This window comes from Salvelinus sp. IW2-2015, linkage group LG4q.1:29 (genome assembly GCF_002910315.2).
Source record: "Salvelinus sp. IW2-2015 linkage group LG4q.1:29, ASM291031v2, whole genome shotgun sequence".
NCBI lineage: Eukaryota > Metazoa > Chordata > Actinopteri > Salmoniformes > Salmonidae > Salvelinus > Salvelinus sp. IW2-2015.
In genome coordinates, this window is record NC_036842.1 from 34324491 (window position 1) to 34384136 (window position 59646).

At 42.7% G+C, this 59646-nt stretch overlaps 3 protein-coding genes across 12 annotated transcripts; all 3 read right to left on the reverse strand.

Moving 5' to 3' along the window:
* Positions 1 to 1429: 1429 nt before the first annotated feature.
* On the reverse strand, positions 1430 to 9501 carry LOC111961887 (phosphatidylinositol 4-phosphate 5-kinase-like protein 1). Of its 2 annotated transcripts, XM_023984524.2 has the most exons (9): positions 7448 to 9501; positions 4928 to 4978; positions 4491 to 4645; positions 3613 to 3737; positions 3469 to 3503; positions 3324 to 3379; positions 3102 to 3214; positions 2702 to 2864; positions 1430 to 2185 (listed from the first exon to the last, which is right to left on the reverse strand). In XM_023984524.2, the coding sequence occupies exons 1-9, from the start codon at positions 7916 to 7918 to the stop codon at positions 1723 to 1725; spliced, it is 1632 nt and encodes a 543-aa protein (XP_023840292.2). In that variant the 5' UTR covers positions 7919 to 9501; the 3' UTR covers positions 1430 to 1722. The 2 variants fall into 2 exon arrangements, with proteins under 2 accessions (XP_023840292.2, XP_070298954.1); XM_070442853.1 differs by lacking the exons at positions 4928 to 4978; positions 7448 to 9501 and having other exon boundaries at positions 4487 to 4569.
* Positions 9502 to 9916: 415 nt separating this feature from the next.
* Positions 9917 to 16286, reverse strand: LOC111961888 (dolichol phosphate-mannose biosynthesis regulatory protein). Of its 6 annotated transcripts, none has more exons than XM_023984526.2 (4): positions 15914 to 16286; positions 14506 to 14595; positions 13212 to 13310; positions 9917 to 11520 (listed from the first exon to the last, which is right to left on the reverse strand). In XM_023984526.2, exons 1-4 carry the CDS (start codon positions 15914 to 15916, stop codon positions 11335 to 11337), a joined length of 378 nt encoding a protein of 125 aa, XP_023840294.1. In that variant the 5' UTR covers positions 15917 to 16286; the 3' UTR covers positions 9917 to 11334. The 6 variants fall into 6 exon arrangements, with proteins under 6 accessions (XP_023840294.1, XP_070298961.1, XP_070298960.1 ...); XM_070442860.1 differs by having other exon boundaries at positions 13208 to 13310; positions 15914 to 16275; XM_070442859.1 differs by lacking the exon at positions 15914 to 16286 and adding an exon at positions 15800 to 15902.
* Positions 16287 to 20763: 4477 nt separating this feature from the next.
* LOC111961890 (uncharacterized) lies at positions 20764 to 50803 on the reverse strand. Of its 4 annotated transcripts, XM_023984530.2 has the most exons (20): positions 50503 to 50803; positions 39521 to 39942; positions 37470 to 39135; positions 36965 to 37243; positions 36419 to 36853; positions 35827 to 36276; positions 35130 to 35735; positions 34766 to 35020; positions 34418 to 34663; positions 34033 to 34290; positions 32569 to 32871; positions 32109 to 32378; positions 31928 to 32011; positions 29082 to 29223; positions 28813 to 28874; positions 28047 to 28258; positions 27705 to 27955; positions 22380 to 22499; positions 22083 to 22239; positions 20764 to 21868 (listed from the first exon to the last, which is right to left on the reverse strand). In XM_023984530.2, the coding sequence occupies exons 2-20, from the start codon at positions 39888 to 39890 to the stop codon at positions 21570 to 21572; spliced, it is 6465 nt and encodes a 2154-aa protein (XP_023840298.1). In that variant the 5' UTR covers positions 39891 to 39942; positions 50503 to 50803; the 3' UTR covers positions 20764 to 21569. The 4 variants fall into 4 exon arrangements, with proteins under 4 accessions (XP_023840298.1, XP_023840297.1, XP_023840296.1 ...); XM_023984529.2 differs by having other exon boundaries at positions 20764 to 21865; positions 34418 to 35020; XM_023984528.2 differs by having other exon boundaries at positions 34418 to 35020.
* Between the last annotated feature and the right edge of the window lie 8843 nt (positions 50804 to 59646).

Genomic DNA, 59646 nt, shown 5'->3' on the forward strand with positions numbered 1-59646 from the left:
GATAGAATAGATTTCTGTTTCTAGACAACTTTAACCCTGTAAATACAGTGCCTTACTTTCAAACAACATTCAGACCCAGACAGAGTTGTGAAAACCCCCTAAAAACAATCCTCATATTTCCCTGACTGACACAGGGAGTCGAGGGTGAGGTACAGAATGGAGCACCTCAAGAGGTTTAAAGCACATTTGTGTTATATTTCCTAACAGCAAGACTAAGTCTTTAGCCTACAATTCACCATAAAATCTGGACAGTGTGAGTAATATCTCTTCTGAGGCAACATGGCATTAAAGGGATAGTTCACAATTTTTTGTGTATTTTCAACTTCCCTACAGTGTTACCTAGGGTGTCCAGGTTCTTCCCTAGGTAAGTAAAAAATAAGATACAATTTCCAGAAGTGAACTTTCCCTTTAAAAAATGTGTTGGTCATCATAAGAACAAGGCAGTCTTATAAAGGTTGTGTTCCCCTGTTCAGACATTGCATGCATCAACCAATGGTTGCGTGCCACGTCATAGACTGTGCAGTCAGGCACCAGATTGCTATGACATATGATGTGGTTAGCTGATATGTAAAATACTTATCCAGGCATTGTAAGATCTGACATGCGTCAGCAATGTCTGAGTAGGGAACAGAACCTTTATGACTACCGTTTGTCATCACTTTTAAACGTTAACCCTTTATACTGACCTTGCCATGACCGCACAAAGAATAGAAAAAAATTATAATAATATATATATACATACACACTGCACAGTCATATCGGGAGAGTATATTCACTTGGTCAGTTGAAAAGTGAAAACACAACTTTTAAAAATACAACAAAATTGCACAGGTATAAACACTTCAAAGTTCAATTGTAATAATAAAAAAATCCATATGAGGTGGCAAATTTGTACAATTATTTTGGTGTTCAGCATTCACTTGCTAATTGAACTTCAACAATTAAAAAACGATTATAATTTGGAAAATCAGCTAATTAATTCATAGCACTTGATTATAAATGTCACACCTTTTTCTTTGTTTACTTAACAAAGAATATGAAAAGGAAACCCATGAATTCGCGATGGTGAATATTATATTTGTATATAATGGTTTATATTTGTTTTAGCTTTGGTCGGGAGATGTGGAAACATGAAAGTAACTGCTCCTTGATAAATCTGAAATGACAGCGCTTTAAAAGCATAGCTTCATGTCTCTGGTCAGTGTCCAAGTTGCGTGCATGCAAACGGGTGTTCCTGGGCAGACAGCCTGCTACTGTGTGTGTACAAACGGGTGTTCCTGGGCAGACAGCCTGCTACTGTGTGTGTACAAACGGTGTTCCTGGGCAGACAGCCTGCTACTGTGTGTGTACAAACGGGTGTTCCTGGCAGACAAAGCCTGCTACTGTTCGTGGTGACAAACGGTGTTTCCTGGGCAGACAGCCTCTACTGTGTGTGTACAAACGGGTGTTCCTGGGCAGACAGCCTGCTACTGTGTGTTGTACAAACGGGTGTCCTGGGCAGACAGCCTGCTACTGTGTGTGTACAAACGGGTGTTCCTGGGCAGACAGCCTGCTACTGTGTGTGTACAAACGGGTGTTCCTGGGCAGACAGGCTCTTACTGTGTGTGTACAAACGGGTGTTCCTGGGCAGACAGCCTGCTACTGTGTGTGTACAAATGTTTGTTCTTGGGCAGACAGCCTGCAACTGGAACAAACCATCCTCGTCCTCCCCTTTTTCTGAGTCTACTTGGTGTGGTCCTGTACCCACTGGCAGAGCCTAAGGCAGTAAGAGGTGGGGCTGACGGTGGAGAAGGCCTGCCCTGGGTGCCGCAGTCTCTTCCACCAATGCTCCAGCCTCTTCTTGAAGCTGTAGACAGTGAAGATGTCAATGATGCCCACAAAGTAGCGATGCTCCGGTCCGTCAATGACGTGTAGCGGGTTCTTGAAGTTGGGCAGCAGCCGGCGGTTCTGGGCCTGGAAGTCCCTGAGCACCATCGAATCTGTGACCGACCCGGCCGGCTGCTCAGTACAGGTTCTCCCGGAAAGGGCACTGCCCGGGTCACTTGCTCCCCGTGACTCGGCAATGCTGCAACTTCCTGTCCCGCCATCCATCTCTGACACCAACAGCGTGGAGTCTTCCTCTGGGACCACCCCTGGAACAGTGGGCATGCCCGCATGGGTGGGGCTTGAGCCAGTGATCACTGACCTGAGAGGTAAAGCGGAGAGGGGGTAACCAGAGTTAATAGAAACCAACAACCATCTGAAAAGGTTAAAGAGGAGAGGGGTAACCAGAGTTAATAGAAACCAACAGCCATCGAAAAGGTTAAAGAGGAGAGGGGGTAACCAGAGTTAATAGAAACCAACAGCCATCTGAAAAGGTTAAAGAGGAGAGGGGGTAACCAGAGTTAATAGAAACCAACAGCCATCTGAAAAGGTTAAAGAGGAGAGGGGGTAATCAGAGTTAATATAAACCAACAGCCATCTGAAAAGGTTAAAGAGGAGAGGGGGTAATCAGAGTTAATAGAAACCACAAACCATCTGAAAAGGTTAAAGAGGAGAGAGGGTAACCAGAGTTAATAGGAAACCAAACAACCATCTGAAAAGGTTAAAGAGGAGAGGGGGTAACCAGAGTTAATAGAAACCAACAGCCATCTGAAAAGGTTAAAGAGGAGAGGGGGTAAACATCAAGAAAGAATGAAAGAAAAATACAATTTCCACCCACTTTTTTGTGCGCATGATAAGGGTGGCAAAGGAGAGGCCCTGGTGGCGTTCGTCTTGGTGCAGGGGCTGATGGCCCACCAGGAGGCTGTAGTCCAGCACGTTGAGTCTCTGCAAGAACGACGTGTCAATCTCCACCTGCCGGAGCAGCCACGGCCGCTGCTGGTCTATCAGCACAAGCATATATATGAAATAACTGCATGTACCACTTACTACCTGTTACAGTGTAATAATATGGGTTATTAAAATGGATGTTACTCTGCTATAAGCATGACCAGACTGGCCTATCTCAATTACTACAATATACCTGTAACGTCTTTTTTGTCATTGTAGTCAGTCATCTGGTACACATATGTGACATAACGCTTGCTGTAACATACTATGACAGGATTCGTTCCTCTTACCCAGAGTGATATACTGGCCCTTGAAGTTCAAGTCCTTGAGGACAACAATAACCTGGCTACCCTCAGGGGCTGGGTCTGTCCACCGGCTCACCTCACAACCCTTGATGTCATACCTGTAACAAAAGACAACAGAGAACAAAGTCAGTATAACAGTATTGCTACCAGAGCCTGTAATATAGTCCCTACTCCAGACTTTTTGGTTTAACTCTGAAACAGGCTTACCTGGCATTGATTCGATCGTCAGGATAAAAAACACTCTGCATTACAATAAAGTACTTCTGTGAAAAGGGTAAGACAAGGCATGAACAAAGTTGTAGATAATTACACACACTATGCCTATGAATAACAATCTATAATCAGTCTGTACCTTCCTCCTATGGGAAATGTTTATCCTGTGGACACCTTGAAAACAAACCGAAAGTCAGTCAAATACAAAGCTATGGTAGCTAAGAGAACTACAAACAGATACAAAGATTTTCCATGAGATGAGAGTCCATCCTGTTAGTCTTACCTAAGAACTTGACCAGCAGTGAATGGGGATACTTCTCTAAGTGCTCCATGTAGATTCTCAGATTGGACAAGAGGAATTTCACCTCTCTCTTATTCTGGGTCTTCAGGAAAAAACACTTATCGTTCCTGGAAGAGAAAGACAGATGCAGAGATCAGGCCCAGAACAGAGCGGCACATTTTGCTCTTAATTGTAATCAGAGGGCTGATATAAATACTATGCATGCCAGTCTCTCTTGGCTAAGAGGTGAGGAGAGACTGACTGCATCACTTCTTCTTTTTATAAGAAACATTAATGTGTTGAAAATCCCAAATTGTTTGCATAGTCAACTTACACACAGCTCTGACGCACACACTTATTCCACCAGACATGCCACCAGGGGTCTTTTCACAGTCCCCAAATCCAGAACAAATTAAAGAAAGCTTACACTATTATACAGAGCCCTTCTTGCATGGAACGTCCTTCCATCTCATATTGCTCAAATAAACAGCAAACCTGATTTTAAAAAACAGATAAAGCAACACCTCGCGGCACAACACATCTCCCCTATTTGACCTAGATAGTTTATGTGTATGTACTGATATGTAGGCTACGTGTGCCTTTAATTTTTTTTTATACAGTTCGGTCCTTGAGCTGTTCTTGTCTATTTATGTTCTGTATTATGTCATTCTGTATTATGTTTCATGTTTTGTGTGGACCCCAGGAAGAGTAGCTGCTGCTTTTGCAACAGCTAATGGGGTTCCATAATAAAATCCCAAAATAGGAGTAACAAAGGAACTTTTCTATATTTCCACTATTGCTGTATGTCTATGTGTGGTGAGAGAGATATACACTAGCAGGAAAGGGAGAGATGACGAGAGGAGTAGAATATGCTTACGCACGTCAGAAAGAAGTCAGCCTTGCTTTTGGAGTTGCTGATGAACTGCAGGTATGAGCCATCGGAGGAGAGAGAGTGCTGATACTCCTTTTCTGTCATCCCCAGGGAGCGACGCAAGCTGGCAAACACTGGCCCTGCAAACGTCTCCATTTTAAAGTCCTACACAGAGAGAGGGAGAGAGAGAGAGAGAGAGAGAGAGAGAGAGAGAGATATTTTGAGTTCAGATCTGATTGGTATCATCAGCAAACAGTAATGAAAATAAGGTGATAGATACAGCAGCAAGGTCATGGATGTAGGTCAGAAACAACCAGCCCAAGAATAGATCCTTGAGGAACTCCACAAGATATCTTGGCTCTATTAGATACCTGCTGTTTGCATAGACAAACTCCTCGTATCAGTAAGAGATAGAGAGAGGAGAGAGAGTTTTGGAAATCAGCATACCTTATGTATTTGAGTGAGCTCCAATCTGTAATCATCTTCTGACAATTCATCCTATGATTAAAAAAAAGAAAGAAAACGGAATAATGGTTACCTGTAACATATACCAATTATGCAAAGCAATAAACATTTCCAAGTGGTCTATAATCACTGTGGGTCAGATATATCTAACATTTTGCATTCTAAAAAGAAGGCATTTGTTTTGTTTTCACTATTTTAAATGTGTATGTTCTACACAGATACATTTTTAAATATGAAAAAAAGACAACAGCAATGACAGTACACCAACAACAAAAATGTACAGATACCTTTCCTGTTGAACTCCTCTCAACTTTTCATGAAATCTAAACATTGCGACACAAAATTAGCTAACACGCTACAAGAGGTGGATCAACAGGGTGTGTGTGTGTGTAAGATAATACGTGAGTAAGAGACAACAGACTGGACATTCATGTATCACACTGCTGAGTCAGCAGGCTCCATTTGAATGTGTGTGTGTGTGTGTGTGTGTGTGTGTGTGCGTGCGTGCGTGCGTGCGAGTGAGTGAGTGAGAAAAAGAAAAAAAACGTATTCAGCAGCATAGGATCCGGCACAGCAACCAAACGCCAATGTAAAATGGTTTCTGCAAATAAGTTCTCATGATTACACCCAAATCCAAGTCCCACTTGGCTCTAATATATATCAGCCTGGTCGCAGAGCATTTCGTATTATTCTGTACATACATTTTTTAACTAGACAAGTCAGTTAAGAACAAATTCTTATTTACAATGATGGCCTACTTGTTAAGCCCCTCCGGCCAAACCGTCCCCTAGCCCGGACGACGCTGGGCCAATTGTGCACCGCTATATGGGACTCCCAATCACGGCCGGTTGTGATACAGCCCGGGATCGAACCCGGGTCTGTAGTGACGCCTCTAGCACTGCGATGCAGTGCCTTAGACACCTGCGCCACTCGGATGGCCATAATATTATATGTTATGATATATTACGTTATGTTTGCTATGGTTACATTAAACAGATGATTACTTAAGCCAAAGGTTGAGAATTCTAATCTCATCACAGACAACTTTAGCATTTGAACTAATTAGCAATTTTTCAACTACTTACTACTTTTTAGCTACTTTGCATGTTAGCTAACCCTTCCCCTGACCTTAACCCTTTTAGCTAACCCTTCCCCTAACCTTAACCCTTTAACCTAACTCCTACATTTTTATTTAACCCTAAGTCCTAGCCTAGTTAACGTTAGCCACCTCTCTAGAATTCATGGCATATTGTATGTTTTGCATATTCGTAACATAATTCGTAACATATCATACCAAATGGATGATGGACATCCACAAATGAATACATGCCATACGAAAAGTAACATATCATACTAAATGGGGTGTCTCGGTTTTTACTTACAGAATAATACAAAATGCTCTGAGATCAGGTTGCTAATATAATCCTGTTTTGTCCCCCCCTACATTGTAGGGACAACAACAGTGTTTGTCAGTTAAACAAAGCAAATGCACAAGCTACTAATAGCCACCTCCCCTAGCTCAGCCAAATACTCTGTTTCAAACCGGATACTGACCAACTTTCCATCTGACCTTGGTGCTGATGACTTTTGGTCGATCTGAGGGCACCGGATGGGTGAAAGCAATATGGTAACACCTTCTCAGATCCGCAAGGGCAAGTCATCAGAGCAAATAGTAGGGAGCAGGTTTCAAAATTGGGCATACGTCTTAAACAAAACGATTGTTGCAGAGAAGGTGCCATTGTAGCTAGTAGTAAGCTAACAAGCGGCTAACAAACTATGAGAACCATAACAGTTTGAGCCTTTCTTATTGGAAAAGTCCAGGTAATCACTCCCTGTTCCAGTCCATTTTCTTCCGTTTGCTGCCTAATGAACATGACCCAGGGTGCTTCTGTATGGGGCCTTAAGCCATGAGTAATAGAGGTGGATGGAGCATGGCTCTATCTGATGAGCTCCTTTTGTTCATGTTACATCCCCACCCCTGTTGACCTTCTCATGGTCCTCTGGGCGAACTTGATGGGTGATGGAGGTGGAGTGAGTCAATAGTTACCCTCCACCAGGAAATCAAAATGTATCCAGTTTATAACCAAACATGAAAATGTTCACAATGGCATATGACAGGTGTATGTATGTATATTGTTGTTTGTTTGGACCATTTAAAAGGTATTTTTGACTAGTTTCAGACCACTGTACATGGTTATGCACACTGACAACACCATGCCCAGATCAAACTGTCTATCCCTTGTGAGCCTTGTAAAACATCTTAATCTACCATGTGTTTGCACTGGGTGTGACGTTTGTAAAATACCTGTACACAGGGCATTAAACACAAAGGGTTAAAAACAAGGTGTAAGTGAAGACAGTCTCGTGTTCTAAGTTTGTTTTAAGTGTTCTATCCTCCACTGAAATAAACAGGTCAGATTTTTAACGTGGTGCAAACATGCTTAGTAAAATTTACTTAGAATACTTGCACCACACCTAATGTGACCCGTGGTTGGTGCTCACCGGTGGTGGGTTGTCGATGGTGGTCTGCACGGCTGCAGAGAGGCCTTCCTTCATCATAGAGGTGAGGCTGTAGAACTCGTGCTGCTGGTCAATCTCAAACAGGCCCAGTAGCTTCCACTGCTGCCTCAGGCCCCCCCACATCGTCCTCTTCACTGTCCCAGTCCTCCGCGTCACCCCCACCGGACCCCCAGACATCTCCATCTGGGGTGGGGATGACACACACACACCAGAATGAGTGTTCAAGCACCAGCACTTGCAACCATCTCTACAAAATGCCACATCACTAAAAGGGCTGTTTGTCTCCATTAAAATGTAATGCCATTTACAAAAAAAGACAACTACGCAGGTAAGACCAGTTGGACCACGCAAGTTGGTCTTCTTATCGATTGACGTGTGGTAACTCATTGCTGGGCAAACCAGAGGTTGAAAATAACAGTTGTGTCGTAGAGAGACCTGGGCTGCCTGTGGCATGCAGAAAGTGACCACGGCAACAAAAGTGCAATGGCTCTATAGGCCTCAGAGAATGGAGAGCTTTTATTGGCCCGATATTGACTGACAGTGAAATCAAACAGGCCACATACATTTGACCACAGAAGCCTTTCCTGTTAGGAACAAGCGAGTAGAGGGTAACTGTGAATATAGGCTAGTGTAGAGGGGCGGACTGGAACCAGAAATCAGCCCTGACATTTCTAACACACCTGCCCCTTCTTTTCCTTGAGGTTCCCACACCGGCCCATTTTTTTCCTCGAGGCCCCTACACCAGGCCATTTTTTCCTTGAGGCCCCCATTATTAGCCACATAATTAAAGACTGTGAATATAGGGTAGTGTACAGGGGCGGACTGGGATCAGAAATCACTAAGGACTGTGAATATAGGCTAGTGTACAGGGGCGGACTGGAACCAGAAATCACTAAGGACTGTGAATATACTGTAGGCTAGTGTACAGGGGCAGACTGAGACCAGAAATCACTAAGGACTGTCAATATAGGCTAGTGTACAGGGGCAGCCTGGGACCAGAAATCAACCCTGACATTTTTAACACACCCACATTAATAGCCAAAAATGTATTATTTTGCACAAAAAACCTGAGTTAGACAGGCCCGCTGGGCTAAAAATGAACCAGCCCATCTGGCATTTTCCCAAAATGACAGATGGCCAGTCCAGCCCTGCTAGTGTATCCCTCCTTCCCCCCACATGGGGTATGTAAATATGAACCATCAGTGATCATGGATCAACCAGCTGTCTCCTTGACAACACGCAGGAGGAACAAGTCTGTTCAAGTCCCTAGGGTCTAGATGTAGCTGTTGCTCTCAATGCGCCCCTGCAAGCCCTAGGGGCACTTTATCTGTTCAAGCACAGTGGCTGTAACTAATGAGGTCCTTGTTTTGGAGAGTACCCAGCTTCAAGCATCTATTAGCAAAATAACCGTTTAATTAGTCGTTTTATTATGTTAAATCATGATGAATCAAGGATAAACCATTGATAAAACAGGGTAGAAAATAGGTTTTTTTTATCAACATGCAGAATCTTTGAGAGGACTCCGTCCAATTTGAGTATCTGCACTGCTCTATATTGACCCAACGACCAGTGGAACCGAGTTGACACCACACCACACCCACAGCAGTATACCAGCATAATAAAGTAGCCTACACCTTTTGCCATATAGTAATACCCTATACATGTGTAGGGTACACAATAATATATGGGCTACTATAGGACTAGCCATACAATAAAACAATAGGCTAAAAAGGGTTATTGCATGCGCATAACGGTGATACAGCCAACAATTTCTGATAATGTTGGCTGGATGGTTTGAATATGGTGTTATTCTTTGCTGCCTAAATTAAACTTTTCACACACAATTCGGATACATCATTCTGTCGTCTATCCGCTGCCTGTCATTGCGCGCATGGGATACCGACGGGTAAATTTAGCACGAATAAAAAAAACTACAGTAGGCTACGTTCATATAGTCAAAAACATATCATAACAAAACAAGCAATATTAAAATAATATTTGCGTTAACATTAGTAATAGATATTCCAAAATATGAAGATTCTTGCCTCAGTTTGGCTCATCGATGCCACTAATTCAGGTCCTCCCGTGTCTGCTCTATAGTTCCCGAGATCAGCGCATTCCTCCTATCCACGATTGACATCGCAATCCGTTCTTTCAATGAATGCGCGCAAGCGGGGATGTGGCGATAATGACACTGCGCGGAACCCCCAACAAGCTGCACCAGAAATCTCCTTTCACAAAGCATTAGCTCGTCTGTGACCTGAAAAAAACTCGGACACACAGGTTATAAAAAACGTCATATATGACACATTTTACGAGGAATCTTTTGATGTGATCAATGATATGACCTAAATCGTAGATGTATAGCCTACACAATACAACATGATTTGAATCAATTCTCATTATAGACCACATTCTAAACATTGAAATCCTGAATGAATTGTGCGAGAATTATCAATATAACATTTTTATTTTGTGAATACAGAGGACCTTTAACCCTATACACCATCCACATTTTTAGACCTTGTTTTGCTCAACAGACTTTAGAAAATCGTCCATCATATCAGATGCTAAGTTATCTTGTACTTGAACTAGCCAAGCACTAAATGGTATTTAAAAGCATGACAGATTTCCTAATTTGCCACAATGAGTATTTAAAATACCAAGTGTTTGTGTGGACATAATAAATATGCTTGGATATCAATTGGGCCCTTTCAGTCCGTGTAGACTACAGTTACTAACTAAACAATTGACATGGGTCATTCTTAGCAACTAAGAACTCAAAATAAATATTTAAGTCTTAAAACAGTGTCTGAAAAGACATCCAAAATGTGGTGAAATGGGACACCAGTGAAACTTTGATCAAATCTGATATAGTACTCTACAAAATCAGCTAATCTAATTCCTCTCCACATTATGAAGACAGGTTTTATCTAGGGCTGACCACATACAGTGAAACTGAATACCTACACATTGATTTCATCCCCTTTTTCCTTTGTCTCCAACCCCCTTCGATGTGTGGAACAGATGTGGGTGGAGCTCGGTCTACATAGGGTGCAAATTTCAAAACAATTCACAAAAGCTTTGACGAAGGCCTCACAAGTAAGCTTATTAAAGATCGGTGATACTATCAAGAGCAGTGTGCGGTTTCATTTTTCCTTCATCTTGTTCAATTGTTGCCATGCACCTGCAAATAAGATTGCTCAGATGTACGAGTGCCCTTTGAATTTTGTATCCCTGGCAAAGTGACAATGCTCCTTAAGGATAAATATAGCATCTGCAGCCATGCAGGGATTGACATTAAGGGTTGCCCTATTGCCTGGGTCAAGTAAAGTGAGCAGTTGCACAAGTTTGGCCTGCTCTGAGTTTGCCCCAATGGGCATGTAATGAAAAATAAATACATATAGAAATCAAACTGAAAAGAATTCCAGTAGCCCAAAGCTGATCTTTCTGGTTCATTCCCAAAAGACAAACAATTTATGGCAGTCGGGCAAGTTGAGCCTGCTATTAATGTTTTTACTGATAACAACCAAAATACAAAGAATTCCAGTACTGATCTAATTCCTTCCCTATGTGTAGGTGACAGGCAGGCCATTTATGGCAGTTTGTGTATAAATAACTAATTTACATTTTCAGGGAAGTGATCATAATCTTTTGGCAACCAAAAAAAGCCTTCTGACTTGCCCGATGGGCAAGTGCCTTTCAGACTTTAACGTCAATCTCTGACATGCATTGCCAACCGCAAGGTTGTGGGTCTGAATATAAGGAGATGGGATAGGTGGTGGTGTACAGCAGCTCTTCAAGTCTTGTCTTATGTCTTTCAGTCATTAGATGTTTTCATCAGCTGTCAGAGAGAAGCAGTCCAGACTTTATTTTTGATTTCTCCCAACGGAATGTAAGGCAAGACGCTGGACCAGGGAGGTTCTAGTGAAGCTACTGTTAGCATAACTCCTAGCTCTACATCCTGACCCGTCTGACAGAGTCTCTGTGACACCATCCCTCTTAGTCCACCTTAGGCTTGCGGTTCTTCCTGGTGACCACTCCAATGAAGGTACCTGAGGAGAGGAGAATGTCTGTGGTTACTCTTAAAACGAGAAGAATAAGGTCACTGTTCTCATCAAGACCAGACGGAACTACAGTGGTGGCCAAATATATTGGCACTCTTGCACTTTTCTTAATTAATTCCCAATTTCTTCTAAAATAAGTTGAAATTAAAAAATAAAGTTTGGTCTCCACACCTTTGTTCTATTGTCAACATTGCAGAACCAACGTTTCTTTGGGAGGGGAATGTTAATTAAGAAAATGTAAACAAATGGCATATACCCCGCGCTGACAAGGTAAAAATCTGTCGTTCTGCCCCTGAACAAGGCAGTTAACCCACTGTTCACTGGGTGCCGAAGACGTGGATGTTGATTAAGGCAGCCCCCCCGCATCTCTCTGATTCAGAGGGGTTGGGTTAAATGTAGAAGACACATTTCAGTTGAAGGCATTCAGTTGTACAACTGACTAGGTATCTCCCTTTCCCTTATATATATATATATAAAAAAAAAAAGGTTTTGGATGGGATTCAGATCTGGAGCAGTTGCTGCCCACTCCAGAACAGTCCAGTGTTTATTCTTGAACCATTCCTGGGGGCTTTAAAAAATATATATATGTATGAGTGTTTGGGTTGTTGTCCTGCTGGAAGACCCACAACCTTCAACAGAGACCCAGATTTTAGACACTGGGTTGAACAATGCACTCCAAAACACCTTGATAATCTGCTGTTTTCATTATGTCTTGCACACGTTCAAGGCCCCTAGTACGAGAGGCATCAAAGCAAAGCATTCAAAGCATTAGCGAACCTCCCCCATGTTTGATTGTAGGGAGGGTGTTCTTTTCTTTGAATGCTTAATTTGGTCATTGGTAAACATAGGAAGACTCCAATGCTGAAAGAGACAAGAAAGACCCATTGAACTTTGTAAAATCCCATCTAAACATGCCTAAATCCTGGGGAAATGTTCTGTAGACCAATGAAACAAAATTTGGCAATACATCAGCACTATGTTTACCAATGACCAAATAAAGCATTCAAAAATGTTCTGGAGTGCCCAGCGAGGAATCCAGATCTGGATCCCATCAAAAACCTTTGGGGAAATCTGAAAACAGCAGTTGGCAGAAGGCAACATTCAAAACATTGAAGAATTGGAGTCATTTGCAGCTAAAAAGGTGGCCAAATTCCCAGTAGAAAGGTATAGCAAGCTCATAGATGGCTAAAATACTTTGTTTTGTTGTTATCTTCGCAAAAGGATGTTTAACCAAATATTAGCTCCTGGGTACCAAACACTGTAAACTTAAGTTTCTCCCACAAAAAATGGTTCTGCCATGGACAATCCAATAACAACGTGTGGAGACAAAAAAAAATATTCCCAAGTTCAAGTTTATTTTAGAAGAAATGGGGAATTATAAGAAAAGTGCAAGGCTACCAATATATTTGGCTACCATTGTAGGTGCCACATATTCACCAATTTGGGTGTATTGCATATGGATCTGTTCATGCCCAGTTAGGCTGTTCTGTGATTTGTACACCATCAGATGGTCATCTCAGCTGCACCTAGCTCAGGGAGGTCCTTGTGAACAAGCAGAATGCCGTATATCCTATGTATATCCAGTCATTTTAGATGGACAGGCTGAGGGTAGGGAACAGGGAAGGGAGCAAAACACTAGATTAGAACCCATCTTATGTAGCATTCAAGACCTCACCTACACAGAGCAGCAGTATCAATGCTGCAATCCCAGGTAGAATGACAGAGTACTCCCGTGGAAGGAAATACTGGTGGACCACATGATCGCTGTCCACGAAGGGCTGGAAAAGGTACAATATCCCACGAGTTAGTTGACACAAACAATACATCATCTTCTATTGGATTCCTGGCAGCGAGTTTAACTTGCAAATTACAATGCAAAGTCAACAATCTCGAATGTGTGGACCTCCAACGATCTTTATGGTACCATTTGAAAGTTGAAATTTCATTCCCATTTCAGTACATTTATCAACCAAAACATGACACCCACCCTGTTTTCAAGAGCATGTTGTGTCTCAACCTATGGCCGGCGCAACACAAAAATGTTAGATGTAAAATAGGCAAATTAGTTTATGCGTTTTTAGATAATTTACGTTAAAACATGTTCTTTTAAATTAAAATTTAAAAAATCTTTATATTTTCCAGTGATGAAGACATGTATGTCTCATGTTATGGTGGTGTATGCAAAATGGGTAAACTTTCAGCATCTTTATTTCTTGAATGTTTCGGCATTCAGGCCCAAAACGTCGCTTTCTGAGCACTTCTACAATGGGCAAATATTTTTCTAATCAAAAGGCGTGCTGTCAAAAGATGATTGAATTCAAATGGATGTTGGCAAGACAGCCCGTTGGCAAGACGGCACAAACCAATTTTGGACCAGAATAGCAGTTCTAGGCTATACCTAGCTACAGATTGTTATACCAGATAATGTGATTTAACCAAATATTTTTGGTATCCATTACTTGGAGTTACAGGATAGGTACTGTTTGGTGTAGGACAAAGAATTTTCGACCAACCTTAGTAATACTGTCTTAATCGTTGATTCGTGGAAACAGGAGAACGATGCCAGTATCACCAAGCTTGGTCGAAAATTCTCTGTTCTACACCAAACAGTACCTATCCTGTAACTCCCAGTAATGGATATAAAAAATCTTTAGTTAAATCACATTATCTGGTGTAACAATCTGTAACTAGGCTATACCTACCACACAGGGGGCTGCTGAGGGGAGCACAGCTCATGTCTGGAACGTCACAAATGGAATGGCATCAATACCCCATGTCTCCAAAAAAATTCACCTTTATTTAACCAGCTGGCCAGTTGAGAACAAGTTCTCATTTACAACTGAGTCCTGGCCAAGATAAAGCAAAGCAGTGCGACAAAAACAACAGTTACACGTGTTCAATACCATTCCACTCCAGCCATTACCACGAGCCCGTGCTCCCCAATTAAGGTACTACCAACCTCCTGTGACCTACCAGTATGATGACCCAGATTGTGTAGTATGTAAACAATAGGAGGCTGAAGCCAACCAGGCCCATGCCAACTGCTCGATCTGTCCCTGTTGCCTGCAAGAAATTAAGACAAAATGTATGAGTGCGAGGTTAAACTGAGAAAATACTGTATCAAGCTATTATTGAGATAATAATAAAGTACCATCATATGAGGCATATTACCCATAAAAGTGTGCAGTCAAACAGGGAAATGGTTCCAATCATTTTTCAGCCATTCACTTGTCCCATAGGGGATTTTGGAAACACTTAATATAAGGGCTGCGTTTTGTGTAGGTTTACACTGGCGTGATGTTTTGATAACAGTGTAAATCTCTCTCGGACAAAGTGACTTAAATATATTCGCCAACAAAAGAAACGCTAATTAGCTGCTAATGTGGCTATCATAATGAACCACAAATGCCATGATGATCTGGAGACTGCCGAATCGAGGCAAAACATTTTTTTTTTTACCATTATTTAACTAGGCAAGTCAGTTAAGAACAAATTCTTATTTTCAATGACGGCCTAGGAACAGTGGGTTAACTGCCTTGTTCAGGGGCAGAACAACAGATTTGTACCTTGTCAGCTCAGGGATTCAAACTTGCAACCTTGCGGTTACTAGTCCAACGCTCTAACCACCAGGCTACCCTGCCGCCCCAGAATCTCTGGATTAACTATCTAATGTTAGCTAAATGTAGTAATGACATTTCTTTAAATGTACCTGTTAGCGAAGGTGCCAGCTAAAGATGACATGCAGGAGCTTTTTGTAATATTGCATGATGCCTATTTTGATGCTAATTAGCATTTTTGAATCAAAGTAAAATGTCCAAGAGAGATTTACATGGTTATCAAAACGTCACGCCTGTGAAAGCCTAGATTAAACACAGCCCTTATTTTAAGTGTTTCTAAAATACCCTATGGGAAACAATGAATGGTGGAAAAATTGGAATCATTTACATGTTTGGCCGCTAGGTTTTATGGGTATTATGACACCTCCACTGTGGGGTTCTATGGGCTAGCTATTATTAGAACAGCATTATAGGTCAGCCTGGTTGGATAGTCAGGCAAGGTAGTTACAACGTTTCCTTTCATAATCTGTCTGGGTGATAAAATGAACCATGCACGACACATGAAAACGACGATAGTGTGATAGCTAGCTAACTGTCTGTAACTACCATACAGACATGAGGGATTATAGCTAGTTAAGTAATGTTAGTATCTAGCAAGCGAGTTCGTGCAACTCTTCTGGCTTTTACTTAGTCTCTGGAGCTTCCCTTACAATTGTATCAGCTATTCCATAGAGATTTAAATAGGCTTGTGGCTATAAAATAAATATTAACATTATACAGGTTATATCACAAAATGGCTAGTAGCCCTGGCAATGATCTTTTACCATTTCTAACGTGTTGTTTCCGCGTTTGAATCACATCCGCAAACTGCGAGCGTGACCCGGATGATGAAGAAAATAGGTAAATGTTCGGTCCATACCCTCGCCTAAACCCTACTCTAACCGTTTAAATTGAATGCGGTCACGTCAAAGTGGGCGTAGCATGGATTCTGTTTAGACTACCACAAACAGTGATGCCAATTTAGCAACTTTTCAGACTACCCTGGCAACTTTCTTTTAAAACAGCACCTAGCAACAAATTTAGCTACTTTTAAAAATGTATTTGGAACTTTTAGCAACTTTTGAAAAGTGACTCAAACGCTAAAATGCACGCATTTTCCCTCTAAATGACACAAAAACTATTTTCTCGGTCACAACACGTGCCTGGCTGCAAAAGTGCATTGTGAGTGACGTCAACAGCAGGAGCTCAGCTCTTGCACAGCCAGCAGCAATTTCAGCAATTTGCAAATCATTGTTGGCTGACTGCAGCTGCCTGTGCACGAGCTGAGCGTCTGCTGCTGACGTCACTCACAATGCACTTTTGCAGCCATGCATTTTTACATTTACATTTAAGTCATTTAGCAGACGCTCTTATCCAGAGCGACTTACAAATTGGTGCATTCACCTTATGAAATCCAGTGGAACAACCACTTTACAATAGTGCATCTAACTCTTTTAAGGGGGAGGGGTGGGGTTAGGAGGATTACTTTATCCTAGGTATTCCTTAAAGAGGTGGGGTTTCAGGTGTCTCCGGAAGGTGGTGATTGACTCCGCTGACCTGGCGTCGTGAGGGAGTTTGTTCCACCATTGGGGTGCCAGAGCAGCGAACAGTTTTGACTGGGCTGAGCGGGAACTGTACTTCCTCAGAGGTAGGGAGGCGGGCCAAAGTAGGAATTGGCTTTGGGGGTGACCAGTGAAATATACCTGATGGAGAGCGTGCTACGGGTGGGTGCTGCAATGGTGACCAGTGAGCTGAGATAAGGCGGGGCTTTACCTAGCAAAGACTTATAGATGACCTGGCGACGAATATAAAGCGAGGGCCATCCAACGAGAGCATACAGGTCGCAGTGATGGGTAGTATATGGGGCTTTGGTGACAAAATGGATGGCACTGTGATAGACTGCATCCAATTTGCTGAGTAGAGTGTTGGAGGCTATTTTGTAAATTACATCGCCGAAGTCAAGGATCGGTAGGATAGTCAGTTTAACGAGGATATGTTTGGCAGCATGAGTGAAGGATGCTTTTAATTTTTCTAGATTTAATTTTGGATTGGAGATGCTTAATGTGAGTCTGGAAGGATAGTTTACAGTCTAACCAGACACCTAAGTATTTGTAGTTGTCCACATATTTTAAGTCAAAACTGTCCAGAGTAGTGATAATGGACGGGCGGGTGGGTGCGGGCAGCGATCGGTTGAAGAGCATGTATTTAGTTTTACTTGCATTTAAGAGCAGTTGGAGGCCACGGAAGGAGAGTTGTATGACATTGAAGCTCGTCTGGAGGTTAGTTAACATAGTGTCCAAAAAAGGGCCAGAAGTCTACAGAATGGTGTCGTCTGCGTAGCGGTAGATCAGAGAATCACCAGCAGCAAGAGCGACATCATTGATGTATACAGAGAAAAGAGTCTGACTGAGAATTGAACCCTGTGGCACCCCCATAGAGACTGCCAGAGGTTCGGACAACAGGCCCTTCGATTTGACACACTGAACTCTGAGAAGTAGTTGCTGAACCAGGCGAGGCAGTCATTTGAGAAACCAAGGCTGTTGAGTCTGCCAATAAGAATGTGGTGATTGACAGAGTCGAAAGCCTTGGCCATGTTGATGAATACAGCTACACAGCATTGTCTCTTATCGATGGCGGTTATGATATCGTTTAGGACCTTGAGCGTGGCTGAGGTGCACCCATGACCAGCTCGGAAACCAGATTGCATAGCGGAGAAGGTACGGTGGGATTCGAAATGGTCTGTGATCTGTTTGTTAGCTTGGCTTTCGAAGACCTTAGAAATGCAGGGTAGGATAGATATAGGTCTGTAGCAGTTTGGGTTTAGAGTGTCTCCCCCTTTGAAGAGGGGGATGACCGTGGAAGCTTTCCAATCTTTGGGGATCTCAGACGATACGAAAGAGAGGTTGAACAGGCTAGTTGCAACAACTTCAGCTGATAATTTTAGAAAGAGAGGGTCCAGATTGTCTAGCCCTGCTGATTTGTAGGGGTCCAGATTTTGCAGCTCTTTCAGAACATCAGCTATCTGGATTTGGGTGAAGGAGAAATGGGGGAGGCTTGGGCAAGTTGCTGTGGGGGGGGGGTGCAGGGCTGTTGACCAGGGTAGGGGTGGCCAGGTGGAGAGCAGGGCCAGCCGTAGTAAAATGCTTATTGAAATTCTCAATTATTGTGGATTTATCGGTGGTGACAGTGTTTCCTAGCCTCAGTGCAGTGGGCAGCTGGGAGGAGGTGCTCTTATTCTCCATGGACTTTACAGTGTCCCAGAACTTTTTGGAGTTTGTGCTGCAGGATGCAAATATCTGTTTGAAGGAGCTAGCCTTTGCTTTCCTAACTCCCTGTGTATATTGGTTCCTAACTTCCCTGAAAGGTTGCATATCGCGGGGGCTATTCGATGCTAATGCCGTACGCCACAGGATGTTTTTGTGCTGGTGTAACGGATGTGAAATGGCTAGCTAGTTAGCGGTGGTGCGCGCTAGCAGCCTTTCAGTCGGTTACGTCATTTGCTCTGAAACCTAGAAGTAGTGGTTCCCATTGCTCTGCAAGGGCCGCGGCTTTTGTGGAGCGATGGGTAACGACGCTTCGTGGGTGACTGTTGTTGATGTGTGCAGAGGGTCCCTGGTTCGCGCCCGTGTCGGGGCGAGGGGACGGTCTAAAGTTATACTGTTACACTGGTCAAGGGCCATATCTGTTCCTGGTTCTACATTTTTTTGAATGGGGCATGCTTATTTAAGATTGTGAGGAAAGCACTTTTAAAGAATAACCAGGCATCTTCTACTGACGGAATGAGGTCAATATCCGTCCAGGAAACCCGGGCCAGGTCGATTAGAAAGGCCTGCTCGCTGAAGTGTTTTAGGGAGCGTTTGACAGTGATGAGGGGTGGTCGTTTGACCGCAGACCCATTACGGACGCAAGCAATGAGGCAGTGATCGCTGAGATCCTAGTTGAAGACAGCAGAGGTGTATTTGGAGGGCAGGTTGGTTAGGATGATATCTATGAGGGTGCCTGTGTTTACGGTTTTGGGGTTGTACCTGGTGGGTTCATTGATAATTCGTGTGAGATTGAGTGCATCAAGCTTATATTGTAGGATGGCCGGGGTGTTAAGCATGTCCCAGTTTAGGTCACCTAACAGTGCGAGCTCTGAAGGTAGATGGAGGGCAATCAATTCACATATGGTGTTCAGGGCACAGCTGGGGGCAAAAGGTGGTCTATAGCAAGCGGCAATGGTGAGAGACTTGTTTCTGGAAAGGTGGATTTTTAAAAGTCGAAGCTCAAATTGTTTGGGCACAGACCTGGATAGTAAGACAGAACTCTGCAGGGTATCTCTGCAGTAGATTGCAACTCCGCCCCCTTTGGCAGTTCTATCTTGTCGGAAAATGTTATAGTTAGGGATGGAAATTTCAGGGTTTCTGGTGGCCTTCCTAAGCCAGGATTCACACGGCTAAGAAATCCGGGTTGGCAGAGTGTGCTAAAGCAGTGAATAAAACAAACTTAGGGAGGAGGCTTCTAATGTTAACATGCATGAATCCAAGGCTTTTTTGGTTACAGAAGTCAACAAATGAGAGCGCCTGGGGAATGGGAGTGGAGCTAGGCACTGCAGGGCCTGGATTAACCTCTACATCACCAGAGGTGCAGAAGAGTAGGATAAGGGCACGGCTAAGGGCTATAAGAACTGGTTGTCTAGTACGTTCGGAACAGAGAGTAAAAGCAGCAGGTTTCTGGGCGCGGTAGAATAGATTCAATGCATAATGTACAGACAAAGAATGGTGGGATGTGAATACAGTGGAGGTAAACCTAGGCATTGAGTGATGATGAGAGAGGTATAGTCTCTAGAGACATCAATTAAACCAGGTGAGGTCACCGCATGTGTGGGATGTGGGACAAGAGGGTTAGCTTAGGCATATTAAGCAGGGCTGGAGGCTCTACAGTGAAATAAGACAATATTCACTAACCAAAACAGCAATGGACAAGGCATATTGACATTAGGGAGAGGCATGCGTAGCCGAGTGATCATAGGGTCCAATGAGTAGCTGGACGGGCTGGAGACACGGCGATTCAGACAGCTAGCGGGCCGGGGCTAGCAGGCTAGCAGAAGGGCCTTAGAGGGATGTCACGACGGACGAAGTCTGTTGTAGCCCCCTCGTGCGGATTACGTCAGCAGACCAGTCGTGATGGATCAGCAGGGGTCTGTGTAGTAAAAGGGTCCAGGCCAATTGGCAAAATAGGTATAGTAGCCCAAGAAATTGACTGATGGACCACCTCAGCTAACAGTCCGGTATGCTCTAGACGGCTAGCAGATGGGCATTCAGGGGACGCCGCGACGGTGGGGCCTGTTGAAAAACCCCTCGGGAGGATTACGTCGGTAGTCTAGTCGTGATGGATCGGCGGGGTTCCGTATCGGCAAGAAAAGGGGTCCAGGCCAATTGGCAAAATATGTATTGTAGCCCAAGGAGTGGCTGATGGACCTCTTCAGCTTGCCGGGAGATGGGCCTAGCATAGGCTAGCTCCAGGCTAGTTGGTGCTTGCTTCGGGACAGGGACGTTAGCCAGGGGAAGCCGATCAGGATTGCAGCTAGCTAGCTGCTATTGGGCTAGTGCAGTCTGTTGACTGCAGTTTATTGTATATGAAGAGTTCAATAATGCAATATAAATAATGTATTTAATCAACAAAATATTAGGTTAAAGCCTACCAATATTGTAGGTTATTGCTCAGTGTGTACCCTAATCTTTATTGCATAGAAAGGCACATTTAATAAAATAAAAAATAAAAAACATCAAGCACAGCAGTGTAGGCAATTGGTTAATATCAAGAATTGGTTACTATCTGATGCAAACTGTGACTATTAAGAGGGAATAACAGCAAGTACACTAATGATGAGGGCTTTGGCATTTTTGTCTTTCCTGATGTCAAATGAGGATAACAATAATCATACATACTAGTTTTAGGATTTGCGGCAAAGATTTGTACCATTATGACAGTGAAAGGGTAGAAAAATAACTGGCCACGGATTAGATTCATGGTTATATCAGAATGTGTGGATGAGACAACGCTATGATTCAAACAGGTAGAAAAAGTAATTGGTCATACTTTACATATTATTCTGGTGGTTGAAAAAAAAGTTAAAAAATATAAATATACATTGAACTACAAAGATGTCGTTGGTCATACTGTACATATTTCAGTGATTTAAAAAAGTTTTAAAATATAGAAATATACATCAAATCTCAAAATATTGTTAAACTAAACTTGATTTTTTTCAAAAAGTTTACAAAATTAAAGACAACTGCAATACAGTATAGTTGTTCTCTAAATGTTCTGTTCATTATATCAATTTTAATGGATTTTATTTTCCCTGAGTTTTTTTGGACCTTGTAAAAACACTCCCATAGTTTTTTGCAGGTAGCCACCACATTTCCATCATCTCCCACCCCACCCTTTGCCAAATTGCTACAAGAATGGCTGCAGCAAGGATGTCACTCGATCGTCGTTGCGTGGCAGTCTCTCCAATAACTCTTTGGTGGCCTTGATGGAGTCATGCACCCCCCAGGTCTCCACCATCAGCTCTGCAAGCTCCTCAGGGCTTTTTCGTCCCTCCAGAGCACTCTTGGCGATTGGCTTTTGTTCCTTATTCCTCATCATTGACTTAAGCTTCTTAATTTCGTACTTTGACAGTTCTCCCAGTATTTCACACAGGTTCTTTATCCACTGCTGCTCAGTGAATCTTTTCACCTGAGCAGCATTATCTGCTGAAAGTAGGGGAGGAGACATGGTGAGACCTGTGTGGCCAGGAATTTATTTAATGCAGCAGGCAGATGAGAGAACCATCTTCTCAGAATGTAAGCTACTGTATGTTATCAGATTGAATGTAATGTAGGATAACGGTACAGGTTTAAAATTAAATCTGTGTGTATGATAAAGCAAATATCCTGTCTGACTGGTTGGTAAGAAGGAAACGGTTACCCCGTGGTGTGTTGAGAATCACTCGGCGACACCAGCGTTTCCGCGTCTTTAGCTTTGTCTCCAGAATGTTCATATTGAGTTCTGTGATACTACGGTTCAAGAAGACCTCAAAGGTGGCGTGTTGGTATGTGCAATGTGCAATGTGCAATGTGCATTTCTGAAAGAGTAAGTGAGGGAACATGTGAAAGAAAAAAGGAGAGATTGAGTGATGGACAAATGGTATGGTTAGTCCTAATGGAAGGCAGAATAACATGTGACATTATTAGCAAGATGTCTCTGGTTTTCTGTTCCACTTACTTTGGGTTGAACAAGAAAGCCTTGTTTGAGGTCAGAAGTCACACTATATTTGGCTGTGGGTGTCAGCATACAGGATGAGCTGGTCTTAATGAATGTGAACTCTTTGTGCTGATTCTCCACCTGTGAGAAAAATATTTTGACTCAGACAGATGAAATAAGGTTTAGGAATGCTGAATTCCAAACCAGGCCTTTCATCTTCCCCCTCGCCCCTCGATTTGCACGTTCACATGCGCCTCCATCATATGCACAAGTGTCCAAATGCTGAAGGAGTGAACATTAGAGAGGGTGGGAGGGGCTAATTAGACCCTTAAGTGGATCCTCTTTCCACTCTGGAAGTCACCCTCTTAGTTTTGTCAGCTACACTTGAAAATGAAGGGAACTCCGAGTGAGTTGGTAGGGGCAAGGGGCTGGTTTGGAATTCAAAATGCTTAGTTATTTTATTTTTTCTCCCTCATGTTACAATTTAAACAGACTCAGCTATATGACGTTGCAACGAGCATAAGGATGAACTGCAGATTCTGCAGATGAGGTTGATCCAAGACAGTGAAGTAGCAAAGAATATCTGCCCATGTGCACTTCACACTGCTGCAACATGATGGTCGCGTTTCCCTGCTCAGATGTTACATGCATCAACCAATGGTTGTGTTCCACGTCGCCGAACGTGCCATTGGGCACCAGATTGCTATAACATGATGTGGTTAGCTGATACGTAAAATACCTATCCAGGCATAAGATCTGGCATGCATCAGCAACGCATGGGCAGAGGAACGCGCCCGATATCTGCAGGACCAGAACAGCAGAGAAGTGTAGCCTCGCGATTCACATTCTTAGTTGTTGTGGAAATCGGCCCGATATTGCAGTTTACTTTGTGCATCACTGACTCGTAGTGAAGGACCTTAAGCTTACAAGTATTTTAACGTTCCTATAATGGCTGGAGATGTCACATGTGTTTCCCAAAACACCACGTAGAGAGAACGGTCACTAAGTGCGTCGTTTGAGCATTTGTCGATACTGATAGGATCGAAAGAAAGGGAGCGCTACTCTCGGATCAGCTTTCTCCATTCAAATCTTACCTTGAATTTATAATTATTCCACAATACTGACGACGGCCCAGCTCCTAGATAGAATCTAATGATGATTTGACAAAGTCGCAGGCTGCACACACTTCATCAGTCTCTCGTTCACAATTTGACAAGCACTTGACAAGCATCAGTCCCTCAAATTTCCCGCCGGCATCCGCCTTGTGTGGCCATAACGCCCAATAAAAATCCATGCCTTTTGCGGCCAAAGTGGCCATTGTGCACTTGGGTTGAATCTAATAAGTTAAAAGCTAATTATAATTCCCGGCTGCTGTGCTCAGAAGCACCTCTCACTCACATGTCTCTCTCAGATGTAGCCAATGCCAGTCACATGATCAAGTCCTTCTCACAGGCATTTCAGCTAAGAAGTAAGCTACAAGTGAATATAGACAGACATCGGGGATGCAACTGCGCGTGTCCCTCTTATGGAATTCCGAGGGGCATATTGAAGATGTTAGAACTGTCCACATTTAGCCTACTTTTTATCAGCCAACAAGATGAGTAGGCCTAACGAACAGCCAAAACACTAGCCTATGTGAATCTACTATCCCCAATAGGGAAAAAGTTGACCTATTCGATTGGTCAACTTGTCCTTCTGCACAATAAATAAATATTCCAAACATACTCTGTCTGGGACAGTTGTAGGAGGCAGTAGATCCCAAATTAATAGAACCACTTGCATCAACAACAAAAAATTAAAAAGCAATGAGGCTGATAGTTTAACATTTGAATCTAAACTATTAGTCTATTTTTTCACATTATAAGCACAGCAATGCGCACACGGCAGTAGGCTATAAGCGCGAATGTTCCAAAATACAATCAATTAGCGGTTCTCAAAAGGTGAAAATGATCTTCCCCAAACTTGAAACTCATGCACAGCCCATGTATGTATGACAGTTAAGCTCTACACCGCTTATAAAGCGGATTAATGTGCTTCATTTTAAGAAGTTATTAGAGCACTTATTTAGCTGTGATTACAAACCTTATCAAAGCATATAGGCCTATGGGCTAGGATACATGAGGTGTGCGACCATGGTTTTAAAAAGGTCGCAAAAAAAAGGTATGCGCAGTTTCTTACCTTAATGCACAAGTGATAATAAATTATTCACAAGTGATAGGCTAATATTGTCACCCCTCAGACTATTCTTAATTTAATATTGTCTTTACATATGCTTAATAATTTATACAGTGGGGAGAAGAAGTATTTGATACACTGCCGATTTTGCAGGTTTTCCTACTTACAAAGCATGTAGAGGTCTGTAATTTTTTATCATAGGTACACTTCAACTGTGAGAGACGGAATCCAGAAAAATCCAGAAAATCACATTGTATGATTTTTAAGTAATTCATTTGCATTTTATTGCATGACATAAGTATTTGATCACCTACCAACCAGTAAGACTTCCGGCTCTCACAGACCTGTTAGTTTTTCTTTAAGAAGCCCTCCTGTTCTCCACTCATTACCTGTATTAACTGCACCTGTTTGAACTCGTTACCTGTATAAAAGACACCTGTCTACACACTCAATCAAACAGACTCCAATCTCTCCACAATGGCCAAGACCAGAGAGCTGTGTAAGGACATCAGGAATTAAATTGTAGACCTGCACAAGGCTGGGATGGGCTACAGGACAATAGGCAAGCAGCTTGGTGAGAAGGCAACAACTGTTGGCGCAATTATTAGAAAATGGAAGAAGTTCAAGATGACGGTCAATCACCCTCGGTCTGGGGCTCCATGCAAGATCTCACCTCGTGGGGCATCAATGATCATGAGGAAGGTGAGGGATCAGCCCAGAACTACACGGCAGGACCTGGTCAGTGACCTGAAGAGAGCTGGGACCACAGTCTCAAAGAAAACCATTAGTAACACACTACGCCGTCATGGATTAAAATCCTGCAGCGCACGCAAGGTCCCCCTGCTCAAGCCAGTGCATGTCCAGGCCCGTCTGAAGTTTGCCAATGACCATCTGGATGATCCAGAGGAGGAATGGGAGCTTTTTGGTCTAAACTCCACTCGCCGTGTTTTGAGGAAGAAGAAGGATGAGTACAACCCCAAGAAAACCATCCCAACCGTGAAGCATGGAGGTGGAAACATCATTCTTTGGGGATGCTTTTCTGCAAAGGGGACAGGAKGACTGCACRGTATTGAGGGGAYGATGGATGGGGCCATGTATCGCGAGATCTTGGCCAACAACCTCCTTCCCTCAGTAAGAGCATTGAAGATGGGTCGTGGCTGGGTCTTCCAGCATGACAACGACCTGAAACACACAGCCAGGGCAACAAAGGAGTGGCTCCGTAAGAAGCATCTCAAGGTCCTGGAGTGGCCTAGCCAGTCTCCAGACCTGAACACAATAGAAAATCTTTGGAGGAAGCTGAAAGTCAGTATTGCCCAGCGACAGCCCCGAAACCTGAAGGATCTGGAGAAGGTCTGTATGGAGGAGTGGGCCAAAATCCCTGCTGCAGTGTGTGCAAACCTGGTCAAGAACTACAGGAAACGTATGATCTCTGTAATTGCAAACAAAGGTTTCTGTATCAAATATTAAGTTCTGCTTTTCTGATGTATCAAATACTTATGTCATGCAATAAAATACTAATTAAGTACTTAAAAATCATACAATGTGATTTTCTGGATTTTTGTTTTAGATTCCGTCTCTCACAGTTGAAGTGTACCTATGATAAAAATTACAGACCTCTACATGCTTTGTAAGTAGGAAAACCTGCAAAATCAGCAGTGTATCAAATACTTCTTCTCCCCACTGTATGTGTGAAATTAGTTTTGATTTAGAATGGACCATTATCATACACCTGTCTTGGAACAGGGGCATGGAGGAAAAACAAATACACGTCATCTATGCACCTAAATAGCGAATGGAGGATGCTTTTCCCGTGGTTCATTTTCATGCCAGCCAGGTAGGCTATACTCCTGTTGTAAAGCGAAGCATTGTGCTTAATATTAGGAAAGTTGATGAATAAATAAATAAATATTGTAGGCCTAGCCTATAGAAAGCTGATGGGATACTCCTCTTTTTAAGAAGAATCCTAGTGTCAGCTAAAGACTTACAGAAATCTCTGGAAGATGCTAACATCTCTGTTGACGAGTCTACGATACGTAAAAGACTAACAAGGATAGTGTTCATGGGAGGACACCACGGAAGAAGCCACTGCTGTCCAAAAAAAACATTGCTGCACGTCTGAAGTTTGCAAAAGTGCACCTGGATGTTCCACAGCGCTACTGGCAAAATATTCTGTGGACAGATGAAACTACAGTCGAATTGTTTGGAAGGAACACACAACAATATGTGTGGACAAAAAAAAAGGCACAGCACACCAATATCAAAACCTCATCCCAACTGTAAACTATGGTGGCGGGAGCGTCATGGTTTGGGGCTGCTTTGCTGCCTCAGGGCCTGGACAGCTTGCTATCATCAACGGAAAAATGTGGCTTGACCTCAAGAGAACAGTTCACACCAGACATTCCAAGAATATTGCTGAATTGAAACAGTTTTTGTAAAGAGGAATGGTCCAAAATTCCTCCTGACCGTTGTGCAGGTCTGATCCGCAACTACAGAAAACGTTTGGTTGAGGTTATTGCTGCCAAAGGAGGGTCAACCAGTTATTAAAGTGTCACATACTTTCCCCACCCTGCACTGTGAATGTTTACACGGTTTGTTCAATAAAGAAATGTCATTTTATGACCAATTTATGCAGAAATCCAGGTATTTCCAAAGGGTTCACATACTTTTTCTTGCCACTGTATGTGAAAAAAGCACATTTTTGTTTTGTAGTAAAAAAGCTTGTGGAAGATAAGTGTTTCCAATGACCAAAAAATGTCACGTGCCAAATACAACAGGTGTACAACCTTAACGTGAAAAGCTTATTACAAGCCCTTAAAAAAAACATCTGCATTATTGATTAAGTAACTATTTGCAAAAATATGTATAATAATCGTCAGTGTGCATCGTGTGATGTTGACCAATTGTGAGTAGGCATTTCCTACTAATTGATTGATGATGTCATTGGAAACACAATATTTATCTTTTTTTAACACAAAACACGCCATTTTCACATACAGTATGTCGATGTTGGGATGGTGCTGGAGATGATGAATATGAAGTATATATTTTTTAAATGTATTTCCCTTTATTTAGATAATTTTGGGAAACCGGGCCCAGGTAACGAACCAGTTATTCATAAGTTGACAAAATATTTTAAAAAGGAGAAGTTCATTTTCAGGGACTTGGACGTACCTCGTCTGGCGGCATGTCTCGGGGCAGCAGGAACACCCAGAGCCTTTGCTCTTTTGGAGTTGCTTCAGGCTCAAGGAACAGTAGCACCTGTCCTTGGATACGGTTGCTGTTGGATTGTTTTTTACGAGCTTTTCCATAATTTGAAAGCCCACTAATGCTTACAATCACGTGTGAGTGTGTCACCTTGGGTATTAAGAACTCCCTGTTCTTTCTGCATATGTGGGCCACAAGAAGGTTCTCAGCTGCAGACACTGGGAGAGAGATGAAATGCATGAAACCAATTTGTCATAGTAATGTGTGGTGTTTCAGTGCAGATTGGTGAAGCCACAACAATTCACTCACCCGTAACCTCGCAGTGAGGTAGATGTAGTTGGTACATATGTCCCTCTGGACTCCTGAGTTGAAACAAGGGGCCTGCAGGCTCATAGCTGGTGTTAGCAAGGATATCCCTGTCCCAGTGGACCACACTGTACTCCACAATCCCTGCCCCCCTCATCCCAAAAACCAGCCCTGTAGCTCTGCACTGAAACCTGCCACGAGACCCACACTGGAACCTGGGGAGCACCATGTTTTATTTCATTTTTATCTAACTAGACAAGTCAGTTAAGAACAAATTCTTATTTACAATGACAGCCTACGAACAGTGGGTTAACTACCGGGGGCAGAATGACAGATTTTTTTACATTGTCAGCTCGGGGATTAGATCTAGCAACCTTTACTGGCCCAACGCTCTAACCACTAGGCTACCTGCCACCCCCATGAAATGGAGGGAGAGTAAAATAGATGTGGGGAAAGGCTAAGAGTAACCAATGAGGGACGTGCCTTAAGATGGCGGCCTCCATGCACTTAATTACCACAAATGCGTCGTTTGCTACGTTTTCTGTATTGAAGCTTGCTCTCATTACTCTTTCTGCAAACCTGACTAAGAAGTCCTCCAGCATACAACCAGACAGACAATTTAAAATGCACTAACTCACTACCTGCAATAAATTTGATCCCGACCATAGGCTTGCTTCAGCAATGTTTGGGCTGTGATTGGAAATAAAACATGGGTACGCAAAGCCTTAAAAACATAGCTGTAATTGATCATTAAACCCAAAGTAGTTACCTGTAGATAATCTTGTCTGTTATTGTTTTGTCAGGGTCAAATTCTTCAATGAGGGTTTTTTTCTATACAAGTGGAAGACAACAGTAAGGTTAGCATATGCAAAACACATGTCTAAGTGAAAAATCCATTGTAAAAAGTTATTTATATGGCAATCACATCACAGGCAATAAATGAGAAACATGCCATATGGACTATTTTACACCAAAATCATTTTGTGAAAACAGTTTGTGCTGTTCAATTTAAATCAATAACTCTACTGTTGAAAATACTTTAGAGGTCTCATTTGTCACAGAGGTAGATCCCAGGGAAGTAACGCGCTGATCGTGCCCAGGCTCCACATGAGCTGGCCACAGTTTGTAGCGATTGTCCGCCAATAAGATGTCAAACTCAGTGATCATCTTGTTGGAGAGCCTGTGGAGAGGAATGATTCTACATTGTGACAGTTGTGGAGGCAGGCAGAGCCATAGATTTAGAGAATTCAACCAACTTTTAGAATGGATGCAATGTTAGCGCCTTTATTGTCAAACTTTTGATGATGTTACAATATGAGAGCGTCTCTGACCATTCCCTATGAAATGACCCGCTGCAAACAGAGAAAAACAGAGTTGCAAATCATTTTTTATTCACTTGCATTTGTGAATGTGTATCCATTCTGAATTTGGCTCGAAATCAATTTATTACTGTTTTTAACAACATTTCAGATAAGCATGCCCGTTTATAAAAACGGAGAGTTCAAAATAGATCGAACCTTTGGTTCACACCTGAATTATCTGAATTCATACGCAATAGAGATGCTATTATTATATGAACCCTCTGGCTGACTGTACATGTACTGGAAATCCATATAAATTCTAGAAAACTGAAATCATTAAAGGGTGGTACTTCTACTCTTCCCTTACAAATGAATGTAGAGTCTGGCCCTATTACTGATAACTGATAGCATTAATGAATTTAAATCAACATTTTATTTCTGCAGGCTCTGACAGAATTCAAAAACCTACTCAGTATGACAATGTACTGGATGTTGATGGGGGAATTTTACCGATCGGTCAGGGTTTTTCCTTTCAGCAATTCAAACAATAAAGTCCTTGATGTGTTGTTGGCATTCGACATTAAATAAATCTACAGGGGCCAACCATCTGGCTGAAGGGTCTGCTCAAGTGTGCAGCTTCCCTCATTGTGGGCTCAATAACCCACATCTTTAATTTAAGATTTATCAGGAAATATTCCTAAAGTGTGGAAATCAACTTATGTGCTGCCACTCCATAAGGGCTTGTTGTGATCTTGACAACTATCGTCCCATATCAAGGTGTTCATATCAAGCTTGGAACTTATTTTTATCTGTGAACTGTATTTTGAATGTACATCAGTCAGGGTTTAGACCAGTTACTATTACTGTAACCACATCAGTTGTAAATGATATTGTCAATGCTTTGGATGCTAAAATTAATTGTGCTGTCTGTCCTACTTATAGATTTGTCAAAAGTGTTTTATACAGTTGATCATTCTATCTTATTGAGTAAGTTGCCTGTGTTACACCTTGGCACTGATGCCTGTTTGTGATTTCACAATTATCTTAGTGACAGTCCCCTCGCTATTATGATAGACTGGGTTAAATCCGAATTTCTTGAAGTGCTTAAAGGGGTACCGCAGGGTTTGATTTTGGGGCCATTGTTGTTCACGTTGTGTATAAATGACATTGGAAATACTGTTAACACCTGTAACATTCACCTCTACGCAGATGAGTTATTTATCCCTGAGCCTCTTTAGTGCAGCAGGCCATTCGTGACATTCAGCATGATTGACTCATTCCAAAAATCACTTACTGATCTTACATTTGTGTTAAATGCAAATTAAACCAGGTTTATGCTGTTCTCTAGGTCTCCTAATGTTGACCTTAAGGACTTGCATATTTGCACTCCAAATGGAGCAAGGTTCTCACTATAAGTACTTGGGTATCTGTATTGATGACAAGTTGTTCTATTGAAACACACATTGAAAACTTGACAAAGGAGTGGAGATCGATGATTGTTTTTTTATATAGAAATAAATCCTGCTTCAATTCTGAAAATAGAAGGAAGATTGTTCAAACAATGCTTCTCCCTGTAATAGACTATGGTGACATTTATATGCACGCGCCAGCCTGTTTTGAAACCATTGGACTCAGTATTCCATTCAGCAATACGTTTTATCACTGGAGATGGTTTTAGGACTAGTCATTGTATTCTTTACAAACATGTGGGATAGACCTCTGTCTGTAAGAAGAGAACGCACTCTTATTTACTTACATAGCAGTCTTGCAGAAACCTCCTCTGTACATTACTTCATTGAGACATACAAATTAGCAAACCCGTTCTCAGGGATGGATAACTCTGGAAATCCTTTGGTCTCCACAGAAGTGGGAAAATCTGCTTTTAGTTTTTTTGCCCCTTATGTGTGGAACAATACACAGAATTCCTTGCAATTAGATATTACGGTGCTTTTCAGGCCTTTTAAATTATTGATTGGAGACTTATGTTACAGAATATGATTGCTTTTCTTAAATATGTTTAATCTTGTGTATTATGCGTTTTATTATAGTGTGTTTTATTTGTAATGTATATGTAGGGCTGTTGTGTTTTATTATAGTGTGTTTTATTTATAAACGTATACAGGACTCTTGTAAAAATAGTTCTCAATGTGACTCCCTATTTACATAAAGGTTAATAAATAAGTCTACTATGTTGTAGTGTCAACAAATTGCATATTTCCTTTCTCTGGACATTTTCAGAGGTTTCAAAAGCTATCCAAAGCAAACAGCCCAACCTGAAAGTGTAAATTATCACTTAGCATCAGCTATGGAGGAGTGTCGGGCCACTGGGAATGTTCTGACAGAAACATCAACAACCCCAAAAAAATCCACCTGGGTACTGAACCGTTGTCTATGACTATGCCTTCCTCCCGAGCCATTCGGAGAGTTTGGTTGTTGTGGTTTCTATGCTACCTAGCTATAATGCTAAGTTAGCTAGCTAGCTAACAGTTACGTTAGCAGGCTAGCTATCCAACTTTTTTATAGTTGTTAACTATCTAGCTAACGCTGCTATGTTAGAACAACAAGCAAGAATGTTTTACTCACCATACAGTTTCTGTAAAGCTATTGCCGATCATGTATAGGTTAAGTTTCACAGCACCTTTGTCGGTGATTTCATTATTGCAAAGACTGAAAGAGAGAACATGGTGTAGTTTTACTGTCTTAAAAGTGCAATCTGCAATAGTTTTTGCTGTTCAATGGACATTCTACTTGATATTGTCCTTACTTCAGGACTTGAACTTTGTGCAGATGTGGGAGCAGCACATCCAGGTGTGTGTCAGTGAGGTGGCAGTCACTGAGGTCCAGCTCGGAAAGCCCTTCCGAGTGTTCTAGAACCAAGGCAAGTGTTGAACAGGCCCTCGAGTCTAAAGGGCTCTGACTGAGGTCCACCTTCTTTTCCAGGGCTCTGGAGAGTAATGAAGCAAGCCTCACTGACCTGTCGCCATCTTCCACAAATATCAAGTGCAGGATTTGCAGCAGAAGAGGTTTTCCAAAGCTATTGTGTAACAAAGTCAAACAATGTCATTAGCTTACTGGACGTTCAAATGTAAAGCACTCACAAGATCACAGAATGGTTGTGTGCGGTTGCCATTTACTGCAGGAGTAAATGTTGGATTCAGGAGAGGACATATAAGTAGTCAGACAAATGTTAAAACAAGGAATCTTTCTTAAGACAGGCATCTCACCTCATATGAATCCTGTGCAAAACATGAAACAGCTCCTCTAGTCCTGCATCCTCAACATGGCAGTCATGTAGGATCAGCTCTGTGTCACCATCAGCTTCCTGGATGGCCGCGGAGATGACCCTACAGTCTCCAAAACTGAGGCTCAAAACAGTCTCTTTCTCCTGCCCAAATAGGTCTATGGCAGAGGAGCAGGAGAGGTCCAGTTTGTGATGCAGCAGTGTCAGGAGTGCAGGTGCCTCTCCTCTCCTCCTTCTCAATCCTGCACAGGTATGGAGCAGCTCCAGCAATAGTTTCCTGTCTACCCTGCAAGGTAAGCAGAAATTGGTGGACAAGTACTTTGGAACAGTATTCTATTACAGCTTGGTCTCTCCGACTACACAAAGGATAATACCATTTTTTGGTGGGGGTTACAGCCGATATGTTGCAAATGGTCTGGTTACTTCAGACAGAAACAAAAGTTGCATGATCGAATTGCATTGGGTACAACTTTAGCATCTTAGCTAATTAGGAACTTTAGCTAACCACAACCATGGCATTTTACAAATACTTAGCATGTTAGCTAACCCTAACCATGTTTAGCTAACCTACTAGCAGGGCCTCCTGGGTGGCGCAGTACTCTAAGGCACTGCATCGCAGCCGCCTGGGCTCGAACCCAGAGTCTCTGGTGGCACAGCTAGCACTGCGATGCAGTGCCTTAGAGCACTGCGCCACCAGAGACTCTGGGTTCGAGCCCAGGCTCTGTCGCAGCCGGCCGCGACCGGGAGGTCTATGGGGCGACGCACAATTGGCCAAGCGTCGTCCGGGTTAGGGAGGGATTGGCCAGCAGGGATATCCTTGTCTCATCGCGCACTAGTGACTCCTGTGGCGGGCCGGGCGCAGTGCACGCTGACCAGGTCGCCAGGTGTACGGTGTTTCCTCCGACACATTGGTGCGGCTGGCTTCCGGGTTGGATGTGCGTTGTGTCAGCAGCAGTGCGGCTAGGTTGGGTTGTGTTTCGGAGGACGCATGGCTCTTGACCTTCGCCTCTCCCGAGTCCGTACAGGAGTTTCAGCAATGAGACAAGACTGTAATTACTACCAATTGGATACCATGAAATTGGGGAGAAAAAAGGGGTTAAAAAAATGTAATAAAAAAAGCTAACCTGCTAGCTATGTTAACCTAGCCTGATAGTGATGTTAAGCTAACCTGCTAGCTAAAATTAGCATCAAATGCTAATGCAACAAGATACTGTATGACCGCCAAGACGTATGAAACTGTACGACCTCTATTCCAACGCCACAGGACCATTTGTAACATATTTGTAACATATCATACGAATTAAAGGAACACAAAAAAACATAATATCATGCAAATGAGGTGCGACCAGGTTGTCTGTTCACGTCGCTCATACCCAAAAACACAAACTTCAATCAAGTAAAAGTCACATTCAAGGTAAGGGATGCTGATAGACAATTGAACAGTGACCTGAGCTCAGAGACTCTGTGTAGAAGAGTCAGAATGCTCTCCATTTCCTCCTTTGGAATGATGGTCAACAACAAGTTGAGTTTGACACCGTCACTGTAGTGCAGGGCAAAACGAAGTGCTTCACAGTCATCATGGTTCAAAACCAGGTTGTTCAGGTCGATCCAGTCATCTGATGACTTCACTAAACTGTTCACCAAGTGACCAGCACGTTTCTCATGTATTTCTCTCAGAGCTGTCCTTTCAAACTGGGAGCTTGTCCTGCAGACACAAAGGAATACAGTACCAAGTGATATAATTACTATAACAGGAAAACAACATTTTCATTGTTGGAATCGTGTAACATATTCAATATAAACTAGAAATCAATATCTTGTGTCACCCAGACCTTTGAAAGTGAACATTCTTCAGCAAAGGGAGGAGATAAGGTATGTATTGGTCTCTGATTCTGCTCCTCCTGAGGTTGATGGTGATGGGTTGTGTGGTGGTCTTCAGCAAGTAGTGAAGCACATCCCAGTCCAGTGTACAGTTACACAGATCACTACCCAACTTTTCCAGAAAGCATTGGGTCAGTTCCTCATCCTGAGCCTCATACACCACAACAGCCAGCTGCTGCAGAGTCTCCTTACTCAGTCTGTCATGGAAACATACACAAACCCATCTTTCAAAACAATAGCACACCTCACAAAACAAAAGTCCATATTTTTTCAAGTGTGAAGAAGATCTAGAAACTTGCCTGATAGTGAGTGGACCCTGATGACACAACAAGGTAGTGAGAAGGAAACCCTGGATTGGACAGTCTATCAGATTTAAGACCCTTACAGTCCAAACTCTAAGGAGTAAAGCTAAACCACTGAGCACTCTACACTGCACCCCTTCTTTTGGAATTGACCTAGAGAAGACAAGAGTCAGCTCCTCAACGACCATTGGTCTTCGGCATGTCATTGACCTTGCCAATCTGGCCAGCTTCGCTGTTGACATTTCGTTTACCCTGGAAGTCAATACAAATAAAAGAGGACTTATTCTGCAAATCATGATCAAAATGCTTTTTTTTACCCCCACCATTCTACATTGTTAAAATACCACTATCAAAATCATACTTAAGTTTGTGAAACTCTTTCACTTGCTTGAAGAGTAATGCAGCTCCTTGGAATGAGATACTATCTGGGGTGAGACTGACGTTGAGTTTTTCTCCAGGGGCAGATTGGCCTAGGACTGCACCTACTGCCTTGCAGGTTACAGTGGGCAACCACCCTGACAATGTGATGGTATAGTCTAGGGCCTGGAGGAGTGAGGAGGCTAGCTGTGCATCCCATTCTGAGCCGACAGGGAATGCACCCCACAGAGACAGCTGGAACTGGTCATCACAGCTTAGAGAGCCCTTTCTCTCCGAGAGGTCTATGGACCAGACTGCAGGGGCTGACCGATAAACAGGAAGTAATGCTTGACAAACTTTTCTGCCTGTTTGAGTCTCGTAGTCTTTCCCATGTGAGAACAGATCTAACAGAAACAAGCACCTTTCTGGAGAGTCGTCTGAATGAGCAAACCCAAGAACTGACAACAGTTCCTCAACAGAGCTCTGTCCTGTCTCAGTGTTGTCTAGATCTCCATGATCAAGCAGGTGCAAAAGGAAGAATCTCTTTAGTTGCTCAGAAGTCAGTGTAGGCATCTTCACCTCTGTATCACTCTCATCTTGAGGAACAATCCTGCCAGAAAACAATGTGTTAGGCCATGAAAGTGTGGAACAACTATTCTCACCTACTGTATGTGTTTGAAAGGGACTGACCATTGACCTACCTCAGTTGTGAAATATATGGTAGGCACCGAAGAAAACTCCATATTTTGCTTTTATCAGTTTCTAGCCAGCCCTTCAGTCTAACTGGTTTCTTCTCTGTTTGGAGTTTCAGCACCTCAAGTAGGATGGAGGCCTTGTCTGTACCGAGGTCGAGGACCCAGGCTGCAGGCTGAGCTGACTGAAAGACTGTCAACAATGATGGGAGAATTTGGCCCTCCAATTCAAGTTCAAACGACTTTGCAGAGGAGTACAAATCTAGCAGAAAATCACTCTGTTCGTCTTTGTTACCACTCTCAAAAGGGAAGTTTGAGTAGCTGCATACCGTCGACAGCATCCTCAGTGTCTCCTCTCCTGTCTCAAGCTGACGCTGCTTTGCAAAACAGAAGAGTTTCAAAAGGCCTTCAATGGTTCCTTTAGTGTCATCATACTGGATCAGAATGCAGTCATTGAACCTGTTCATAGAGAGAACTTTTTTTTAATGACCACACTCCATTAGGACCTTTATGCTAAAGCTATAGACAATGAAAAGTGTTAGCCTGTAAATCGCATAAACAAAATGGGTTTCAATCAGACAAATAACATAACAGAACTTGCCTTAGCTGTGAAATATAAGGCAAACAATGAATGAGGCTCATGTCACACTCATCATTTGACCACCACAGCTCCACTGGTTTCTTCACGTTTTGGAGTTTCATCACCTCAAGGAGGACAGAGGCCTTCGTATCAGCAAAGTGTATGTACCAGACTGCAGGAAATGACTTGAAAACTGGCTGCAATATTGGTAGAACTGCTACACCTTCATCATGCTCATATTTTCCTATATGTTGGTACAAACTCAAAATGAATTTGCTCTGTTCCTCTAAAGAATATGTGCTAGCCAGACAAAGCACTGCTTGCAGGTCCTCTACAGATTTCAGTCCCGTCTCCATCTGGTACAGAGCCCCGTGCATCAAGATATCCTGCTGGAATGACCTCACCTCCATTTTCCATGCCACTAACGATCGTCTCAGATCAACAGGTTCAACAAACCTAAAATAATGGGTTTATACAATGGTTATACAGTTATAATAATGATGTTTGATCTCAGCTACATAATAAACAACCTTCATAATGACCCTCCAGTACATTTAATGTACCCACCTGATAGCCTCAACGCTTGGCAAACAGTCAAATATGCTCTTTCCCAAGGAATCAGCTGCATGCAGTGAGTTGTCAACCAAATGTAGACAGAGTTTGACCTTCTCTGGTCTCTTGCGCTTCAGGACCTCTCCCACTCTCTCCCACACCTTTTGGTCCTGTTGCTCCTTGACTCTTAAGTGAATTTCATATTCACACAGTCTTAGCAAGGCTTCAGAGTCACTCTGGTTCCCTGAGTGAAGAGCAGCTTTCCACACCTGACATTGTGTAGTGGGATCCAATCTATTAACACAAGTTATGTTACTGTAATTATCTAAAGGCAAGATGATAGTGTTCAAACCATGTTATGTACCATGTCAATGTGATACTTTCAGAATCTGTTAGTTTAAGTATTGATACAATATTTTACCAATTAGTATGAATATACTGTCTAAACTCTTCCAGCCAGAGCTGAGAGCACTTCCAAAGCTACAAGCATAGTGGAAATGATCACTGATAGCAGACTCACCTGAGACATTGAAGATTTTTCAAAGAGCCCAGAATCAGCCTCAATCCTGGATCAGAGAAAGTGCAGTCATTCAGGTACAGACGGACATTCCTGTTTGTGGACTGGTTGATTACATATGACACGGCACAGCACTGTTGAGGATCGAGATATTGTCCACAGAGATCAAGCTCATACTCCACTTTTTGTAGAAGGAGTGAGCAGGCTTCGGGTGACTGGTGCTCATACAAGCACTGGCAAACGAAGAGGAGATCAGCATCCAACTCGGTATGGGACTCATCATGTCCCTGTAGTATTGCAGGCCCGAGGAAGGTGTCTATGACTTTCTCAAGGTATATGTCAGATATTTCCCTTATCTGGTCCTCTGGCACTACACAGTTAATCAATTCAGCAATGTCACTGGACAAGAGTCCACAGAGGAAGGACACAATGTACTTCAAGTACTTTCCTTCTTCTGTCTGGCACTGTTGAAGGACGGAGGTGATGTTTCCAGGTGTCATCAACAGGAAAAGAGCAGCCCAAAACTCCTGCATCGTGTTGTGGAGAAAAGCAAACGAATGGCCAGTTGACGATTCCTTTGCTGCACTGGATGTCAAGAACGCATGTTGAACACTGTTGTCCTTGCAATCCATTTCTGTCAAGTTTACAGTTTTCGCAAGTAATGCTTGGAAAGAGTTTATAGCTAGAAACTTGATGTTCCCCATATTGTCATGAATGTACTTATCCAGATACTCAACATTTTGGTCACCATGTCTTTTCATGCAATGACGAAAGATCCGCACATACATTTCTGTTATGGTGCATGGGTGGTTTTTAGCCTCACAGGGACTAAATGAAATACAAGCAGTCACTATGAAAGCGTACATTGGGACATGGCATAGACTGAATAGTGCGTCGTTGCTCGCAACACTACAAACATAGTCATCCTCAGTGCCTAACATCCACTTTAAGTAAGCATGGATGGACTCGTTGTTGAATCCTTGGACCTCCACTCTGTAAGACGGCCAGTCAGATAAAAACTCGCAGTCTTCTGCCTCTGGTCTGCACGTGGTCAGAATCTTGGCATCACACAGAAGTTCTTTTGCCATAATGTTATTTAGCACGGGGTTGCCAATCACATCCATGATCCCATCAAACACGAAGATAACATTTTCAGAATTATTTTGAATATCACACAGCACCACATCCTCTGTGCCTTCCTCTGGCTTAAGGTATCTTTCAAACAGCAGAGACCTCAAGGATGAGGGCTGTGAAGAGTGAGACATTGATCTCATCGAAGGCTCATCAAAGTAGAACATATAACTCTCTTGAGGATTCTCATTCTCTGCCCAGATATTCAAAACTTGCTGGACAACAGTTGTCTTTCCAATGCCAGGTTTACCAACAAGTAGAATCTTTTTCTCACTGCTTTCCAGTAAGTGACCAGGGGACAGTTTTCCCTTGTCTCTTGGAATGTAAGTCTTAAGTTTCTTAGAGCGTGCTTTTTTGTACTTGCTTTTAGTTTTGGACAGCTCACTCGAGTCGGTGTCCAAAACGACAGGAATGTAAGTAAAGGGTTTGCATTTTGCCTTGTCTTTGAGGAAATGCATGTGCTGGTCCCATTTTGCATGAAGAAACTCAACGGCTTTCGTTCGCAGCTGCCTTTTGTACCTCTCACAAGGCCCTGATTCTGGAGAGAAAACAGACAAGAGTAATGAGAAAACACTAACATTTCCTTACATTTTCCAAATGACTACTTCAAGCTTGTGACGCTACAAACTTGTTGGATGCATTTGCAGTTTGTTTTGGTTGTGTTTCAGATTATTTGAATGAAATGAATGGTAAACTATGTACTGTGTCATTTTGGAATCACTTATTGTATATAAGAATATAATGTTTCTAAACACTTCTACATTAATGTGGATGCTACCATGACTACGGATAATCCTGAATGAATCGTGAATAATGATGTGAGAAAGTTACAGAGGGTCAAAGATCATACCCCAACACATGCTAACCTACCCTGTAATCTCAACTCTATTGTCATATACTAGCAGCTGGATCACATTACGTACCAGAGACGAGGCCACTCTGTAAATCTGGGTCATCCGTAAACGAAAAGCAGCTGATCCATTGATGTAAATCTGGGTGGCGAGGTTGATTCTGGGTAGGGTTTGTTCTTGGTAAGGTTTGGTTCCTTGTGTTGTACAATATTTTTAACAGTTCATAACTGGCATATTCCCCTTTCTTGATAATCATGTCCAGCATCTTTCTGGTTTTGACAGACCTCTTTTTATGGGATTTAATTTCTCTAACTTGTTTTTCACTGAGGATGTTATTCTTTCGCAACTCATCAACGACCAAGGAGGGTTTCTGGAGGTGACCCTCAAGAAGGGCTCTGCCATTTTGGACATACTCAAAAGCAGACTGCTGTGTGCTTGCCATGTTGTGGGTTCCCTTACAGCTTTATAGCTGTAAACTTTGTCTGCCTTCGTACCTGCAAAATACAGTGTAAGACATAATATTATGAAGCTATATCAAATAATTTCCCCCTGTCTATCTACAATGCCTATGTTTTTGCAGTACATGTGAAGCTGATAAGGGGGTGCAACTCAATATTAGGAAGTTGTTCCTAATGTTTTGTACACTCAGTGTATTTCATAATGTGTAGCCTAACGTGTGTACAATGATGTGCCACATCTTGATTTAGTGCATTATTATTAGGTTAAGCATTATAATAAGCCACCACAATATTTGCAGCCATAGGTGATATTATATTTCTAGGAGCTGATCCGTCATCAGTAGTGTGGAATAACTATAATGTTAAGGTAAGATTTGAATGGAGAAAGCTCATCCGAGAGCAGCGTTTCCTTTCATTTAATCCTATCAGTATGGACACATGCCTCAGCGATGCACTTAGCGAACCTTCTCTCTGTGTGGTGTTTTGGGAAACATATGTTACATCTTCGACCTTTATAGGAAATAATTATTTATTAATTATTTAACCCTCTTATGCCTCACTCCCCCCTATCTGAGATATCTACTGCAGCTCTCATTCTCCACATACAAACACCCGTTCTGCCAGTCACATTCTGTTAAAAGGTTCCCAAACCACACACATCCCTGGGTCGCTCGTCTTTTCAGTTCGCTGCAGCTAGCGACTGGAACGAGCTGCAACAAACACTCAAACTGGACAGTTTTATCTCAATCTCTCCATTCAAAGACTCAATCATGGACACTCTTACTAACAGTTGTGGCTGCTTTGTGTGATGTATTGTTGTCTCTACCTTCTTGCCCTTTGTGCTGTTGTCTGTGCCCAACAATGTTTGTACCCTGTTTTGTGCTGCTGCCATGTTGTGTTGCTACCATGCTGTGTTGTCATGTGTTGCTGCCATGCTATGTTGTCGTCTTAGGTCTCTCTTTATGTAGTGTTGTGTTGCCTCTCTTGTCGTGATGTGTGTTTTGTCCTATTTTTTTTTTTATATAGCAGCCCCCATCCCTGCAGGAGGCCTTTTGCCTTTTGGTAAACCGTCATTGTAAATAAGAACTTGTTCTTAAATCACTTGCCAAGTTAAAATAAAAGGTTGGAGAAAAAATCCGGGCCCTGATAAATATAATGGATAAATCTGTGATCAAACACGATAACTGAAAATTGTTTGTCAAACGCATTATCTCAATTTGCCCAAGGGGGGACGCTGCATCACTTGTGGGGGACGACATGTCTACGGTTGCCTTGTTTTCGAATTAATCCGGAAAATAATCTTTAAAAAAATGTATATATAAAAATTCTATTCAGTGTGTTAAATGTTCAACTGTACCTCCAAATCGTTTTGAAATCAGAGCATATGCACTGAATACAAACAGTGTAGCTACTCCCTCCGCAAGGTAATCAAACAAGCTAAGCGTCAGTATAGAGACAAAGTAGAGTCGCAATTCAACGGCTCAGACACGAGAGGTATGTAGCAGGGTCTACAGTCAATCACGGACTACAAAAAGAAAACCAGCCCTGTCGCGGACCCCGATGTCTTGCTCCCAGACAAACTAAACAACTTCTTTGCTCGCTTTGAGGACGATACAGTGCCACCGACACGGCCCGCTACCAAAACCTGCGGGCTCTCCTTCACAGCAGCCAACGTGAGTAAAACATTTAAACGTGTTAACCCTCGCAAGGCTGCCGGCCCAGATGGCATCCCTAGCCGCGTCCTCAGAGCAGGCAAAGACCAGCTGGCTGGTGTGTTAACAGACATATTCAATCTATCCCTATCCCTGTCTGCTGTTCCCACATGCTTCAAGAGGGCCACCATTGTTCCTGTTCCCAAGAAAGCTAAAGTAACTGAGCTAAACGACTATCGCCCCGTAGCACTCACTTCCGTCATCATGAAGTCCTTTGAGAGACTAGACAAGGATCATATCACCTCCACCCTACCTGACACCCTAGACCCACTCCAATTTGCTTACCGCCCCAATAGGTACACAGACGACGCAATCGCAAATCACACTACCCTAAACCATCTGGACAAGAGGAACATCTATGTAAGAATGCTTTTCATCGACTACAGCTCAGCATTTAACACCATAGTACCCTCCAAACTCGTCATTAAGCTCGAGACCCTGGGTCTCGACCCCGCCTTGTGCAACTGGGTCCTGGACTTTGACGGGACGCCCCCAGGTGGTGAGGGTAGGAAACGACATCTCCACCCCGCTGATTCTCAACACTGGGGCCCCACAAGGGTGCGTTCTCAGCCCTCTCCTGTACTCCCTGTTCACCCATGACTGCATGGCCATGCACGCCTCCAACTCAATCATCAAGTTTGCAGACGACACTACAGTGGTAGGCTTGATTACCAACAACGACGAGATGGCCTACAGGGAGGAGGTGAGGGCCCTCGGAGTGTGGTGTCAGGAAAATAACCTCACACTCAACGTCATCAAAACAAAGGATATGATCGCGGACTTCAGGAAACAGCAGAGGGAGCACCTCCCTATCCACATCGATGGGACAATAGTGGAGAAGATGGAAAGTTTTAAGTTCCTCAGCGTACACATCACAGACAAACTGAAATGGTCCACCCACACAGACAGCGTGGTGAAGAAAGCGCAACAGCGTCTCTTCAACCTCAGGAGTCTGAAGAAATTCGGCTTTTCACCAAAAACACTCAGACTTTTACAGATGTACAATCGAGAACATCTTGTCAGGCTGTATCACAGCCTGGTACGGCAACTGCTCCGCCCACAACCGTAAGGCTCTCCAGAGGGTGGTGAGGTCTGCACAACGCATCACTGGGGGCAAACTACCTGCCCTCCAGGACACCTACACCACCCGATGTCACAGGAAGGCCATGAAGATCATCCAAGGACAACAACCACCCGAGCCACTGCCTGTTCACCCCGCTATCATCCAGAAGGCGAGGTCAGTACAGGTGCATCAAAGCTGGGACCGAGAGACTGAAAAACAGCTTCTATCGCAAGGCCATCAGACTGTTAAACAGCCATCACAAACATTGAGTGGCTGCTGCCAACATACACTCTCAAATCTCTAGCCACTTTAATAATAAAAAATTGGATGTAATAAATGTATCACTAGTCACTTTAAACAATGTCACTTTATATAATGTTTACATACCCTACATGACTCATTTCATATGTATATACTGTACTCTATACCATCTACTACATCTTGCCTATGCCGTTTGGCCATTGCTTATCCATATATTTATATGTACATATTCTTATTCATTCCTTTACACTTGTGTGCAAAAGGTAGTTGTGAAATTGTTAGATTACTTGTTAGATATTACTGCATGGTCGGAACTAGAAGCACAAGCATTTCGCTACACTCGCATTAACATCTATTAACCATGTGTACGTGACCAATCAGATTTGATTTGATTTGCAGTTGTACATCACAAGCATTGTAACTGTGGCATCACCCGGGAGAGATCCTCATTTTGTTCCCGCTGCAGATTGGAGTTTGGTTTAGTAAAGGTCTGGGACTAAGGCGATTGGATGCGCGTTTGTTAAGAATCCCCCCTCATGATTAGAGTGGAGACACTTCAGACTGGTCAGGCAAATTTGTTCTCCGCACTGATCAAAGTTTATTGACACTGCCACCAACCATTAACATGAGCATGTTCTAACCAAAACACAATTTAATTCGATGTCCCCCAGTTTGCATACTCTGAATTTCATGTCCAAATAATCTCTAAGTAACTTCAAACCAAGTCATCAAGTTTTGAGTATTGAACTTTAAAAGAATGCCTAGAAGGCCAGCATCCCAGAGTCGCCTCTTCCCTGTTGACGTTGAGACCGGAGTTTTGCCGGTACTATTTAATGAAGCTGCCAGTTGAGGACTTGTGAGGAGTCTGTTTCTCAAACTAGACACTAATGTACTTGTCCTCTTGCTCAGTTGTGCACCGGGGCCTCCCACTCCTCTTTCTATTCTTGTTAGAGCCAGTTTGCGCTGTTATGTGAAGGGAATAGTACACAGCGTTGTATGAGATCTTCTGTTTCTTGTCAATTTCTCCCATGGAATAGCCTTCATTTCTCAGAACAAGAATAGTCTAACGAGTTTCAGAAGAAAGTTATTTGTTTCTGTCCATTTTGAGCCTGTAATCGAACCCACAAATGCTGATGCTCCAGATACTCAACTAGTCTAAAGGCCAGTTTTATTGCTTTTTTAAAATCAGCACAACAATTTTCAGCTGTGCTAACATAATTGCAAAAGGGCTTTCTAATGATCAATTAGCCTTTTAAAATTATAAACTTGGATAAGCTAACACAACGTGCCATTGGAACACAGGAGTGATGGTTGCTGATAATGGGCCTCTGTACGCCTATGTAGATATCCATTTATTTTTTATCTGCCATTTCCAGCTACAATAGTAATGTAATATAATATATATACAGTGGGGCAAAAAAGTATTTAGTCAGCCACCAATTGTGCAAGTTCTCCCACTTAAAAAGATGAGAGAGGCCTGTAATGTTCATCATAGGTACACTTCAACTATGACAGACAAAATGAGGAAAAGAAATCCAGAAAATCACATTGTAGGATTTTTAATGAATTTATTTGCAAATTATGGTGGAAAATAAGTATTTGGTCAATAACAAAAGTTTATCTCAATACTTGGTTATATACCCTTTGTTGGCAATGACAGAGGTCAAACGTTTTCTGTAAGTCTTCACAAGGTTTTCACACACTGTTGCTGGTATTTTGGCCCATTCCTCCATGCAGATGTCCTCTAGAGCAGTGATGTTTTGGGGCTGTTGCTGGGCAACACGGACTTTCAACTCCCTCCAAATATTTTCTATGGGTTGAGATCTGGAGACTGGCTAGGCCACTCCAGGACCTTGAAATGCTTCTTACGAAGCCACTCCTTCGTTGCCCGGGCGGTGTGTTTGGGATTATTGTCATGCTGAAAGACCCAGCCACGTTTCATCTTCAATGCCCTTGCTGATGAAGGAGGTTTTCACTCAAAATCTCACGATACATGGCCCCATCATTCTGTCCTTTACACGGATCAGTCGTCCTGGTCCCTTTGCAGAAAAACAGCCCAAAGCATGATGTTTCCACCCCCATGCTTCACAGTAGTATGGTGTTCTTTGGATGCAACTCAGCATTCTTTGTCCTCCAAACACGACGAGTTGAGTTTTTACCAAAAAGTTCTATTTTGGTTTCATCTGACCATATGATATCTCCCAATCTTCTTCTGGATCATCCAAATGCTCTCTACAAACTTCAGACGGGCCTGGACATTACTAGCTTAAGCAGGGGACACGTCTAGCACGTAGGATTTGAGTCCCTGGCGGCGTAGTGTGTTACTGATGGTAGGCTTTGTACTTTGGTCCCAGCTCCTGCAGGTCATTCCCTAGGTCCCCCCGTGTGGTTCTGGGATTTTTGCTCACCGTTCTTGTGATCATTTTGACCCCACGGGGGGAGATCTTGCGTGGAGCCCCAGATCGAGGGGATATCAGTGGTCTTGTATGTCTTCCATTTCCTAATAATTGCTCCCACAGGTTGATTTCTTCAAACCAAGCTGCTTACCTATTGCAGATTCAGTCTTCCCAGCCTGGTGCAGGTCTACAATTTTGTTTCTGGTGTCCTTTGACAGCTCTTTGGTCTTGGCCATAGTGGAGTTTGGAGTGTGACTGTTTGAGGTTGTGGACAGGTGTCTTTTATACTGATAACAAGTTCAAACAGTGCCATTAATACAGGTAACGAGTGGAGGACAGAGGAGCCTCTTAAAGAGAAGTTACAGGTCTGTGAGAGCCAGACATCTTGCTTGTTTGTAGGTGACCAAATACTTATTTTCCACCATAATTTGCAAATAAATTCATAAAAAATCCTACAATGTGATTTTCTGGAATTTTTTTCTAGTTTTGTCTGTCATAGTTGAAGTGTACCTATGATGAAAATTACAGGCCTCTCTCATCTTTTTAAGTGGGAGAACTTGCACAATTGGTGGCTGACTAAATACTTTTTTGCCCCACTGTATCACCATGACCTGCTGCTGCTTATCAGGAATTGAACAGGCTGTGAGTGAACAAGTAGGTGAGTGAATGCCATAATATGACATATGAAATATGTCTATTCCTTTGAAACTCGTGAGTGTAATGTTTACTGTTAATAATTTTATATTGTTTATTTCAATTTTGTTTATTATCTATTTCAGTTGCTTTAAATAAAGCCCTTTGAATTGAATGGTGGAGAGGATGAGGGCCGGAGGGGTGTGTGTGCGTTGAGAGCACTGGTTGAGCGAGTGCTACAGCAGAGGTAGCTGTGTCACAGAGCAGCACGCACATCTTGACAACTTTTTACCAGTTGTAGGTAGTCTATTTAGATTGGTCATAAAACATTAACGCGCTAGAACTGATAACAGCAACAAAGCATTGGAAAACGACTTTAGGCGCACTACAGCTCTTTAGATAAATTCTCTCTGAGGTGGTTTAAAGTGAACTGGATTCTAATTAGAGGTCGACCAATTAATCGGAATGGCCGTTTAATTAGGGCCGATTTCAAGTTTCCATAACAATCGGAAATCGGTAAAAAAAATGTATATTTTTTTACGCCTTTATTTAACTAGGCAAGTCAGTTAAGAACACATCCTTATTTTCAATGATGGCCTAGGAACGGTGGGTTAACTGCCTTGTTCAGGGGCAGAAAGAGAGATGTTTTACCTTGTCAGCTCAGGGATTCAATCTTGCAACTGTGAAGGATGGTTTTGTTCTCTTTTTAACAAAAATATATGCCTTATAGAAATAACACATGTTAATCACAAAACATAGCGTGACTGCAGAAAAGCTGTTGTTAATCTAGGGTGTCGACTGTGCTAACCAGAAGGTTGAGACAAGATGGAAAAATGCTGAATAACAAGAAAACAGGAACTGAGCAGTGTAGCCACCGACAACTCAACTCAAACTTCACAACAAACACTTCCGGATATCTGGATCTGTCACGTTCTGACCATAGTTCTTTTGTGTTTTCTTTGTTTTAGTGTTGGTCAGGACGTGAGCTGAGTGGGCATTCTATGTTGTGTGTCTAGTTTTCCGTTTCTATGTTTGGCCTGATATGGTTCTCAATCAGAGGCAGGTGTTAGTCATTGTCTCTGATTGGGAACCATATTTAGGTAGCCTGTTTTGTGTTGGTTTTTTTTGGGTGGTTGTTTTCTGTCTTTGTGTCTATGCACCAGATAGGACTGTTTCGGTTTTTCACATTTGTTGTTTTTGTAGTAGTGTTCACGTTTATGTTCTTTATTAAACATGATGAACACTAACCACGCTGCGCTTTGGTCCTCTCCTTCGTCCACAGAAGAAAGCCGTTACAGGATCCTGTGTGCTGTGAGGCTGGGACCAGCCTGGGCACCACCGATAGGCTAGCAAGTTTAAACCACGCTAAGCCTCTACTGTGACAAGCCAACTGTAACGACCTGGGTGTCGGTGGGGTGTGAAATCAGACGCAGGAACAGCAGAGCTTCAATGCGGTGATATTTAATGCCTAACCGGCAAACCAAAATGTCCAACACGGACTTACTGGGTGTCATAAACACCTGTCTGCTAACACGGGAGACAAACCCAGTACACAATACAAAAACCCACTCCCGAAATCCACAGCAACAGACGAACAATCCCGCACAAAGAAGCCTACAATCTGGCTGGCTAATAAAGCCACACTAATTGCCAATTACCCCAAACCAGGTGATACAAATAAACACATAAGGAGGGGGAGGAAAAAGAGTCAGTGGCAGCTAGTAGGCCGGTGACGACGACCGCCGAGTGCCACCCGAACGGGAGGGAGAGCCTGCCTCGGTTGAAGTCGTGACACCAACTCTAAAGTTGGAACTACATCTGTCACAGTATAAAAGAAGATGTCTGTACTATTTCAGTCAGTTCTCTGCTTTACCCTGCGTGGTGATACAGTGAACCCGTATATATGAAAATTGCATTTACCATTTATCGCTTATGTTAAATAAAAATACTTAAAGTATATTCGGTGACTCTGAATCACATTTTATCCTGATACCAGATTCGATTGACGCAACCTTTAACACAACCTTACGGTTAACTAGTCCAACGCTCGAACCACCTGCCTCACGAGGAGCCCGCCTGTTACGCGAATGCAGTAAGAAGCCAAGGTAAGTTGCTAGCTAGCATTAAACTTATCTTATAAAAAAACAATCAATCAATCATAATCACTAGTTAAAACTACACATAGTTGATGATATTACTAGTTTATCTAGCGTGTCCTGCGTTGCATACAATCGATGCAGTGCGCATTCGCGAAAAAGGACTGTCGTTGCTCCAACGTGTACCTAACCATAAACATCAATGCCTTTCCTAAAATCAATACACAGAAGTACATATTTTTAAACCTGCATATTTAGCTAAAATAAATCCAGGTTAGCAGGCAATATTAACCAGGTGAAATTGTGTCACTTCTCTTGCGTTCATTGCACGCAGAGTCAGGGTATATGCAACAGTTTGGGCCACCTGGCTCATTGCGAACTAATTTGGCAGAATTTTACGTAATTATTAGGTTGTGCAATGTAACAGGAATATTTAGATTTATGGATGCCACCCGTTAGATAAAATACGGAACGGTTCCGTATTTCACTGAAAGAATAAACATTTTGTTTTCAAAATGATAGTTTCCGGATTCGACCATATTAATGACCTAAGGCTCGTTTTTCTGTGTGTTATTATGTTATAATTAAGTCTATGATTTGATAGAGCAGTCTGACTGAGCGATGGTAGGCACCAGCAGGCTCGTAAGCATTCATTCAAACAGCACTTTCATGCGCTTTGCCAGCAGCTCTTCGCAATGCTTCAAGCATTGCGCTGTTTATGACTTCAGGCCTATCAACTCCCGAGATTAGGCTGGTGTAACCGATGTGAAATGGCTAGCTAGTTAGCGGGGTGCGTGCTAATAGCGTTTCAAACGTCACTCGCTCTGAGACTTGGAGTAGTTGTTCCCCTTGCTCTGCATGGATAACGCTGCTTCGAGGGTGGCTGTTGTCGATGTGTTCCTGTTTCGAGCCCAGGTAGCGGCGGGGAGAGTGATGGAAGCTATACTGTTACACTGGCAATACTAAAGTGCCTATAAGAACATCCAATAGTCAAAGGTATATGAAATACAAATCGTATAGAGAGAAATAGTCCTATAATTCCTATAATAACTACAACCTAAAACTTCTTACCTGGGAATATTGAAGACACATGTCAAAAGGAACCACCAGCGTTCATATGTTCTCATGTTCTGAGCAAGGAACTTAAACGTTAAACGTTAGCTTTCTTACATGGCACATATTGCACTTTTACTTTCTTCTCCAACACTTTGTTTTTGCATTATTTAAACCAAATTGAACATGTTTCATTATTTATTTGAGGCTAAATTGATTTTATTGATGTATTATATCAAGTTAAAATAAGTGTTCATTCACTATTTTTGTAATTGTCATTATTACAAATAAATAAATAAAAATCGGCCGATTAAACGGCATCGTATTTTTTGGTCCTCCAATAATCGGTATCGGCGTTGAAAAATCATAATCGGTAGACCTCTAATTCTAATGTTGACTTTTCTCATGGATAACAGTATCAAGGAAAGGGTTTTACTCATACTCAATTCTAGGGTCTAGAGCGCATCACGAGTAGAAATTTGCATATATTGGCCATCAAGTAGGCTATTCATTTCTATGCCATTGCAGGCTACCTGTAGCCTACCATTTGATACAATAAATATATTGAAATGACAATGAAATGACAATATCACTGGAGTCATTGCAAATCAATTTGTGCCACTTGTGTAGCCTACCTGGAGCTGGCAAATTGATTTAAAAGCCATATACCACACTTCCTCGGGCCTTATTACTTAATCATAGCAGTCAAAACAACTTAAATCGAAATCCACTGATGGAAAATGATCTGGAATAATTATTATTTTGACATTAAACTGAATTTTGCTTCTTAGTCTTACGTCATTAAAAATGACGTCGATATTACTTTTTTAATTTGCTCACTTTATGGGGGGGAAAAAGTTTTATTGGATAAATGTTACAACTCCTCTCTTGCTTCACAAAAAAATGTTGAGCTAGTTTTCAGACCTTGGCGGGTTTTCAGAGGTCCCTGGATTAGAAATTGTGCCTAGACCTGGTAAACCATGCCCACAACTAACGTTGGGCGTGCAATGTTCATACCGGTTTTCAGTTTCACTTTTAGGTTGACTAACCGCCATGGGTTTCTCTCACTTTTAAGGCATGTCAAACAGATTAGCTGGTAATATCACAACTTTTTTTAGTCGAGTGCAAACTCTTATACAGGCGATTTACCTCGATATGAAATCAATCCATTGAAGTGAAATGAGAGATCTTAACAGTAACGTTACTTGGCTACACGTCTTTCAAGTAAATCACCCCTGCTCTCTTACAATGAAACTACAAACAATGTTCAACCATTTCATCTCCATCAGTTCACGGAATATAAAATAAAAGTGATGGCGTTGACATTACTGTAAGTCGGCTAAAAATAACTTAGTTAGGTATCAATGATAGATATTGCCTACCTTTTATGCTCAGGTTGTCCTGTCATCAGAATTCAGTGTAAAGCTATTTCTGTAGGTGCCAATACTTGAGATATCATAGGTTACGTTACTGTAGCCTAGCCTTCTCCGAGCTACCAACTCTCAAGCATTGGCCGTGAGACACAGGTCTTATCTCACGCATTGAAACTGACTGCTTTTATTTTTCTAATTAGTCCATTATAGTCAGCGTATTAACTTTTCAACTGTGCTCTAAATCGTTTTGAAATCGAAACATCTTCGCCTGCTATTTAACATCAGGGCTCTGTCATTTGCTTTATCTTGTGAGTCGTGCCACTCACATATTTTAAAGAAACGCCCCTCAAGATTAGAGCGGCATTTTTTAAATGTTGTATTTTTTTTATTTAACAGTAACACGCAAAACACGAAAAACAGAGGGATTACACAAAGAAATATAGAACACACAAAAAAAAAGAAGAATACAAATCCACATTATATCAAATCAAATGTATTTGATTTATTTTGCTCCTTTGCGCCCCAGTATCAATTCAATTCAATTCAAGGGGCTTTATTGGCATGGGAAACATGTGTTAACATTGCCAAAGCAAGTGAGGTAGATATTATACAAAAGTGAAATAAACAATACAAATTAACAGTAAACATTACACATACAGAAGTTTCAAAACAATAAAGACATTACAAATGTTATATTATATATATACAGTGTTGTAACAATGTACAAATGGTTAAAGCACACAAGTTAAAATAAATAAGCATAAATATGGGTTGTAGTATTGCAGTAAAAATTACATTTGTAGCTTAGTTCTCTATGAGCCATGGAGACTCTTCAAGTCCATAAGATGAGTTATGCTTGGGATTTTGGTGTGGTTAGTGTAGGTAGAGGGAGGGGTGTCCATGCATATTACACCATTTGTACGTCAGCTCCTGCGGTAGTAGAGTGTTTGTAGTCCTGAGTTTACAACCTGGGAGGGTAGGCTGTTACTCACCTACCAGGGTTATCCACCTCTGTCTCTTGATGTCCATCGTCCCCAGTCCTAGTTAATAATTGGGACACGAGTTCAGCTTAGTGACCTTATAAAGCAGATTGCGTTCAGAGATAGAGAATCATCAGGGCGAGAGTTACTGCCACCTCGGGCTTCAAGTCTTTCTCCTGCCATTCCCCTGACCAATCCCAGCAGTTCCCCTCGCTGAAACAATGGGCGTCAACTTTATTGATGCCGTCCAAGCTGAATCTGGTTGTGAAGTCAGAGGTTTAGTCTCCACCTTTCTTCAGGGTGACGGCTCAGATAAGTCTCTGTCCTGGAGTGGAGGATGCTAATGAGAGTCTACCTTAGAGATAAGAGGTTACATGGGTCTTGAAATGTTGGGAGGTGAATGTCTAGCTCCATGTGGAGCGGCACGGAATGTGACCAAAGTCTGGATGCGTAACAAACCCTGTTTCACAGATGTTAAGGCAGTGTTCAGTGTTCTCAAGCACACACTTTGGGGATACTGTTACTTCAGGTATGCCATTAGCTGGCATTCTATTCAATGAAACCATATGCTAATGAGGGTCACTAGATTTCTGATTAGGCTTACACAAAGCTGCGATTGCAGTCTGAACAGTATCTTGTAGTGAGCGGTAGAACTATGCCCAATCAGCGCTCAGAGTTGGCAGTCATGTTTTGTACGCAAACTGTCCTATAAAGAGTTGGCCCAAGTGTTTCAAATGCAAACCCCTTCGTGACTGGACACCCAGTTGAGGTACAGGATCGTTTGGATAAAACTGTTAAGGAGCGTTAAAGCATTGTAGAATACAAAACTTTCACAGCAGGTGGCTGCCTGTCTTCGACTCCCCCCAGGAAGAAGTGGATCCTGAGAGAGACCTAGAGCTGTCATTTTTTCTCGATTGGCCGTGAACCAGACAGGAGCCCATCTGATTCGGAGGTGGGACATTAGAGAAGTTTTTGAGTATGCTAGAGAAGGCTCTTGTCAGCAATACTCAGTCTGTGAAACAGAGGCCCCGTAAAACAGTTCCCCAAACGTCAGCTGAGTGACGCCTGTCTGTGAAGCCCACTAATTCACTGGACCAAAAGCTCACTGTCAGATGCACCACTGTTTTCAAGTGTTTCTTCTCCTGCCACATGAGCGTTTGACTGTAGTGAGACTGGAAGCGAAAGAAGCACTGGCATGTGGACAGCACTGGCAGGTCTGGAAACTAGGAAGCCCCCATTCTGAGGGCAATGTGGGGCAGGCAAATTTTTCCTCCAACTGATGAGATGATAATCCAATCTGTTTATTTCTTATTTTTGTGATCAGTACCCAAGAAACAACACAGTAATTTTTCAGAACACAATGGAGCAATTGTCTCAGAATGACAGTTTTTTTTACACCACCGTGCTAGTACAGGATAAAGTGTGAGCTGAAGGGAGTTAGATTAGTGGGTCCATGCTTACTACTCTGCGCGCCAATATTCGTACCTCGGTTGAGGGAGGCAGAGTGGTTAGAGGGAACTTTCTAGCTCTCAAGACATCATAACTGGTGGGTGTGTGTGGACGCAAAACGTACCCAGTATTGGGGGGGCGGGGGGCATGTTGTATGGACGTTGAAACTTACAGCTTTATGGCTTCAGTTATGTGTTAGGTCCAGCTGCTTATTGTAGCATGGCGCAGGTTGATGAATCATTGTTGGCCAAACGTGTTGAAGTCTCTGATTAGGACAGTTCAAACAAATGACGCTATCGGCGGGTGGTGGGTACGCCAGGTCCTTCGTGCCAGTGTGAGGGGACAGCCAGTTCCTTGCGTCTCCTATCAAATCTGGAGAGATGCCGAGAGGAACTCCATCCAGATTAAAGTTGGGCCACCATTAGTTGAAGAGGGCAGTAACGCTCCAACCCATGAGTGAGCATCTGGTGTGGCGGCCGCTTACCCCAAAAGACAAAAACTCTCTGTGGGCAGTACTGTTGTTGTCGAGCCTAGCACGTCTCGTTGTTGTGAATCGACACTACTAGTAGGGAGAGAGTTACGCCTTCGTGGGGGGATGATGGCTCCTGTGAAGATTTGAATCCAACAACTTCGCCAGTTACCCTGAGACGAATGCTAAAGTGGCAAGATGTGTACCCTTGTATGCATTGGGGATTTTGATGATGTCAAGCAGCAATGCTTGTACCAGAATGTGGCAAAAGTACAATTGACAGCTCACATGGCAGTTTCTTACAGCTAAGAGATTCAGTTGGTGGCATGTGTAGTTAATGACACAGTATTTTTACACGGAGCAATCTTGGACTTCAAGGCCTGTTTCTGTTGAGGAGTGTCCAGTTTACAGTTCTGGAAAGAACAAACTTGTCGTTTAATTAGAAGAAGTAATGACACGGTTGTTCTCTAGACATAGCCTGGATTGTTGGAGAGGCAAAAGAGTTCTCGCATCGCATACGCTGACTGATGACCGGCCCATTTCGATTACCTTATCGTAGGCTTACTCCAGCTGAATACCAAAAACTCAGGGAAACACTGAGTGATATGGAGGAAAAGAAATTCGTCAGAAATCCAGCGCGATATTGCACTCACCATTGGTGCTGCGTTATGGAAAAAGAATGATGGGACTGTGCGTCTTATGTACTGACTTTAGTGGTTAAACGCCCGCACAGTAAGGATGCTTCATCCCTGCCTCATTCAGGCTTGATGTACTGGCGGCGCTGGGAGGTAATGCCTGCTGCAGCACAAGGGACTTGACATCATGGTAACTACAATGTGCCAACTGCATGAAGAGGAATAAGAAATACACAGCCTTTTCCTCTCCTTTAGGTCGCATGAGACAATCGTTGCCTCAGGGCCTTGCAAACACGCCCAGCTACTTTTATGGAAATGATGCTGACCATCTTTGGGACCAAAACTTTCTAAGTCTCCTTTGCTATTTGGATGATCTGATGGTTTTTGCTAAGACGGAGGAAGAGAGATCTGCAGAGCTTGTAGATGTTTTCCAGCGGTTGCAGGAGCACATCTTAAACTTCTCCGTCTAAGTGGCAAGTTTAATGGAGAAGAGAATACTAGTATAAGATTATTATAAGCGAGACCACAAAAATAACATATTCATAGGAAGGACGATAAGACCACTAGATACCAGCTAAAGGTTATCACAACCAATAATATGAATGTGACTGAGGTGATGATAGAAGATAGAATGGTGTTCATCCGTCCTAGCCAAAATCCGTCTCTTTCCTTTGGTATGGTAAGTATACTATCAACACTACACTTGAGAATTGTTCCCATGGTTGCTAGGCCATTGTTTCAGCTGACTACAGGTCAGAAGGCCCAGAGAGGCAAAGGGCAAGAAGAGGCCTTGGTCCCTCTCGCAGGCTCCACTGCTGCAGACTGGACTGCTGAATGTCAACTCGCTTTTGCAAGCTTTGAAAGCAGCACTAGTTGACCAGGCAACGCTGGACTCATTCCAGATTTTTCTCAGCCATGTTTGCTTTCTGTTGATGCATCATCTAGGTGGGTTTGGGAGCCTGTACTATCCCAAGTTGCAAGCATGGGAAGGGCCATAGCCAGGCCAATAGGCTTTTGCTAGCTAAATTCTTTAATCATGCACAACCAAGTATTCCTGCTCACCGGCTGGAATTTCTAGCCAGAAATGGGCCAGTTCATGATAAGTTTCAGCCATTGGCTGCGAGGGCATAGTTGTACGGCTTGTGGACCGACCAACAATTCCACTCAAATATATTTCTTCAAAGCCGAGACTTGATGCATGTGAGCAGAGATGGGTGCAAAGCTGGCACCTTTTTGATTTTGATATCCAGTACAGTAATCCCCTCGTTTATCGCGGGGTTACGTTCCGAAAATGACCCGCGATAAGTTGAAATCGCGAAATAGAAAAACTTTTTTTTTTTTACTAATTAGCAACTATACATGTATACAAATTACAGTGAAACTTCACGTGTAGGCCGTTCGTCAACATTATGGCGTTTAGGAGACTGTTGAAATTACAAGATTAATTTGGCCCAACTTAATGTAAAATTGCCAACGCTGTAGTACGTACACATTAACTGCACGAGGACGACAAAATGATAGCACAATTTCGTAAGCATGTTTGATACAAAGAAGCGGGAGTGAGTTTTTAGCGAATCAGAATGCAAGCACAATGCACCACAAAAAAAAAAAAAAAAATGCATGTATGAAAATCCGCGAACTAGCCGAATCCGCGATAAGTGAACCGCGAAGTGGCGAGGGATCACTGTACATTACAGGGCCAAAGAATGTCGTTGATTGATGCTTGGAGCAGAGAGCCATTGTCCGCTTCCAAAGTTCTGCACGATGACAAAATTCCATATATGGTCCTGCTGGAGGAAGCCAGAGGTCTTTCGACTGGATGATGTACAAGACATGTTTTCCGTCTCTCTGTTGAGCAGCCCGAGGCTGGCTGTGAACGTCTATGGCTTCTGGGAGGAGTATGCAGTAAGTGGAGACAATGTCAGTGGTTGGTTCCTCCTCCTTCCCTTATGGAGGGTGTCTTGCTGTCCTCCATGCCATCAGCCGATGGGATGATGGTGCCACAGGAGGGCCGTTTCAACATGTGCAGCACCTTGAGAAAGTTAGATGTCCATGGGATCAAGCCCTTTACCTGTCCTTACAACAACAAGGAGCTGTATGATAAACCAGTCCACTTGGATCCTATTCATCAGCAGAGTCATGTCTTTGTAGATAGAGGCCGGCGCCCAGCTAGGAGAGAGCGGGTCTTTGAAGCTTAAAGAAACAGTTTGATACTCTAAGACAGTGGGGAAAACTCACACGTCGTTAGGGAATCTGTATCGTGTCTCAAAACACCCATGAGTAAGAAAAGAAAATATTTCCAGTATGTCGTTACCTTGTGTGCTTTTTGAGAGGCCTTGGTGTTGAAGGGAGTTTCATGATGATGCTGGTCATCAGGGTCAGCAGCGCACTTGTGGCTCACGAGACAGCGTTTTACTCGGAATCTATGGAGAAGGATTTCAGGATACGCTGGCCCACTGTAAGAGATGTGTGTTGAGTAAAGCCACCTGAGCCTGAAGCCAAGAGCTACCACTTTGTCTCCATTGTGACAAACGGCACCTTATAGGACTGTGTTATGATTTCTGGACTGCAGAAGATTCAAACAACAAGTCTATTGATGTGTTAGTAGTGACTGATCACTTTACTAAGCTGGCCTGTGCGAATCCATGTCCAAACCAGTCTGCTAAGACTGTTGCTCTGTTCTCTGGAATAATTTCTTCTGCATTTATGGGTTCGCTGATTGCATCCATTTCTGACAGGGGTGCTAACTTGAGAGTTACTTATTGCAGAATTACTTCAGTTATCTGGTGTTGAAAAGTCCCACAACCACACCTTATCATCCCATGGGTAACGGTCAAGCAAGAACGTCTGAATTCCCACACTGGGTGGGATGATTAAGCTCTGCCAGCTAGTCTAAGGCTCAAATGGCCGCAGATGTTGAACACATTTGACATTCTCCTATAACTTCACTGTTCATGAGACTACTGGGTTCCACCCTTCTTCTTGATGTTCGGACGCACCCCTAGGTTGCCGGTAGATGTTTATGTTTGAAAGTGTGCTGTTGGATGGGGACAGTAGATGTGGATAAGTATGTCCAGTCTCTGGGTTGAGGATCTGAGAGAGGCCATGGACATTGGCCCAGCAGCATGCCAGTAAGCAACAAAAGAGACAAGCCGAGTCTACAACAGACGGTCTAAGGGTCACTCGGTGCAGAAGGGAGATAGAGTTCTACTTGCTAAAACAAGGGGAGAGGGGCAAAGAAGAAACTGGCTGATCGCTGGAGAGTGTGGTGTACATAGTGGTTGCAAAGAACAGCTCACTGAACACATATCGTATCCAACACCCTACCACTGGACGCATCAAAACTGTGCATAGGAACCCTGATTATGCCAGTCAACTTTCTGCCTTTACCTTCGTGGGAAGAACCTGGGGTCACGAATCTCTATTGAGTGTGACGTATTGATCTCTGAGATGTCTGCAAAGTCCAGCCAAATGGATGGGAGTGACGCCAGGACTGTCCACTGGGTAGCAGGCCTTCCTGAGTCTTTCTGGGAGGATACTCCAAGAGGATGGTGAAGTCCCGCTGATGAAAGTGAGGTGGAACAAACCGTTTATGAAGTCCCCTTAATGAAGTGTGCTCAGCAGAAGTGGACCAGAGAGATATCCCCGTAGCCTACAAGAGTTCTGATTGCGAAACTCCATTCAGTGTGGATGATGTTACCTTGGTTGAAGATGCTTCGTCAGTGTGGTCTGTGACAATCTACCAGGATTCTGATCAGGTCGTCTGACACTACTAGTGTTGAGTCGGTAACTGAAAGTGTGCTGGCTCCGGAGATGCGGATCTGTAGTACTCCCCATCCTAGAGGTTAGACCTCTTGAGCAGGTTAGTGCTGTCTGTGACATTCCTGCTAAGTTGTGTTGGTGAGGGTGTTCGGACTAGACTAGGTAGACTTTATTAAGCAGTGGAGGCTAATCCAAACTATGGTCTACACAGGAAATGAAACAGTCTTGTTTCTCAGTGACGGTAGGATATTGCCTACCTTTTCTTTTGTAGGAATGTAGGAATCTAACATGTCTTAGAATGATTTGTGGGTTTGTCTAATATATTTGACAATTCATGTACTTTTGTTGTAGTCCATCGGCATAAAATGTATATGCATTTTTCGTATACGGTTGAATAAGGGATTAGCCACCCCTTATTTTTCCTAATCCTTCGCGGGGATAGCTTTTCAGCTGATCGACCATTTGTGGTCTAGAATTAAGGGACTACACTGGGTTACTCTGTCGCCCTGGTGGGTTGGAATTTTTTTTCTTCTTTTTGCTTTGTTACCTTTGAGGTAATGTGTTTTGTTTTGGGCCTATAATCTAGTGTAAAACAGTGGGGTGAATGTAGCAGTGTGATGTTGTTCCCCTAGATTACGCCACCAAATTGCACACAAGGACCAATTCAAATAGGCCAGGTCAAGAGGGGATGTTAATAATTTTGATAATAATAATAATATTCAGTGTATTTTTTTATTTAATTACAGCTGCATAGCTAATGTTTTTATTTGGTGTACAAACACTTTTTTCATCCAATATTGTACATACAAGTGATTGTAAAAGTTTTGTATATTCTTTGGTTGGCCCATCGCGGGTTATCTTTGTATTCCCATATCATTTTCGTCGTTTTCTCTTTTGCCTGACCCTCGGCTAGCAAGGTGCCGGAGAGCTGTGACTGCCACAAGGTGGTAACGTGTGTGTGTCTCTTCGTGTGCAGGCAAATTAAAAAGATTTCAACGAGCAGCCATCAGTTGTGGCAGCGTCCTAATTAAAAAAATACCACAACGCAGAATGAACCACGCACTACACATGCCAGAATTCTGCAAAAATATTCCTCCGTGTACAACGTAGAACCACCAAATAATGCATGCAGAGCAGAATTAGGCCGATACCCACTAATTTATCAAAATCAGAAAGGAGCCGTTAAAATTCTACAACCACCTAAAAGGAAGCGATTCCCAACTCTTCCATACACAAAGCCATCACCTACAGAGAGATGAACCTGGAGAAGAGTCCCCTAAGCAAGCTTGGTCCTAGGGCTCTGTTCACAAAACACAAACACACCCCACAGAGCCCCATGGACAACAGCACAATTAGACCCAAACCAATCATTTGAGAAAACAAAAAGTAATTACTTGACACATTGAAAGAATTAACAAAAAAAACAGCAGCAAACTAGAATGCTATTTTGGCCCTAAACAGAGAGTACACAGTGGCGAATACCTGACCACTGTGACTGACCCAAACTTTAAGGAAAGCTTTGACTATGACAGGACTCAGTGAGCATAGCCTTGCTATTGAGAAAGGCCGCCGTAGGCAGACATGCCTCTCAAGAGAAGACGGCTATGTGCACCACTGCCCACAAATGAGGTGGAAACTGAGCTGCACTTCCTAACCTCCTGCCCAAACGTATCACCATATTACAGACACGTTTCCCTCAGATTTACACAGATCCACAAAGAATTTGAAAACAAATCCAATTTTGATAAACTCCCATATCTACTGGGAGAAATTCCACAGTGTGCCATCACAGCAGCAAGATTTGTGACCTGTTGCCACAAGAAAAGGGCAACCAGTGAAGAACAAACACCATTGTAAA

Coding starts and splice junctions, on each gene's coding strand:
- LOC111961887 (XM_023984524.2), bottom strand. CDS start 7,918: ATGCCACAGGCAGCCCAGGTCTCTCTACGACACAACTGTTATTTTCAA. Junction 3,504..3,612: donor ACTGCTGGTCAAGTTCTTAG/GTAAGACTAACA, acceptor TTTGTTTTCAAG/GTGTCCACAGGATAAACATT. Junction 2,186..2,701: donor CTTATCATGCGCACAAAAAA/GTGGGTGGAAAT, acceptor TTTACCTCTCAG/GTCAGTGATCACTGGCTCAA.
- LOC111961888 (XM_023984525.3), bottom strand. CDS start 14,745: ATGATTGGAACCATTTCCCTGTTTGACTGCACACTTTTATGG. Junction 13,311..14,505: donor CAATCTGGGTCATCATACTG/GTAGGTCACAGG, acceptor TACCTTTTCCAG/CCCTTCGTGGACAGCGATCA. Junction 11,521..13,211: donor CATTGATACTGCTGCTCTGT/GTAGGTGAGGTC, acceptor TCCTCTCCTCAG/GTACCTTCATTGGAGTGGTC.
- LOC111961890 (XM_023984528.2), bottom strand. CDS start 39,890: ATGGCAAGCACACAGCAGTCTGCTTTTGAGTATGTCCAAAATGGCAGA. Junction 29,224..31,927: donor AGCTTTACAGAAACTGTATG/GTGAGTAAAACA, acceptor TCCTCTCCACAG/GCTCTCCAACAAGATGATCA. Junction 28,875..29,081: donor TGACAAATGAGACCTCTAAA/GTATTTTCAACA, acceptor CCACTTGTATAG/AAAAAAACCCTCATTGAAGA.